The 64,672-nt window shown below is 41.5% G+C and overlaps 2 protein-coding genes across 2 annotated transcripts; both read left to right on the top strand.

Moving 5' to 3' along the window:
* Positions 1-4,019: 4,019 nt before the first annotated feature.
* Positions 4,020-8,770, top strand: leg (Beta-galactoside-binding lectin). Its single transcript, NM_001141159.2, is given in 4 exon segments — positions 4,020-4,089; positions 7,466-7,545; positions 7,808-7,979; positions 8,193-8,770. Coding segments are annotated over 4 exon segments (405 nt in total). The 5' UTR covers positions 4,020-4,083; the 3' UTR covers positions 8,340-8,770.
* Positions 8,771-49,985: 41,215 nt separating this feature from the next.
* Positions 49,986-62,547, top strand: LOC106606810 (beta-galactoside-binding lectin-like). The gene is made up of 4 exons (XM_045721284.1): positions 49,986-50,085; positions 61,293-61,372; positions 61,636-61,837; positions 62,133-62,547. The coding sequence occupies exons 1-4, from the start codon at positions 50,080-50,082 to the stop codon at positions 62,217-62,219; spliced, it is 375 nt and encodes a 124-aa protein (XP_045577240.1). The 5' UTR covers positions 49,986-50,079; the 3' UTR covers positions 62,220-62,547.
* Positions 62,548-64,672: the final 2,125 nt, after the last annotated feature.

Raw genomic sequence — 64,672 nt, 5'->3', positions numbered from 1 at the left:
AACAAAAAAATGTTCAGCCTACCACTGTTTCCTATGGCTGTCATGTTTATTATGAGGCGAAATCCTCCCAGATTGCAGTTCCTAGGGCTTCCACTAGATGTCAACAGTCTTTAGAAAGAGTTTCAGGCTTGTTTTTGGAAGAATGAGCTAGAATTTGTAGTTTTTCTAAGTGGCTCCCATTTTGGCTGTAGTGTTTTCATGCGTGTGGATGAGAGCACATTCTTTGTTGTTTATCTCCGGTAAAGACAATAAAGATTCTCTGTCTTAAATTTTATCGTTTATTTATGTATTAGGGTACCTGAGGTTTGATTATAAACATTGTTTGACTTGTTTGGAGAAGTTTATTGGTAATGTTTGGGATTCATTTTGTATGCATTTTGAAGGAGGGAAACCGGTGGATTATTGAATGGAGCGCGTCAGCTAAACTGAGTTTTTGGGGATGTAATGAAGGACTTTATCGAACAAAAGGACCATTTGTGATATAGCTGGGACCTTTTGGAGTGCCAACAGAAGAAGATCTTCAAAGGTAAGGCATTTATTATATCGCTATTTCTGACTTTCGTGGCGCACCTGCCTGGTTGAAAAATGTTTTTCATGCTTTTGTATGCGGGGCGCTGTCCTCAGATAATCGCATGGTGTGCTTTCGCCGTAAAGCCTTTTTGAAATCTGACACAGCGGCTGGATTAACAAGAAGTTACGTTTTATTTTGATGTATGACACTTGTATTTTCATGAATGTTAAATATTTCTATTTCTGTAATTTTAATTTCGCGCTCTGCAATTTCACCGGATGTTGTCGAGGTGGGTCACTAGCAGAACGCCTGCGCCAGAAAGGTTAAATACTTTAGTCTGGTAAACGCAACAAGTCGAACGACCAAATGGTACTCTGACGTATCCATTATAACAAACTACAACTACGAAAGACTTTGATCTCTGGTGGACAAACCAGAGACTTTCTGTCGATTGACTATCCAAAGTATAAGCATTCCCATGAGTGTAGTGTAGTCGACGTGGGTTCACTCTGAGTTTCCCGCTCTTGAGCTGGCCCCACCCCTTTCGTTTGTCTACCAAGCCGTCATATCACCATAGCCCACTAGGGACTTTTCAGTGTATCATGTCAGTAAACAACATATAACTATTGAGTGTGTGATTATGTATTTCTGTGATTGATTAGTTAGTTAGTAAATAAATAATTAAACCAATTTGTATATCGCTGATTCATGATTTCTGATGCTAGGGTTTGTGCAGATATCCAAGGGTTTGCGACATTCAGGAATGAGACTGATGAGGTAATAATACATTAATAGAACACTGTAATTGATAAGATAATAAAATATCTGTAGAGTTATATTCGGGAAATTGCAACTCTTTAAACAATATTTTCCCGTGGTGCCCCGACTTCCTAGTTAATTACTATTCCGTGATTCGTTTAATCACGGAATAATTACACATAGAGAATTGATTTGATAATATAACAGTCTTCACATTTAATAACAGCAAACGTTACGACAGTGGGTTAAACCAGTTTGCAAGTGTTTTGTTTATTCTGTTGAGACATTTTCTTTGGCCAAATTAAGTTCTAACTGTAATTCTGTGTTTGCGGCAACATAATAGCATGCTCATATTTTCTCAATAAACAATGGCCTGACTTAGTTTTGATATTACCTTAAAATAAGTTTAGAATCATTTCTGAAGGTTTAGTGTGGTGTGGCTATTATTAAGCTTTAGCTACTGCAGGCCTATGATATGAAGGCAGTAAGCACCTGAACAACTGCCTCTGACATTTGAACTTGAGGTGAGGAAGATGTTTAAGGCCTACCAGTGTTACTCCCATAATCTAACATTATAATGCTTATCTTTATGTAACAGTGTAGGTTCCGTCCCTCTCTTCGCCCCAACCTGGGCTCGAACCAGGGACCCTTGCACACATCAACAACTGACACCCCACGAAGCATCGTTACCCATCGCGCCACAAAAGCCGCGGCCCTTGCAACGCAAGGGGCAACCCTACTTCAAGTCTCAGAGCGAGTGACGTCACCGATTGAAACGCTATTAGCGCGCACCACCGCTAACTAACTAGCCATTTCACATCGGTTACATTTATACAAAATATTCTGATGGAAAATGAACGAAGTAGCCTCCAGCTGTAGGTCTATATCTGTATATTAGATGCAGTAGCCGTCTGATATAAAGAAATGCAGGTTGGTGTTGTAGCATGCCGCTGGCATACCTCTCTCTCTTTCTATCTCTCTATCTCTCGGGGCTAGTCCTAAGCTTCTCTTACATTATATATATTTGATGGTATTATTTTTTTGTAATATCATATAGTGGACATCTAAGCCTATAGGCCTATGCATGCAATGTCCTGATGTATTTAGTGGCAAAATCTCTGACAGCTGAACCATGAGATGGACAATTATTGTTTTAAGAAAGTAAAAAATAAAACAAAAAATAGGCTATAAACCCCTGGCACACACTGGCAAATATTTTCTGGCAGGCAGACACTGGAATAAGTTGCTGAATGATACTATGAGGGCTTTGCAAAGGGGCTTTGTTGCATTTTTTGTGTGACCAAAAAAAATGCCCGGATTATTAACCTGTTCCTATGATTTTAAAATAAAGGTTCTGTTCTGGAACAGTATAGATCACCTTAGTTTGTGGTTCTGATTCTGTTCCTCAAAACAAATCGGTTCTGTTCCCTGAACCGGTTCCAACCGCTGGTTTTTACTGAACATCACGTTTCCCCAAAACGTTCTTGTAAGTTCTTGAACAGACTTTGAGGTATGTTTGCTCCCGTTTGGTGGGTGTTGCGAATTGTGGCTTGAAACTTGACAGCGTTCCCCAACCCCCAACCCCCAACCAAACCCCTCCCCATTTTTCAACTGGCCGTACAGTACAGCACCATTTCCGTTCAATTGAACCTACCAGAACGTAAAAACGTACTGATCGCAGTCCATATTTTCTGATAACTGTGAACTCACGGTGACATTGTCAAAATGATGTGTGATCATTTTGTGTTGAGTAGGGAATATGAGTATTATTTGATTAGATTTTTATTACATGTGTGTTCTGGGTTGATTATTTGTGTGTGCCCGCGTGCATGAGGTCAGTGTGTATGCAAGAGAAAGAGAGTCTTGTTGATTATTTATATGAGTGGTGTGTAAACAGAGCCATTGCTGAGATACGGCCTAATTAATCAGTCTAGTGCTCAGTCCAACTATATTCACATAAACAAACCAATGGTCACACCTCTCTCTCCCTGCGTCCTACACACACGCCAGAGCATTCTCACACACACCTCACAGATGCCCCACCACCACTGGCCAAAGTCACAAATAGACCACTTTACCCCCAACAAGCTAGTCCATGAAATGTACTCTGTGTTGGTGAAATATCATGCCACATTTTGACGAAAATATGCATTTCTGCTTTATTGCTGATCTTAAAATGTTGTCCTGGGAAAGAGAGGCAGAGGCAGTCATAAGAGTCCGTTTATTGTTTGATGGGAGCCTGCTGCCAAAATTCACTACTGTAAGACTATCTTGATGTCAGCTTGTGACTACTCTTTTTTTCTTCCACACCGTCCTACATCAAACTTGCTCAATGATTTTAAAACCAAATTTCAGTTAAAGGCTACAATTTAATTTCCCATGGTCAAAAGCTAAAAAAGTTTGTCTGGCACCAAATATTTTGCTGTCTCCCAGGCAACAAGAAAGTGATCTCTACTTGTGTCTCTGGTCTTGTGGTGTTCTACATCCTGTCCTCTGACTCACCCAAATATAATGTTATTATAAGTAGATCATAAATAAACTTTCATTAATTATCTTCTCACTCTCAATCACCTTCAACTATGGACGTTTTATTTTCGTCCTCTCTTGCCTGCTAAATAGTTTATAACGCTTTTAAAAACGTATCTGTGATTGGTCCGCTTTTTGAGCGCCTACACTCCTATTGGTTTATTATAGCGTCACTCACATTTGGCTAGTGCACTTGACCATATAAGCTCGCCTGCTCTGTTCTACTGCAGTCCGAAGCCAGCTAAGCATTCTTCCCGCTGTGAACATTTGCGGTTTGTGCAGTCAAGATGAGTGTAAGTACAACTTTTTGTATTTTATTGGTTTACAATGTCTGATATGTTAGTTCATTTGATTGTTATCTGAAAAGTAGCCCACATGCAGTGCAAGTTCATAACGGTTCATGTTGGCGCTATTAAACAGCTGTTGGGAACATAATGCGTCGATTTGAATAGCCTATGTGCTGTAGCCCAATATAATAGAGCAATGTCCTCTAACAATGCCCTTTTATAGTCAACCTTGTTGTCAATGCGTCTAAGAAGACTAATCAGACTTTTGGCATGCTAGATGGCTTGACTGTCTTGTTTAGGTTTTATTACATGGCATTTTTTATTGTTCTGCAGTGACTACAGATGAGAAGGGTGTCTCATTGCAATAGGATATGTAGTTTTATCATTGCAAAAGTTCATTTGATTCTCTCAGTGAATGATTTAAACTTATTGCAATTACTACTGATGGCAGAGGTTGTGGACATAGGGCAGGGTGGGGCAGGCATGTAGAAGAAGGACAGCAGTGATATGTTTTTGGGGGGGATAATAAGATCCATGTGTCTTCTAAATAGTTCTTTATACTCTTCAAACCTTCCATGTGATCTTTAGATATAGTGATCTAATCAGTATGTACTAGTAGGGTTTGAATGGGTTGAACTATGGGGGTGCTTGGTCCACCCTTAACAAATCAGGAAACCATAAGCATAAGTATAGGCTATCAATGTCTGCAACCCCAGGAGTGTTGATAAGATCGACTTTGGTCCGGACCACTATTTTTAGGGTGTGTAATTTGAACCCATATGTATTTAGTTGTGTGGGTACGGTACAGTTGGCTGGGTGGGAGTTATGTGGGTACAGTAGGCAGTGTGGGACAGACAGCCTCTGATCAGAGTATGATCATGAACAACATCACTGTGGGTTCAACCTGGGCCACCCCTACTGTTCCTGGACATTACAATCCACATTTAGCCATTAATATTACTTACTCCAGTCCCTCACTTTTAACAGGAACTGAAGGTGCAGCATTTTGTCTTGGACGTGACTAACAATGACTCTCTCCTTGGTCTTGTAATACACTCTCTGAGTTAACTGGCTGTGTGTGTGTTAACACTCTCTGAGTTAACTGGCTGTGTGTGTGCTAACACTCTCTGAGTTAACTGGCTGTGTGTGTGTTAACACTCTCTGAGTTAACTGGCTGTGTGTGTGTTAACACTCTCTGAGTTAACTGGCTGTGTGTGATAATAAAGGCTTTGTTTCACCTTTGCTATTTTGTGGTTACCATGGTAATCATAGATGTGTTGGGAGAGCAACAGGGTTAATTCTATTCAGATCTAAATGAATTAAAGTTACCGTAAACAGAGGTCAGAATAGATAGAGTAGCAGAGTGATGTTATATCCAGTGAGCCAGTATGATCTTCCCCAAGCGGAGCTATAGGATATACCTACAGTAAATGTCAGGTTAACAAGGGTTAGATTGGCTGTCATGTCCAGAGCTCAGTTGGTAGAGCATTGTGCTTGCAACTCCAAGGTTGTTGGTTTGATTCCCACAGGGGACCAGTGTGAAAATGTGTGCAGTTACTCTGGATAAGAGCATCTGATATTTAATAACTAGAATGTAAATGTCAGTCAGGTAAGCTTTATAGTAAGTAATGTATACAGCCAGGAGTTATCATGTGGATTTCCAAACTATGTATATCCATTCTACCCATCCTATTTCTGCATTGCCTGCAGCTGCAGCCCAGCTGTCCTGTGTCTCTCAAACAGTGTGGGGAGGTATGTCTCACACTGGGATGGGAACTGTAGTCTGAAGTAGCACTGGGCTGCATGTAGCCAAGTCCAGCTAGCGCCATAGATTTACATTGAGGGAGGACTAACACGGAAAGAATGCAACACTTCACAATCCCCCACTCTCTCTTTGAACTTTATACCGCTACCCCTATTTCTCATTTTTGTAACTCTTCTTTCTGTCTGTCGGTCCTCTCATCCAACCTCTACCCCTCCCTTTCTACTCCTCTCTCTTTATTTCTCTCTCCTCTACATTCTCTCTCTCTCTCTCTCTCTTGCCTTCTAGTCTGTGCCAACACTAAGAGCTTTAATGTTATATTATCCTGTTCTATGTCTGGATTGGGTGTCAATGGGTTTGTGTCTGGCTCTGGACTGTTAAAGGCCAGGTACTGTGTCCTACTGTATATGTCTTGTAAGCAATGATTAGGCACTTACTGTACGTTCAATGTTACACTGTAAGCAGTGTAAGTTCACACTCCTATCCCCCAGTGACGTACAAGAAGTGCATTCAAGGAAGAAAGTTAAAACACATATTAAGGGGTAATGTGTGACATTTTTTCTTGTCAACTGCCCACTGTGTTGCTGACAGAAACAAAACCGAAGTACAAATGTTGATGTCATTTCCCTTTGGTGAGTATCCTGTTTGATTATCTGCTGTTGCCCAGGGTTATACAGTATATTATCAACCTGGTCTTTAGCTAAACTGGCTAACTATGTCTTCTGTCAGAGAAGGAACAGGGTGTTGCCAAGTGGCAGAAATGCGTAACATTTACTACACACCACGGCCAATAGATGTCATGTGGAAAGAAGGGCAACAATAAGAGGTCTATATGCAGATCATTAAGAGAACTGTATATGTGCAGACAAACATCATCTAAACACCATTTCCCCTGCCACATGTAAAGATCACTCATTACTTTGATTCTGTGCCGTGCCCAACCTCCATTGGTCCCATGTTGGCTGCCCACCATAATATGGGCCCTGCGGAAAATGTGACTTCACTTCAGCCTTACTGAGTGTAACCCAGCCTTCCTTCCCCCATCATTTATGGACAGATTTAGCCTCCCCTTCCAAATTCCAAATCACTGAAGGGAAAATGGGAACGCTGTCCAGGACTGGGATTTATACAAATCTTTGGGCCGTTCCATAGATGGAAAACCTTTAATTGGAGACAGATGTTGTATTTGTTAGACTGATGGGGCTAGGATCAAAGTACAGGAAAGGGTTTAGCAAAGTGTAGCCATACTCTATTGCTCTCTACACCAGAGCTACGTAAAGACTCCACATCTACATTATACCCACTGAACATACACTGGTTGAATCAACGTTGTTCCACATCATTTTAATGTAGAATATACATTGAATTGACGTCTGTGCATTGTGAGTACTTACTATAACAATGGTTTTATAGAACCATCTTTGTTTCAGAAGTTATAGGCCATAACTTATGGCCAATTACGTATTAACTATCAGCTAATTGCACATTTTATGTTTTTCAATTGATGTATTTCTCTCTCTCTGTCTCTCCCTTCTCTCTCTCTATCCCTTCTCTTTCTCTCCCTCTCTCTCTCCCTTATTTCTCTCCCTCTCTCTCTGTCTCTCCCTTCTCTCTCTACAGGGTGTTGTGGTAAAGAACATGTCCTTCAAGTTGGGCCAGACCCTGACCATAACAGGGATCCCTAACTCTGAAGCAACACAGTGAGTAGCTAACCCAATTCAGACACAATTCATTGTCACTCCACTTCTCAGTCAGCAGACTAGAGACCTCATAGAGAAACTAGTCACTGTATCACGAGAATGATCAGTTCATATTCACAACATACATTATCAAACTACAATGAAAAAGTAGATTATAGCTATAAACTGTTTCTGTGTAATTATCAATCCAGATCCTCTTTCTCAGTAGGTTAAAGGATTTCCTTATCCCTTGTCTGTGTGCTCTCCTCTTCCTTTCCTGTAGTTTTGTCATCAACGTGGGCAACAGCGAGGATGACATCGCCTTGCACATGAACCCTCGCTTCGACGCCCACGGAGACACCCGGGCCGTGGTGTGTAACTCCTACCATGGAGGCAAGTGGTGTGAGGAGCACAGAGAGGGAGGATTCCCCTTCAACCAGGGAGAGGAGTTTAAGGTGAGAAATTACACTGTGGTGTGTGTGTGTGTGAGCACAGGTGGATATGTGTACGTTTTCAATTTAACCCATGCTGATGTGAATGTCTTCCTCTCTTCCCATGTGTGTAAGGGAGTTCTACTAGGGACCTCTGGTGGTAATGACTTGCAATCACTGCATCCCAAATACCTAAGCACTTCTTTGGATAAAAATGTGTAATTACTTCTGTCTCAGATAAATATCACTTTCACCAAGGAGCAGTTCCTAGTTTCGCTTCCCGACGGCTCTGAGATCCACTTCCCCAATCGCCAAGGAGACGAGAAGTATAAATACATGCACTTCGAGGGCGACGTCAGGATCCAGGGCGTCGAGATCAAGTAGACGAGTCAGAGTGGAGAAGAATCCTCCATTAGGCACTCAATTGGATCTTTAGCTTTCTTGTCCGGCTGCTCATTGGCTTTCCAGAGGTCACACACACACACACACACACACACACACACACGCCTTATTCTCTGTTTTTTACTCACTCACCATAGTTTTAAGTTAGTTTTAATGCTGCCATTCCTAACCAATGGATGGAGCCACTAACAAGTGAAACCTACAAGTAAAATATATATTTTACAGGAGCAGCACATTACAAGCTTGGAAGTGTTGAAATGTGAAAAGTTCCCTGGGAGTTAAATTCATTTCAATTGTTTTATTGAAGATAAATGTGTATTTCACTAATGTGGAACAATCATTCCAGATCATTCCAGAAGTGGTTTAAGAAAAGTGCAAAGTATTTGTTCATTAAAATGATATTTTTATGAACCATTTCAGATTGTATCTTCCTTTGTGAAAATGTGTGATTTTAATCAGCAGGTTTTCTTTTTGTAAATGTCTGTATAGCTATCAATGTTAGAGATAATTTATCCATAATAGCACTTTGGATAGGCTAGTATTCTTCAGTGACTTTATTACATGCATTACAAGATGTTAGGTTACAGATTCATTCATGCAGCCTAATTATTAATGAATTGAATGAGCGATGCAACTCCTTTGCAGTTACAGTTGAAGTCGGAAGTTTACATACACCTTAGCCAAATACATTTAAACTCAGTTTTTCACAATTCCAGAAATGTAATCCTTGTAAAAATTCCATGTCTTAGGTCAGTTAGGATCACCACTTTATTTTAAGAATGTGAAATGTCAGAATAATAGTAGAGAGAATGATTTATTTCAGCTTTTATTTCTTTCATCACATTCCCAGTGGGTCAGAAGTTTACATACACTCAATTAGTATTTGATAGCATTGCCTTTAAATTGTTTAACTTGGGTCAAACGTTTCGGGTAGCCTTCTACAAATTTTAGGAAGAGAGGGTCCAGATTGTCTAGCCCTGCTGATTGGTAGGGGTCCAGATTTTGCAGCTCTTTCAGAACATCAGCTATCGGGATTTGGGTGAAGGAGAAATGGGAGAGGCTTGGGCAAGTAGCAGTGAGGGGTGCAGGGCTGTTGACCGGGGTAGAGGTAGCCAGGTGGAAAGCATGGCCAGCCGTAGAAAAATGCTTATTGAAATTCTCAATTATCGCAGATTTATCGGTGGTGACAGTGTTTCCTAGCCTCAGTGCGGCAGGCAGCTGGGAGGAGGTGCTCTTATTCTCCATGGACTTTACAGTGTCCTTGTGAAGATGCTGGAGGAAACAGGTACAAAGTATCTATATCCACATTAAAACGAGTCCTATATCGACATAACCTGAAAGGCTGCTCAGCAAGGAAGAAGCCAATGCTCCAAAACCACCATAAAAAATCCAGACTACGGTTTGCAACTGCACATGGGGACGAAGATTGTACTTTTTGGAGAAATGTCCTCTGGTCTGATGAAACAAAAATAGAACTGTTTGGCCATAATGACCATTGTTATGTTTGGAGGAAAAAGGTGGAGGCTTGCAAGCCGAAGAACACTATCCCAACCGTGAAGCACAGGGGTGGCAGCATCATGTTATGGGGGTGCTTTGCTTCAGGAGGGACTTGTTCTCCGCCCACTTCATTTTATGGATAAAGAATCTTCCATGAAAGATAAACAAATTAACAATGAAAGTTAAATCAGGGTCCAAATCATTTGGATCAAAAATAAAACATCATATCAGAGTCTCTCAGGTTAACATTAATAGTTGTTTATTTTCAAATAAAATCTTACTCACTCCAAAATCTTCTGACATAAGAACTGTGCCAAAATAAATGGTCAGGAGTCTCTGGGTCACAACCACAAAATACACATTTGTTATCAGTAGCTAATTTGAATCTGTGTATAATAAAGGTATTTTTTTATTTAACCAGGCAAGTCAGTTTTGAACAAAGTTTTACTTACAATGACAGCCTACCAGGGAACAGTGGGTTAACTGCCTTTTTCAGGGGAAGAACAACAGATTTTTAGTACCTTGTCAGCTCAGGGATTTGATCCAGCAACCTTTCAGTTACTGGCCCAATGCTCTAACCGCTAAGCAACCTACCGCCCGGTAGAGTCTATGAATGAGTTTGTATGATACAATATTTGCCAGACAACAACGAGACTATGTTCCAGTTCACTTGTCTTAGGGCTGCATAGCAGAGGGAATAGTAACATCTTGACATAGTTTTCTTATATACATGTAATAGTAGTTATAGTTTAAAATGTACATTTCTTCTAGCTGTTTTGAGGCTACAAAATCCTCAACAGTTGCACTTGGAGTAATGTTATTTTCTCCTAAAAGAAGAATAGCACCTTTAGGGACAGCTCTAACAACTATTAGAAACTCCTCAGGAGTGAATGTAACATTGTGTGTTCTCATAAATTCTGGATAATCATATTGTTGTCCATCAATCATTTTTTAACCCAAATAATGCTGTTGTCAAACCAGTTCTGGTGTGTTGTGTTTTATATCTTTATTATTCCAGATTGTATATCTATGTTGGGAAAAAATATGTTTGTACATGAGGTTCCAAGTTAGAAGTACCTGTTTATGAAAGTTAGCAAGCTTAATAGGCATCCATGTCAAAGTTTGGATTATATTCCAAATGCAATTCTTATTTCTCAAACAGTTTTGTAGCCATTTGATCTTAAAGATTATATTGTTGGTTTTAAAATCCAGAGCATTCAACCCTCCCTCACTTTGGGTGCTACATATTACCGCTTTTCTTAAATAATGAGATTTATTCCTCCATATGAAGTTAAATAATTTAGTATCAACCATTTTAGTTACTGACAGAGGAACATCCAAGGCAATGGAGGTATGAACTAATCTGGACAGCCCTTCAGATTTTGACAAAAGTACAGAAGTACACATCCAGATTAAGAAAGAGTTAAATCTCTTTCCAATGTTCTCTACAATAGGAGAGACATTTAAGTTGGCCCTTTCTTTCTGATCTTTGCTAACTTTAATACCAAGATATGTGATGACATCTTTTACAGGGATATTATTTTTTTAATTGAACCTTCATTTAACTAGGCAAGTCAGTTAAGAACAAATTCTTATTTACAATGACGGCCTACCCCGGCCAAACACTAACCCGGACAACGCTGGGCCAATTGTGCACCGCCCTATGGAACTCCGAATCCAACTCCAACTCCCAAGGCCGGTTATGATACATCCTCAAATTGAATCAGGGTCTGTAGTGACACCTCTAGCACTGAAATGCAGTGCCTTAGACGGCTGCACCACTCGGGAGCCCCGATATTACATACTGAGTTTAAGTCACATCTTTTCAACGCAAATAATTCACATTTCCTAATATTCAGAGATAAACTAGATACATGTGAGAAGGCATTAATACAGTCTCTTGTAGGAAGTAAAAGTCTGCATTAAACTATTTGCAATATATGAAAATAGCCTTACGTTTGTGTAAATTATGAATACCCCTGACGTTAATTTAACAAAGAGATAAAGAGACAAACTTCAACCAACATCCTTGGTATGCTAATGTAGGCTTTTCCAAAGGATATGTAACTCAAAAGGATTTCCGTCCCATTATTAACCCCTCCAACAAAAAACTAAGAAATACTGGTCATAAAGTTACCAAATTATTCTTACTCCCACAAGGGGGAGACATTGTGTAGACCTTACAATAAGCAGTTATTCACCCATAGTTAGTGTTTGGTTTACCAGTTCTCAAGTCAGCCTTTTCTCATTCAAGTGTTTGTGTAAATTGTTTACAATAAAAGGCTGTTTTTCACCTGGCAAATAGGCAGTGTTTAGGCCAACCAGTTCTGTCCGAGTTAGACTTTGTCTCTTTCTCAAATGTTCTGATTTGGCCGCATTTCTTTCCCATCGATGATCACTCTTGTACTGACAAAAAATTACGTTTTCCCTGCCTTTCGAGCTGCAGCTGCCATCAGCCACAGTTTCTCCTGTGTCACTTTCACCACTGACGTCAGATCCTCTGTGAACCTTAATTTTTGCTTGATGAGGAACTCACAGCTCTTTGCTCGTCTCCAGAGAAGATCCCGTGTAGATCTGTTGGTGAACCTGATGATGGTTGTCCTCGGTCTCTTGTCTTGATCCTTGAGTCTTCCCAAACAATGAACGATGTCTACATTTTCCTGAAGTTTGGCTTTTGATTCGGGAATGACAGCTTCACAGATGTCAACAACTCTGCATTTGATGTCCTCACCCGCCTGCTCTGGAATTCCATGGAGCCTCAGGTTTCACCAGGGCTGGAATCTCTCCGCCTTGTTCACCTTTTGCTCGAGTTCAGCCACCTTCTTTTCATTTTCCCGTCAGATAACTTCCATTTTCTTCATGTCACTTTTGAAGGTTTTCACTTCAGAGATAAAGTCAACAGATTTTTTTATGGCCTCAATTTTCATCGTATTCACCCTAACCATGTCCTCCAAGCCAATTGCCCTTTCATCTATATTTGCTGTCAAAAGCATCACAATATTCTTGTGCATCTCAAGAAGTGACACACCCTCTTGTCCTCTCATCTTTTTCCCCTTGGGTTGAACTGGAGTGTCGGGGTCGTAAGCTGGGGACTGGATGGGTGCAACTTGTCAGCATTGTTGTCCGTGCTCACCAAATTTTCATCAACCACAGCAGTATGTTCCCCCACAGATACATTCTGAAGAGGAATACCCAAAACCATACCATCTTTTGCTGGTAATTGCTAATCTGATGATTTCTCAATTTCTTTTGGTTGTGGTCGTGGAAGTTTCCATGTAGACAAGCTAGTTTTTGAGCTAGCTAGTGTTGTCGCTAACTTAATAGTTTAAGAGGTGAATAACTTGCAGAGAGTAATCAATTACTTTGGTAAACAAACAAAGGGGTTTTATGGGCTTAGAAATGAGCAATTGGTCATATTTGGGTGAGGAAATCCAACAATACCTTGAGCTATCAAAAAAGCGCATCTGCACTGACTGCCATCTTGCTCGCGCCCAGTGTCACCCTCATGTTGGTGATAGCAGGCTAAGTAGTGCTAGGTAGCTTTTTTTTGTTTTGTAAGGACTGCAACGCAGATCTTGTATTCGTTGAAGAAACACATTCATGCAAAGAGGACAATAATTATTGGAAAAATCAGTGGGGCAGTGACATTTTTTGGCCCACGGGACTAATCATTCAGCTGGGGTTGCAATTTTAGCACACAATTTCAAAGGGAAATTTTTGTTTACTCAAATGGACTCCAATGGACATTGGCTAGTAGCGGTCATCAACCACATGGACAGATTATTTGTGTTGTGTAATGTATATGGATACTGTTCTAGTCCTCCAAATAACTTACTTCTAGAGGAAATTGAAGAAATTCTTAAAAGTGTTCTGAGAAAATATCCATCCAGTCAGATTATAGTTGGTGGAGATTTTAATATGGTTTATTATAATGAGACTGATAGATTGCCTCATAGGCCTAACATTGGTGTGAAGAAGTTGGTGAATTTCTGCCAAAACCTGGACTTAATTGACATATGGAGAGTAAAAAACCCTGGAGAGATACAATACACATGGAGTAATAGAGATCGTTCCTTACAATCAAGAATTGATTTGTGGGTGATAACCTCTAGTCTTGAGCCCAACACTGTAGGGGTAAAAATACTGCCTGCAGTCCTGATGGATCATAAAGTCATATGGTTGACTGTAAGAATGTGCAGTAATGATGGTAAGAAATACTCTGGTGGTTGCTGGAAATTAAATAACTCATTGTTATTGCATGATGATTTAAAAAAATGTGATTAAGAATCTAATTTCTGTTTACTGGAGTTTAGCTACATCTAATGCAGAATATGGGAAATATTGGGAACTGCTGAAATTTAAAATCCACTCAGCCTGTATTACTTATGGAAAACGGCTTGCTTTAAGAAGGAGATGTGAGGTAGCTGAACTCTCTAAAACAATTGCCGATATCACAGAGATTGAGCATCTTGATCTTAATGAGAAAGCTAAATTTAATGATTTACAGAATCAACTAGATACATTGTATGAGGAAAAGGCTAGAGGAGCTTTCATACGATCCAGAAAACAATGGCTTGAAAAAGGTGAAAAGAACAGTAGATACTTTTTTAATTTGGAGAAGATGAGAGGGGAACTCAACACACTTCGGAAACTTAAGATTAATGGGGTTACCACTGAGGATAGAGAGTTGTTATCAGACTTTACCACTAAGTTTTATGAGAATCTTTACTCCTTAGATAACCATTTGAGTAACTCTAAGGACCTCCTTGATTCTATAGAGAATGTTAATTCGGTTAGTGAAGAACTCAATCAGTCTTGTTGCCAAGATGTATCCATTATGGACATCCAGTACGGGGTTGCTCAGTTAAAAAATAACAAATCTCCAGGTTGTGATGGATTAACCTCTGAATTTTACAGAACATTCTTTGAAGAAATAGCACCTTTTTTACTTGAAACCTTTAAGAAGGCTATAGAGAAGGGAGAACTACCTGCCTCTCTGAAGCAAGGGGTTATTACTCTTATACCTAAACCACACAAGGATCTCCTAAGTATTGATAATTGGCGTCCAATCACACTCCTAAATAACGACTACAAAATTATAGCCTTAATCTTTGCAAAAAGGTTAAAGTCTTGCTTAAATGATCTGACTGATGAATGTCAATCAGGGTTTATGAAAGCGCGCCATATATCTAATAATCTGAGGCTGGTGTTAGACTTGGTTGAGTATTGTGCTCTATTAGATGAGTTCCCTGTTATCCTATTTTTGGATTTTCAGAAAGCATTTGATACAGTAAGTCACAATTTTATCTTTGATTGTCTTAATAAGTATTTGAAATTTGGTCGTTTTTTTGTTGATGCTATTAGAACTCTGTATAATGGTGGCAATAGCTGTATCAAACTCTGTCATGGAACATCCTCGAGGTTTAACATTTACAAAGGAATACGACAAGGTTGTCCAATTTCACCTTTTTTTATTTTTGTTAGTATCTCAAATGTTATGCTCATTAGTTCATAAAAGTCCATTTGAAGGCACGCCAACTGGCGGATGACACCTCACTTTTTTTGAAAAATGTGTCTCAAGCTAGATTAGCATTGGATATCGTGAAGCAGTTCTCCAAAATCTCAGGTTTGGCATTAAATCTTTCCAAATGTGAGATGTTTGTTTTGAATGGAGCTGTCAATCCAGCAGATTGTAACATCTCTGAAAAAGATACTGTAACCTACCTTGGTGTAAAGATCACCAAAAATCTTAAGGCTATGAATGATCTTAAGTTGAACCCTGTAACTGAATCTGTCAAAAAAAATTATCCTCATGGATAGGGAGGGATTTAAGTCTTCAAGGAAGGGTGCTTTTATCCAAAGCTGAGGGGCTATCTTGTGCATGCTATCTTTTTTCATCTATTGATATTCCCAAATCCACTTGCTGTACCTTAGATAGGCTTTTGAACAACTTCATATGGAAAAACAAGCCACATAAGATAATAAGAGATGTTATCACCAACAGGGTTTGTGATGGCGGTCTAAATGTCTTAGATTTCACTCTCTTCAATCAGATATCAAGTCAACTGGATTAAAAGATACATAAAAAATCCTCATAGTTTCTGGAATATTATACCTCATTTTGTTTTTCAGAAGCTCGGAGGGCTTCATTTTTTACTACAATGTCCATATATTGTGGGTAAACTTCCTGTGAAACTGGCAGATTTTCACAAGCAGGCTTTAATGTGCTGGGCTTTGTTGTATAAACACAACTTTTCACCTCATAAATGTTTTATATGGAACAATGGGTGGATATTATATAGAAACAAGATGTTATTTAACCATAAATGGTTCTCGAAAAACATTGTCCTTGTCAGCCAATTAGTTAATATTAGTGGGAATCTATTTACACGGAGAGAATTTATGGAAAGATACAACTTTGAGATTTCAAGCAAGGAATATGACACTGTTATTAAAGCTATACCTAGTGGGATAAAAACTTTACTTCAGAATAATGCTTATTTTGGAATATCTCCGATTGTAAGCGATATTCAGGTGAATGGCATTGGTCTACTAGATACGAGGAAGTCTATTCCCTCTGCGATATTTTGTTGGGCTTCATCGTTTGATGTAAACTGGCGCGGTGCTTGGCTCACTCCACACACATTTATGGTGACCAATAAAGTAAAGGAGATCTCCTTTAAGATAATCCATAGATTCTATCCGCGTAATAGCTTGATTTCTAAATATACTGCTCAAAAAAATAAAGGGAACACTTAAACAAAACATCTGAGATCTGAATGAAAGAAATAATCTTATTAAATACTTATTTCTTTACATAGTTGAATGTGCTGACAACAAAATCACACTAAAATAATCAATGGAAATCCAATTTATCAACCCATGGAGGTCTGGATTTGGAGTCACACTCAAAATTAAAGTGGAAAACCACACTACAGGCTGATCCAACTTTGATGTAATGTCCTTAAAACAAGTAAAAATGAGGCTCAGTAGTGTGTGTGACCTCCACGTGCCTGTATGACCTCCCTACAACGCCTGGGCATGCTCCTGATGAGGTGGCGGATGGTCTCCTGAGGGATCTCCTCCCAAACCTGGACTAAAGCATCCGCCAACTCCTGGACAGTCTGTGGTGCAACGTGGCGTTGGTGGATGGAGCGAGACATGATGTCCCAGATGTGCTCAATTGGATTCAGGTCTGGGGAATGGGCGGGCCAGTCCATAGCATCAATGCCTTCCTCTTGCAGGAACTGCTGACACACTCCAGCCACATGAGGTCAGGTATTGTCTTGCATTAGGAGGAACCCAGGGCCAACCGCACCAGCATATGGTCTCACAAGGGGTCTGAGGATCTCATCTCGGTACCTAATGGCAGTCAGGCTACCTCTGGCGAGCACATGGAGGGCTGTGCGGCCCCCCAAAGAAATGCCACCCCACACCATGACTGACCCACCGCCAAACCGGTCATGCTGGAGGATGTTGCAGGCAGCAGAACGTTCTCCACGGCGTCTCCAGACTCTGTCACGTCTGTCACGTGCTCAGTGTGAACCCGCTTTCATCTGTGAAGAGCACAGGGCGTCAGTGGCGAATTTGCCAATCTTGGTGTTCTCTGGCAAATGCCAAACGTCCTGCACGGTGTTGGGCTGTAAGCACAACCCCCACCTGTGGACGTCGGGCCCTCATACCACCCTCATGGAGTCCGTTTCTGACCGTTTGAGCAGACACATGCACATTTGTGGCCTGCTGGAGGTCATTTTGCAGGGCTCTGGCAGTGCTTCTCCTGCTCCTCCTTGCACAAAGGCGGAGGTAGCGGTTCTGCTGCTGGGTTGTTGCCCTCCTACGGCCTCCTCCACATCTCCTGATGTACTGGCCTGTCTCCTGGTAGCGCCTCCATGCTCTGGACACTACGCTGACAGACACAGCAAACCTTCTTGCCACAGCTCGCATTGATGTGCCATCCTGGATGAGCTGCACTACCTGAGCCACTTGTGTGGGTTGTAGACTCCGTCTCATGCTACCACTAGAGTGAAAGCACCGCCAGCATTCAAAAGTGACCAAAACATCAGCCAGGAAGCATAGGAACTGAGAAGTGGTCTGTGGTCCCCACCTGCAGAACCACTCCTTTATTGGGGGTGTCTTGCTAATTGCCTATAATTTCCACCTGTTGTCTATTCCATTTGCACAATAGCATGTGAAATTTATTGTCAATCAGTGTTGCTTCCTAAGTGGACAGTTTGATTTCACAGAAGTGTGATTGACTTGGAGTTACATTGTGTTGTTTAAGTGTTCCCTTTATTTTTTTGAGCAGTGTATATACTTGATGTTACCAGTGAATGCAGTTTTTGTGAACTAGAAACTGAATCTATTGAACACTTATTCTGTAATTGTTTATATAGTGAAGTGTTCTGGACTGATGTAAAAATACATCTTGGCCTCAAATTGCATACAACCATTGAAATTTCTAAGTTTGACATTTTATTTTACTACACTGATTCCACAATTGAACGTGAGTATGTCATAAATCTCTTTATTTTATTCTGAAAATATTTCATACTCAAATCAAAATTTATGAAGAAAAAGCCCCTTTTCTTAATTTTTTTATCTGATTTGGAAAACTATTTAGAGTCTTTAAAACGTTTCTCACTTCTTTGGAATCCCTCTGGATGTTATCTTTATGTTTTGCATGTTAGTGTAATTTTTTTTTTTTAAATGTAAAAATAAAGTAGTGCTAGGTATCAACAGCCAATCCAGTAGGGGCAAGAAACTATAGTGATCTTCGATTGGTCAATAGCACAGCGATGTCGCAGGGTATTTACTTAAAGTTCAGCTTTCCACAACTTTGTTCCAGACATGTTCACGTTCCCTAGCCCATGCTGGCATAGCCCAATGGTTCCCCGGCCACTTCGCTTCCGTCAAAAGAAAATAAATGGGGCTCCGTTGTCTCATCGCCCCCATCATGTCATTTGGTAATGTACTGTTATGCCTACCTCCCAGGTCACACTTGCTACTTTTGGGGAAAGCGTGATCCTCATAGAATGGAATTCATGCAGGACAATGTGGGAACTAGAGGTCCACATCGACATTAAAGAAATAAGTAGTAAGAAGATGACGAGGTGTCTCAGGTGAGCAATCACTCAACACCGAATTTGAAATGATGGATTTATTGGTCACTCATCAACTATTGTCGATAACACCACTAGGAGGCGCCAAGCGACCAATAATAATAGAAAATACACCAAAAATCGTTTTTCTCATAGTTCGGTGATATCAGCTATTTCTTAAAATGGATGATTTAACTAATTTCTAGAAATGAAACGAATAGATAATCATATCGGTCTAAAATATCAAGGTAGTCAAATAAATATTGCTATTAGGATGTAAATCACAGCTAGTACATTGTTTGCTACCTCATTCAGGGGATGAACCGTTTTAGTTTCAGTGACCCAATATTTTGGACAAAATATTTACTCAACCTTTTTGCTTTTCTTTGAATTATCAACACATCTGACCACACATTATACCGACTGGCCGGTTGGGAATTGATATTATTATAGGCCTAATTCAGAAATGTTTTTCCCAACACTAATACTATCTATATTGTGACTGTTTTATGTACTGTAACTACACTATGTGATTCGGGGCTTTGTCAGTACGACAGACAAGTCAACGTGTAGCAATGGGCTGTTTTGGTTTTATCACATACTGTCACATTCCTGTAGGCTGTCCGTGGTGCTGATCACTAATCCTCTCTTTGCCACTCCAGTAAGAGGAAGTGAGAGACTGTGACAAGCGGGTGTGTGTGTGCGTGTGTGTGCGTGTGCATCTCTCACTTATTTTCTTCCCCTTTCTCTTTGTCCCCTCTTTCTTCTTTCCTCTCTCCTCCTGTACACACACACACACACACACACACACACACACACACACACACACACACACACACACACACACACACACACACACACACACACACACACACACACACACACACACACACACACACACACACACACACACACACACACACAGAACAGCAACCCGGTATCTCAGATGTCATCTTTGGCAAGACTGTAGCAGGCTATGGGATCATTTCAGGCGACCTGCCAGTTTCCTGACAGAAATCCTGTGTGTCTGTGTGTGTTTTCTCTAGTTTCTACAGTCCAATATCTCACCCACACTGTGAGCAATATGGTGGAGCAGTGATTTCTCCCATTCTATTATTACTGTTATTAATTCAATTACACCCACATTACTGTTAACAGGACCCTGATCAACCCACTCACAGATACATGGAGCATCACTAGAGCCATTCCTACTCATTCTCTTTCTCTAATTGTTTTCCCATTCAACATAATGGGTTAGTGATGAAGCAGATAGATTGTGGCTGATGTTGGATATCTATTCATTTAATTGACTCAGTACTGAATGGTTGGTGCTGAACTGCTGCTGCTGTTGACAACACATACACGTTGAAGATGTTGACGCGAACAAAACACAAACATTTACCTGGTGCTTTAATGGTATTGACCCATTTTCTATGATGGAGGCAGAGAAAGAGAGAGAGGGGGAGGGGTTAGAAGAGAAAAGGGGGGAGGGGTTGGAAGAGAGAGGAGATAAAATAAATGAGAAAGAAGAGAGAGGTAAAGGATGGAGAGAGAGAGAGAAAAAGGAAGAGAGAGTACAGGGGGTAGAGAGAGAGAGATGTATGTTAGTGTGATTGGACAGCACCTTGTCTCTTTTCTATGACATCAGTGACATCTGGCAGGACAGTCTCTCTGCACACTCAGATTTAGGGATCAGAGTTTTCTCAGTGTGTCTTAAACTGGGACATAGTGGAGATGCAGGCAGATGGAAACAGACTGGGTTACTGGGCACACACATACAGTACACACACACCACACACACACATGCCTGTACCTGTACAGTACATGAATGACCCTGATGGAACATGTCCTCCAGTGTGACGACCCTTTGCTCTCTGACTCTGTGTGTAGGTGGAACCAGTTGGATCTGGCCATCGTGTTGCTGTCAGTGATGGGCATCACTCTGGAGGAGATTGACTACAGCGCTTCTCTCCCCATCAACCCTACCATCATACGCATCATGAGGGTGTTGAGGATCGCACGAGGTAGCGCACGCATGCACGCACCCTGGCACACACACACACACACACACACACACACACACACACACACACACACACACACACACACACACACACCCCAACACAAAAACACAGACAGTACAACACCTTTCCTACTCACCCCTCTCTGGAATCTATGGATAGCATGCACACACCCAGTGTTCAGACCCAGTGTACAGACCCAGTGTACAGACCCAGTTTACAGACCCAGCGTACAGACCCAGCGTACAGACCCAGCGTACAGACCCAGCGTGCAGACCCAGTGTACAGACCCAGTGTTCAGACCCAGAGTACAGACCCAGGGTACAGACCCAGTGTACAGACCCAGTGTTCAGACCCAGTGTTCAGACCCAGTGTACAGCAGGGGATCACTGCTTCATCATTAATCCTACCAAAGCTACAGGTCATGACTAATGTTTGGGCCAGTGAGAGGGCCATGAGAGAGCGAGAGTGTGTGTGTGTATGACAGTGTGTGTGAGAGTCTGTGTGTATGACCGTATCTGTGAAAGTGTGTGTGCTGGGTGTAAATTTAGCTATGACCTTTCGGTGGCTGGATGTTTCCCGTTTAGTCCAGAATTGAACCGGAGGGAATAACCTAAAGGCCCAGCATTTATAATCTCCCTCTCCACTTCTCCTCTCCCCAGCCCTCATCTTAACCTTTTTCTGTCTTTCTGCCCTCTCTCTCTCTCTCTCTATCTCTCTCTCTCCATCTATTCTCTCCATCCCAGTTCTGAAGCTGCCTAAAGGAATGAGAGCTCTGCTGGATACGGTGGTCCAAGCCCTACCACAGGTACAAACACATACATACATACATACAGACAGACAGACAGACAGACAGACAGACAGACAGACAGACAGACAGACAGACAGACAGACAGACAGACAGACAGACAGACAGACAGACAGACAGACAGACAGACAGACAGACAGACAGACAGACAGACAGACAGACAGACAGACAGACAGACGTTGGATGATCCAATACTATGACAATGCTCAACACAATCCAAAACAGCCCCCCTCCCCCCACACACTGCCCTGGGAATCCATCCTATATTTGAGGCCTGAGGGAGAGAGGTGCGGTAGAAAAGGGAGACCCGAACTGCAGCCAAGCCAGGCAGATCAATGACCAGAAATGTGTGGCCTCTCTCTAGCTTTCTGGGCAGTGCTAATTTGTGACTCAGACTGGCCACACTGCCAAACACACATATTCACACGTGCACACATGCGCGCACACACACACACACACAGCTCCTATGTATGATGAGTGCAGACAAACAGAGGGGCTGATTGAATGATTATGGCTAGGATTAGAGGCACTGTTTACATGTTCAGTGGGAGAAACTGAACAGAAAATGAACAAGCATATTTATCTGTTTTTCAACAAGCTGCAAACAATCAAACAATCAAATGAGATGATGATCTTCAAACAGTAGCTATATCTCTGTATGTAATGTGGACAGTTTGGGCTTTCAGGACCATGGAGAGTGCTCTGGGAAAAGACTGTATTCATAAAGAGTGCTGATCTAGGATCAGGTCCCCCTGTTTTATTCATTAGGATCTAAAAGGATAAACTGATCCTCGATCAGTACTCATATTCTGAGACACTATTAAAACCGCCCTGGACTAGTTACAGCCCCTAGGCCCATAACCACTACTGCCTAGGCACCCCATGTAGATGTGAAAGGATTTGACATCATTCAATATGGAAGTAGCTCAACCTTCACTCTAATATGCTTGGACGGAGTTTGACCATATTGCATACACCTCTCCTTTCTGATCTCTACAAGTGGCTAGGGGTTGTTTCTGGCTGGGGTACACTGATATTAATACCTCTACTACATAAAGAAATTAAGTGTGGTTAATAGATCTGGTTGGGCTGGAATGACATGACTCCTTTTCCTAATAAGGTTTGGACCAGACCACATCATTCAGAGAGAGAGAGAGAGAGAGAGAGAGAGAGAGAGAAGGCAGAACAGGCGATGAAGAGGAAGGAGTGTAGGGAAGATGGAGGTAAGGCAGAACAGGTCTCCTCTCCTCCACTGTTAAAAATCACCTGCCATGGTAGTGATTACTGAGAGTAATGGTGTTACATGGAGAAGCCCCTGACAGATGTTAGCTAGCTAGCTGAAGCTAACACTCAAACACATTACGACCGACGCAATCTCTTATCACAGGAACTGCCTAAAATAAAGTCACATACTAGAGTTACATAATAAAGTCACGACTAGAATCCACCATTATCCCATTTCTCCCCCACTGAGCTAAAATGGCTTCCATCTGCTGTTCACTAGGTGGTAGTGGTGTCATTCAGTCACATCACATCACCACTAAAGCCAGTTGTTTTATCTCTTCCAGGGGCTGGGTTATAAACTTCAAATATAGCCTACGGCAGGAGGCAACACTGCTTGAATATCACCATTTCTGCTTTCAAAAAGATCATTACGAGTGCTCACAGCGACATCTTATACGATTCTATAAGCTACTGCAGTTAGCTCATTTTTGTTTATCCCTGTGATTTAGCTTTTTTTTTTGTAAAAGTTTTTTCAGAAAATACAGACATTTCCATATCTTTTAGGTAGCTGTATGGATGACATAACTCTACCAGTCATATTTATGATAGCATTTACGAAGATTATACCATTTACATTTTTTATACAAAAAATAAAGAATTTTTTATCAATTAATTTATTTGAGTTTAACAACAATATTTGTTGTATTATTTGTTCTGTCTTTTCTGGTGGATTAAATTGAAATTGCAACCAACTTTGTATGGCTTGTTTTTATAAATAGCGATATTGTCTCGTCCTGACCAGTTTAGGTATTATTTGTATTGTAGTTTGGTCAGGACGTGGCAGAGGGTATTTGTTTTGGTTGGTTCGGGGTGGTTGGTTGTGTTTAGGGTGTGTGATTTGTTAATTCTGGGTGTTGGGTATGTTCTAGGTTGTATTTTCTAGTTCTGTCTAGTTTCGTTTTTCTATGTTTAGGTTTGGGTGTGGACTCTCAATTGGAGGCAGGTGTTTCTATTTTCCTCTGATCGAGAGTCCTATATATAGGTATGTGTTTGGGGTTGTTAATTGTGGGTAGTTGTATTTCGCACTGCTGTTAGTTAGCCTGGGAAACTGTCGGTCTCTGTTTTCCGTGTTCACGTTTATTTAATAAATTATAATGTTGAGCACGCAACCCGCTGCGCCTTGGTCCTCTCTCTCCTACGACAGCCGTGACAGATATTTGGGAGATTATTTCCTTTTCAAATAACTGAAAGTGAGAGGTTGTAATCTGAATAAAGGGAAGAAGACCTTTCTTGAACATAGGGTGAGATATTCTTACTAATTTCCTAGAGAACCAGTTTGAATTTAAGTTTAACTTTTGTATGACTGAAGCCTTTAGTGAAAGGTCTAATGCAATAATATTTAATCATTTCTGCCCTCCGAATTCATATTCATTATATAATTTTGTCTGGAATGTTGTTCCAAATAAAATGGAATATTTTTTTCTTATATATTAAAAAAACTGTTTGCTAGGTGTAGGCAAGACAATAAGCAAATAGGTAAACTGGGATATGACGAAAGAGTCAATCAGGGTGATTTTTCCACAAATAGGAAGGTATTTACCTTTCCATGGTAGCAAGATCTTATCTACAAAAATGTATTGGAGTGAGATTATTTATTTATTTCGGGATATGTATACCGAGCACTATATCCACATCACCATCAGACCACTTTATTGGTAAACTACTGTCACGTCTACTCCAGACTCCCAGCGTACACGTTTCAGAATAACACCTCACCAAATGGGAGCATCAGGGAGTCCAAATGCCGGGTCCAAATGCCGCTGTCGAAGCAACCGGGGATGCCTCCGCTAGCTCGTCCGGTTTTCAAGACTTGGTTGACTCGGCAGGTTCCCCATGCCTCAGCCGGCTCGTCTGGCTCCCACGCTTCAGATGGCTCGTCAGGCTCCCACGCTTCAGATGGCTCGTCAGGCTCCTGTGATTCAGATGGCTCGTCAGGCTCCAGCGCTTCAGACGGTTGGTCAGGCTCCTGCGCCTCAGCAGAGCGACCAGCCCATTCCTGGTCCTTGAGACGTCCCTCTGGTTGGCGTCCTGTGGCTGGAGCCTTGCATCAGTGAGGGGATACTGTCATGTCTACTCCCGACTCCCAGCGTACATGTTACAACTACATGGTAAAGTAAAAGTAGTATTTTTTAGTGATCCAATACATAATATAGTACAATTTGCTTGTAATCCAGAGAGGTTAGAAAAATTATCTAGATCCTCTATGAGGCTGTGGAGGGATCCAAGTTGTGGATTTAACAGAAAACATGAATCATCAGTGTACAATGACACCTTTGTTTTTAAGCCCTGTATTTCTAATCGCTTCATATTTTTGTTGGATCTGATTTTAATAGCTAACATTTCGATGGCCATAATAAATAGATATGCCGATAGTATACAACCTTGTTTTACTCCTCTTGACATTTACTATTTCACACCTAGGGTTACTTGACATTATTTTAACCCATTTTATGAGAGATTCTTCAAAATTGAAATGTTCCAGGCATTTATATATAAACTCCAGCTGTTCTTTATTAATAGCCTTTTCAAAGTCCGTTATTGTAACGTGTGTCGTGTGTGGAGGACCAAGACGCAACAGGGAAGTGTATACTCATCTTCTCTTTTTAATATATAAGAAGGAGAAACAAAATAAACACATATACAATTAACAGAAATGACACTAACAGTTCTGTCAGGTGACAAGCACAAAACAGAATACAACTACCCACAACACAAACACACCCCTAATTATGGGACCTTCAATCAAAGGCAACGATAGACAGCTGCCTCCAACTGAAGGCCCCAACACCAATTAACTAAACATAGAAATACAAATGACTAGACAGAACATAGAAATAAACTAACATAGAACAATAACCAAAACCCTGGACAAATAAATCAAATACCCTTCTCTACATGGACACATACACACAACCACCCTGAACCACATAAAACAAATACCCCCTGCCACGTCCTGACCAAACTAAACACTAACAAATAACACCTTTACAGGTCAGAACGTGACAGTTATGAATAGCAGGCCTGGTTTCCAAGATTTTTTATAGTGTTCTATTGTTTCCAATACTTGCCTTATATTATCTCCAATGTATTGTCCATGTAAAAAAACCTGTCTGATTAGATTGAATAATGTCCGACAATACCTTTTTAATTTCTATGCGCTATACATTTTGCTAGAATTTTGCATCACAACACAAGTGTAAGAAGCCTACATTTTAAAAATGGACTGGATCTTTATATTTCCCACTTGTATCCTGTTTCAGTAATAATGAAATCAGACCTTCTTGTTGAGTGTCTGATAATCTACCACTTACATAGGAGTGGTTAAAACAGGCTAATAACAGTCCTCTGAGTATATCAAAAAAGGTTTGGTATACCTCAACTGGTATGGCATCTAGCCCTGGAGTTTTTCTGGACTTACAGGCTTTAATTGCATCAAGAAGTTCCTCCTCTGTAATTTCACCTTCACATGAGTCTTTGTTTGGCTGTTAATTTTACATTTACATTTACGTCATTTAGCAGACGCTCGGGAGGATCTTGTCAATGATCTCAAGGCAGCTGGGACCATAGTCACCAAAAAAACTATTGGTAACACACTACGCCGTGAAGGACTGAAATCCTGCTCAAGAAAGCACATATACATGCCCGTCTGAAGTTTGCCAATGAACATCTGAATGATTCAGAGGACAACTGGGCGAAAGTGTTGTGATCAGATGAGACCAAAATTGAGCTTTTTGGCATCAACTCAACTCGCCGTGTTTGGAGGAGGAGGAATGCTGCCTTTGACCCCAAGAACACCATCCCCACCGTCAAACATGGAGGTGGAAACATTATGCTTTGGGGGTGTTTTTCTGCTAAGGGGACAGGACAACTTCACTGCATCAAAGGGACGATGGACGGGGCCATGTACCGTCAAATCTTGGGTGAGAACCTCCTTCCCTCAGCCAGGGCATTGAAAATGGGTCGTGGATGGGTATTCCAGCATGACAATGACCCAAAACACACGGCCAAGGCAACAAAGGAGTGGCTCAAGAAGAAGCACATTAAGGTCCTGGAGTGGCCTAGCCAGTCTCCAGACCTTAATCTCATAGAAAATCTGTGGAGGGAGCTGAAGGTTCGAGTTGCCAAACGTCAGCCTCAAAACCTTTATGACTTGGAGAAGATCTGCAAAGAGAAGTGGGAGAAAATCCCTCCTGAGATGTGTGCAAACCTGGCGGCCAACTACAAGAAACGTCTGACCTCTGTGATTGCCAACAAGGGTTTTGTCACCAAGTACTAAGTCATGTTTTGCAGAGGGGTCAAATAATTATTTCCCTCATTAAAATGCAAATCAATTTATAATATTTTTGACATGCGTTTTTCTGGATTTTTTTGTTGTTATTCTGTCTCTCACTGTTCAAATAAAACTACCATTAAAATGATAGACTGATAATTTCTTTGTCAGTGGGAAAACGTACAAAATCAGCAGGGGATCAAATACTTTTCCCCCTCACTGTAGGTGGGGGTGAAGTGACTATGCATAGGTAACAAACAAACAGCGAGTAGCAGCAGTGTACAAAAGCCTTTTGGTTTTAGCTCCGGTACCGTTTGCCGCGCGGTAGCAGAGAAAACAATCTATAACTTGGGTGACTGGAGTCTCTGACAATTTTATGGGCCCTCCTCTGACACCGCCTTTTATATAGGTCCTGGATGGCAGGAAGCTTGGCCCCAGTGATGTACTGGGCCGTTCGCACTACCCTCTGTAGCGCCTTACGGTCAGATGCCGAGCAGTCGCCATACCAGGCGGTGATGCAACCGGTCAGGATGCTCTTGATGGTGCAGCTGTAGAACCTTTTGAGGATCTGGGGACCCATTCCTAATCTTTTCAGTCTCCTAAGGGGGAAAAGGTTTTGTTGTGCCCTCTTCATGACTGCGTTGGTATGTTTGGACCATGATAGTTTGTTGGTGATGTGGACACCAAGGAACTTGAAACTCTCGACCCGCTCCACTACAGCCCCGTCAATGTTAATGGGGGGCCTGTTCGGCCCACCTTTTCCTATAGTCCTCGATCGCTCCTTTGTCTTGCTCACATTGAGGGAGAGGTTGTTATCCTGGCACCGCACTGACAGTTCTCTGACCTCCTCCCTATAGGCCGTCTCATCGTTGTCAGTGATCAGGCCTTCTACTGTTGTGTCGTCAGCAAACTTAATGATGGTGTCGGAGTCATGTTTGGCCACGCAGTCGTGGGTGAACAGGAAATACAGGAGGGGACCAAGTACACACCCCTGAGGGGCCCCAGTGTTAAGGATCAGCGTGGCAGACGTGTTGTTGCCTACTCTTACCACCTGGGGGCGGCCCGTCAGGAAGTCCAGGATCCAGTTGCAGAGGGAGGTGTTTAGTCCCAGAGTCCTTAGCTTAGTGATGAGCTTAGAGGGCACTATGGTGTTGAACGATGAGCTGTAGTCAATGAACAGCATTCTCACATAAGTGTTCCTTTTGTCCTGGTGAGAAAGGGCAGTGTGGAGTGCTGTTACAGGAAAACTTACCCAACTTTCCCTCAGCTTATCCTAACCTTGAGGGAGGTGTAAACTCAAAACTGACCTTATATCAGCATCAAGGGGCAACTTCCCCCTACTTCCTACCTGGAGAGGAAGGAGAGTAAAAGAGTGAACTTTAACGGAACCATCAGCACCCGGGACCTCCTGCTCCCTTTCTTTTCATCTCCTCCTCTTCCAATCCTCCTAAAAATATTTCATTTTTACCCTTGTGTGGTGTTCGGGTCTGTGGGACTCATTTTCAGTGTTAACTAAAATAAAAATGATACAATGAATCATTTTTTCAACCTGAGACATTGGCCTTGGCTCATTTTCTGTGAAGAACATGTAAAATAACACATTTTCATTGAGTGCACACTGTGCACCCCGCTACACATTATTATTAAATATGTGGTGTTCGGATCCACTGGACCCCAGGGTAATAAAAGCGTGGAAAGTGTGTGTGTGTGTGTAGGTGAAAACAAGTAAAAATGAAACAAACAGGTTGCTGTGTGCCTTCACTCTGTCTTCCTCCTCCCTGGGCCTGCTGTTTCAACATAGCATCAATAACCTGTCTGTCTGTCTGCATGTCTCCCACTTTTCTCACACTCTTTACCCTTTGTAGTGTGTGAAACTACACGATGTCTTGCGGGAACCTGCACAATGTTATTACAATACATTGTAAAAAATGTAGTATTTTCTCACACCCTACCCCAGCCAGGTGCAAATTGGGGGAAGGACACAACAAATAAATAGCTGTGCATGTGTCTCCTTACCACAATCAATCAGTATGGCAAAAAATATCTCTGCTTAGAGGGCCTTAAATAACTTTTGCAGAGAGAGAAGCCAGTATGGAAGGAGCATCTTCCAATTTGGAAGATGAAGAATTTTCCGAATATGAGGATGTGTTATTAGTGTCCCAACACCCATTGACACATACTGTACACCGGCACCCCTGTAATTCAAACATCTAAAATGGACCATGGACCTCTCCCACAAGTTCCTGTGAGTAAAAAAGTGTGATGGGTCCACACTCAAAAGCGGTAGGTAGCCTAACAGTTAGAGTTGGGACAGTAATCGAAAGGTTGCTAGGGCGAATCCCCCAGCCGACAAGGTGAAACATTTGTCAATGTGCCCTTGAGCAAGGCACTTAACCGTAACTGCTTCAGTGTCACCGTTGACAATGGCAGACCCTGGCCGTGACCCCAGTCTCTGAGGGTTTCTCAGGGAGAGAAGGAAATGCAAAAAAAAACACATTTCCAATAACCACATGTGTATAATATACACTTGTACATGACAAATATAAGCAGCCACCAAATTATTATAATAAAATGATGATGTGTAAAGATCTGTTGGACTACTTTATGTGACTGGAACATTGTCCTCTATATCTAACCCAGTGTACAGTTTGCTGTAGAACTATCAGTTATGCAGCTGATTCCTCTGTCCATCCAGCTCTGGTTTCTATGTTGTAATTGAGTCTTATGACTGTCTCAAGACCAGCCAAGGGGAACTGAGTCTGTGCAACACATTGAGCTCTTACACCACATTTAGCAACACACAATGTAATCTGAATTTGGCCTGATACTGTGCTGGCATGTGAGTATGTGTGCATGAAACCACAGAACCATTGAATGATCATGGAAAACATATATTTCTCTGGATGGTGTGGGTATGCTACTGAATGGATCAGTGGAGGCTGGTGACTTGAACAATTGAGGAGGATGGGAGACCCACGGTATAGGTGCGGAACTGTTTTTCAAAACTCATCAAAACTAATTATTTTAACCTAAAGCATTTAATAAAGACATTTATAGTACACTATTGTGGGGAATGGGAATGAGAGGGGTACTTACACCATGTTGGGAAAGGATTACAGAAGTGATTGAATGAGGCATAAGTTGAGGTGTTCAGAGGATTGACCAGTGCAGGACAGGATTTGACTGAAAAGACAAAAAACAATAACACAGCACAGTTAGACAAAAGAGCTAAGATTGAGTTAGTCCAAGCAGAGAGTAAAGTCATTGATGTGTAATAATGTGATTGTGTATGTGATTGACTACGTACAGTAATGATAGATAATTTATAGGGGTATTCACACCACATGGAAGGGAAACATTCAATGTGCCAGTGGATGACCGAGCACATGAGACGTGGCTTCAGTTCATGTCAGGAGAAAGTTGACAATGGTAGTGGAGTGGAGTAGTCATCACCTCTTAATCAGGGAACAGGAGGGGACTTATATGTAAACACAAATAGCAGAAACATTCCATTACCGCTACGCCATCATAGGGTTGGACAACGAGTATCTCTATGAAGTTAAACTCAGACATCTCAAAATTCATAATGTCAAACACAGACTGCGGCGCATCTCGCCCACTTGACACATCAAAGTAGCCCAGAAACGTTCCTGAATAAAGCCCTGATCATTTACATACCTGACGATAACTGACAACTGCAAGCAGACTGGTGGCACCATAGGTCCTAGAGCGGTAGGGCAATTTTACCCATTGGGGCCTGGAGTTTTTTCCTTATGTTAACCTAACTAGGAAAACTCTGAACCCTATAAGGTATGACAGTGATTCATCAGTTGTAAAAAGGTTTTAAATGGGCTACGATGGGACCAGATATTCCGAATCAGGTCACATGGTTTTAAAAAACTCCTGAAAATATCTCCTGGCCCTGTGGGGGATGGAAGCCCTGTCAAACTGCAGCTACCTTATACAGTTGAAGTCAGAAGTTTACATACACCTTAGCCAAATAGATTTAAACTTAGTTTTTTACAATTCCTTTCATGTAATCCTAGTAAAAATTCCCTGTCTTAGGTCAGTTAGGATCACCACTTTATTTTAAGAATGTGAAATGTCAGAAAAATAGTAGAGAGAATGATTTATTTCAGCTTTTTTTTATTTCATCACATTCACAGTGGGTCAGAAGTTTACATACACTCAATTAGTATTTGGTAGCATTGCCTTTAAATTGTTTAACTTGGGTCAAACGTTTCGGGTAGCCTTCCACAAGCTTCCCACAATAAGTTGGGTGAATTTTGTCCCATTCCTCCTGACAGAGCAGATGTAACTGTAGGCCTTCTTGCTCGCACATGCTTTTTCAGTTCTGCCCACACATTTTCTTTGGGATTGAGGTCAGGGCTTTGTGATGGTCACTCCAATACCTTGACTTTGTTGTCCTTAAGCCATTTTGCCACAACTTTGGAAGTATGCTTGGGGTCATTGTCCATTTGGAAGACCCATTTGCGACCAAGCTTTAACTTCCTGACTGATGTCTTGAGATGTTGCTTCAATATATCCAAATAATTTTCCTGTCTAATGATGCCATCTATTTTGTGAAGTGCATCAGTCCCTCTGGTAGCAAAGCACCCCCACAACATGATGCTGCCACCCCCGTACTTCAGGGTTGGGATGGTGTTCTTCGGCTTGCAAGCTTCCCCCTTTTTCCTCCAAACATAACGATGGTCATTATGGCCAAACAGTTCTATTTTTGTTTCATCAGACCAGAGGAAATTTCTTCAAAAAGTACAATCTTTTCCCCATGTGCAGTTGCAAACCGTAGTCTGTCTTTTTTATGGCGGTTTTGGAGCAGTGGCTTCTTCCTTGCTGAGCGGCCTTTCAGGTTATGTCGATATAGGACTCGTTTTAATGTGGAAATAGATACTTTTGTACCTGTTTCCTCCAGCATCTTCACAAGGTCCTTTGCTGTTGTTCTGGGATTGATTTGTACTTTTAAAGAGACCAAAGATAACCCTGAAGGAGCTGCAAAGCTCCACAGCAGAGATTGGAGTATCTATCCATAGGACCACTTTAAGCCATACACTCCACAGAGCTGGGCTTTACGGAAGAGTGGCCAGAAAAAAAGCCATTGCTTAAAACAAAATAAGCAAACATGTTTGGTGTTCGCCAAAAGGCATGTGGGAGATTCCCCAAACATATGGAAGAAGGTACTCTGGTCAGATGAGACTAAAATGTAACTTTTTGACCATCAATGAAAACACTATGTCTGGCGCAAAACCATCACCTCTCATCACCCCGAAAACACCATCCCCACAGTGAAGCATGGTGTTGGCAGCATCATGCTCTGGGGATGTTTTTCATCGGCAGGGACTGGGAAACTGGTCAGAATTGAAGGAATGATGGATGGCGCTAAAAACAGGGATATTCTTGAGGGAAACCTGTTTCCGTCTTCCAGAGATTTGAGACTGGGACAGAGGTTCACCTTCCAGCAGGACAAGGACCCTAAGCATAATGCTAAAGCAACACTCGAGTGGTTTAAAGGGAAACATTTAAATGTCTTGGAATAGCCTAGTCAAAGCCCAGACCTCAATCCAATTGAGAATCTGTGGTATGACAAAGATTGCTGTACACCAGCGGAACCCATCCAACTTGAAGGACCTGGAGCAGTTTTGCCTTGAAGAATGGGCAAAAATCCCAGTGGCTAGATGTGCCAAGCTGATAGAGACCCCAAGAAACTTGCAGCTGTAATTGCTGCAAAAGGTGACACTACAAAGTATTGACTTTGGGGGGGGGTGAATAGTTATGCACACTCAAGTTTCCTGTTTTTTTGTCTTACTTCTTGTTTGTTTCACAATAAAACATATTTTGCATCTTCAAAGTGGTAGGCATGTTGTGTAAATCAAATGATACAAACCCCCCAAAAACCAATTTGAATTCCAGGTTGTAAGGCTGTCACGTCCTGACCATAGAAAGATGTTATTTTCTATGGGAGTGTAGGTCAGGGCGTGACAGGTTTTTTCTTCTTCTATGTTTTCTATTTCTATGTTCAGGTTCTAGTTTTGTATTTCTATGTTGGGGTTTTGTTTGGGATGATCTCCAATTGGAGGCAGATGGTCCTCGTAGGGTTTTTTTCCACCTGGGTTTGTGGGAGATTGTTTTTGAGTAGTGTATGTTTCACCTCTGCGTCACGGTTTGTTGTTTTTGTCATTCAGTTTATTTATGTATTGCATAGTTTCACAGTGTAAATAAAATGTGGAACGACACACACACTGCACTTTGGTCCGCTTCTCCTTACGACAACCGTGACAAAGGCAAGGAGGGTGAATACTTTCGCAAGCCACTGTAGATCCCGGGGAAACCCTGAAGGGAGTTTTGGCGGATGGATACGTCATTTCGTACAAATAGATTAAGAGTGAGACCAATTTCGATCAATAATTAAACTTGAAAGAGTACAGAATTAATAGTACTAATTGAACATTGTTAATGTTGAGCGGTCTGTTTAGGCGAAAATGTTGAGTTGGCAAGGAAAAATGTCACCTAGCTAATGCTATATTTTTTTTCTTGAAAGAAATGTTACCATTATAAAATCCTAGGTTGTGGAGTAGGTTGGAAAAGAGCATTTGGTATATTTTTACCTAGGTAAGAAGTGGGCAGTTAGGCGAAAAGGGTGTTTTTAAAGAATTCTTGAGGGACTTATTCTTATTATGAACCCTAGGAATAAGGAGAATAGATGTTCTGTGCAGTGACATGGTATGACTTAGTGAGTAGTAGATGCATGTGTAATAAAATATATATATATATATTCCTTTCTCTTATTGAAATAAGAAAATATTCCTGCAGGTTATAAAAATATTGATTAATTGTGTTTTGGGAATAGTACTGTGTGACTCTGATATGAGAGTTGTGTGAGTGTGTAAATTAGTGTTAATCTGAGATTTGGATAATACATTTTGATTTCCTGTAAAATGTTATCTTCGGGTTCCGTCCACCACGGCCCATCATAGTCTGGGACTACTAGTAATATCACGGGATGTTATTTTATATGTATGGGAAGTAGCGGCAAGTCTATAGTTTCTGGGAGGCTAGAGAGCCGTTGAGGATACGTGTAGAGCATTATTCCCATGACCAGCCAGGCAGCATCCGGGAAACCAATAGGACTATGTTTGCAGAGCTGCTTTGTAGCAGCGTATAGTTGTTGGCAACGCACATGGAGTGGTTGATGTGAGTACCTAAGATTTATAACGTTATATATGGATTCTTTGAAGATATGAAAACATGATAAATTGTATGTGTGAATTATCGATCACTAGAGATTTCAAAAAGTAATATTGGGAGTAATAATGATATGCAACTTACGAACCCATATGTAGACGTACGTAAGGGGTGTACGAAGTATTCTGAAAGGTTCAGTGTGGTCCCTTTATGGATAATTTGATAAAGATAAGGTTAAGCATTATATGACTGTCTACAGGGCCTGGGAAATAGTCTCAGAAAATGGTTGGCTTATGTCCACTTTTGGTAAAAGTATGTGAAATTGACTTACCTCTAACCAATAAAACTATAAATGCTTATGAGATTTTCTCTGTCCAGGTAATACATTAAACAAAACTGCTCATGAGGCCTGGAAATTAGTTTTTTTTCCGCAGCAAGAGAGGAGTTGCTATATTTCTTGAATAAATCATTTTCCATTACGTTAGGAATGTAGACATAACTTCTAACCACTGGTGTAAAGTACTTAAAGTAAAAATACTTTAAAGTACTACTTAAGTAGTTTTTTGGGGCATCTGCACTTTACTATTTATATTTTTGACTTTTACTTTTACTCCACTCCATTCATAAATCAAATCAAATGTTGCGCCGAACACAACAGTAAAATGCTTACTTACAAGCCCTTAACCAACAATGCAGTTTTAAGAAAAATTATTACAGAGCAGCAGTAAAATAACAGTAGCGAGGCTATATGCAGAGGGTACCGGTACAAAGTCAATGTGCGGGGGCATAGGTTAGTTGAGGTAATTGAGGTAATATGTACATGTTGGTAAAGTTACAGTGACTATGCATAGATAATAAACAGAGAGTAGCAGCAGCGTAAAGGGGGGGGACAATGCAAATAGGGTAGGCATTTTATTAGCTGTTCAGGAGTCTTATGGCTTGGGGGTAGAAGCTGTTAAGAAGCCTTTTGGACCTAGAGCTGGCACTCTGGCGCTCTGGTACCGCTAGCCGTTCGGTAGCAGAGAGAACAGACTATGACTGTAAATACTGTCCTCATTGTGTAGAGACCAAGGTCTGGCCCTGAGCCATCTCTCTCTGGTACCTTCCAGTCAGAAACATTAACTCGTGCTATGGAATGCAGTTTCACCCAAAGACATTGTAAATCTTCCAGAGGCCCATCCTCAGTAGAACACACACAGATGAGCATTCTAACAACCCCTTATTCTCTTGCCTAAAACAACCATTTGATGCAATAACAGCATTATAACATAATCTTGTAATTTCTCCACCATAATACCCCATTTTGAGAATTCTCTCAACTTAAAAGAGAATTACAAGGATTAAAAACATTCATTCACATGTAGAAAATGCATACATTCTTCATAAAACAAGAATAAAAGCAATAACTCATTGCATGTGTTCCTGCATGTGACCGGCTATTATAGCACTGGCTCATCCTCCTCCCAAGAAACCTAGCACTGTCTCCCATTTCAACCTCCAACACATATTCTAACCAGTCTACCAATTTGTCTGGGGATGTCATGATACACAGTCACCTGCACAAACCCGTGAAGAAAAACAAAAGATGCATACAGTTTATATGATCCAAGGCTATATCTTCATAGACAGTGAAAAGCAAATATTTAATGCATAATGCAGTGCCTGCAACAACGGAGTTTAATTAAACAACATTTAGTTATCTAGCACACTCCAGTGGATCAGCATGGTGGAAATAACTATTTCCATTCCAGAAACCAAAATTAGCATAACTTTTTGGACAATCCATGTAGTGACTCCTGGTTTAAGTAAAATGTATTCCATTGATGCCTAATGAACATGACCCAAGACAAGCATCATGATTCCACTATTTATAAGATCAGATAGATTAGGATCAGTTTCACTCTCCGGATCAGAGTTCACCGTCTCCATTCACCAGGGCATGCTGAGAATAGTGTCAACATCTTTAGTTCGTAACAACAATCAAAACAATCAATCCATAATACATGAATTGTAACGTTCGTCGTGCAGGAAGGAAGAAGTGGACCAAGGCGCAGCTGGGAGCGAACTCATGTTATTTATTACAGACTGAAAATAACACGGTCAAAACAGAGAATAAACGTATCGCTACTGCTCCAACAAAAAGAGACAACAACCCACAAACATCGTGGGGGGAAAAGGAACTTAAATATGATTCCCCAATCAGAGGCAACTAGTGACAGCTGTCTCTGATTGGGAATCGACAGAACCCAACATAGAAATACGCCCCAAAGCAAGGCTATACCAAAAACATAGAAAATAAACTATAGAAATGCCACACCCTGACCAAAATAGAAGAGTTCACCTGGTCAGGGCGTGACAGTACCCCCCCTCCAACGGTGCGTACTCCCGGCGCACCAACCTAAAGGGGGGGGGACCCGGGTGGGCGCCTCACCCTCGGTGGAGGCTCTGGCCCCGGGCGTGTTTCTCCCCCTGCCTCCACCCTAGCCCTACCCCTCTGGCCCGGACTGGACCACGGTGGAGCGGCATGCTCAGGCTCCGGAGCGGAGCCGCCGACCGGAACAGGACTGGTCACCGGTGGACCGGACACAGGCCGTGCCGGACTGTGGACACGCGCCGTGGGCCTGGTGCGGGGAACAGGGACGGGCCGGACAGGACCGGGGACACGCACCACTAACCTGGTGCGGGGAGCAGGGATGGGCCGGACTGGACTGGGGACACGCACCACTGGCTTGGTGCGGGGAGCAGGGACGGGCCGGACAGGACTGGGGACACGCACCACTAACCTGGTGCGGGAAGCAGGGACGGGCCGGACTGGACTGGGGGCACACACCACTGGCTTGGTGCGGGGAGCAGGGACGGGCCGGACTGGACTGGGGACGCGCACCACTAACCTGGTGCGGGGAGCAGGGACGGGCCGGACTGGACTGGGGACACGCACCACCGGCTTGGTGCGGGGAGCCGAGATGGGCCGGACAGGACTGTGGACACGCACCACTAACCTGGTGCGGGGAGCAGGGACGGGCCGGACAGGACTGGGGACACGCACCACTAACCTGGTGCGGGGAGCAGGGATGGGCCGGACTGGACTGGGGGCACACACCACTGGCTTGGTGCGGGGAGCAGGGACGGGCCGGACTGGGGACGCGCACCACTAACCTGGTGCGGGGAGCAGGGACGGGCCGGACAGGACTGGGGACACGCACCACTAACCTGGTGCGGGGAGCAGGGACGGGCCGGACTGGACTGGGGGCACACACCACTGGCTTGGTGCGGGGAGCAGGGACGGGCCGGACTGGACTGGGGCCGCACACCGGCGACACAGTGCGCATAAGCGGCGCCGGATATCCTGGACCGAGGAGGCGCACTGGAGGTCTGGAGTGCACAGCTGACATCACCCATTCTGGCTCAACACCCACCTTAGCCTGGCAAGTGTGGAGCGCTGGCACAGAACGCACTGGGCTGTGTAGCCGTACCGGAGACACAGTGCGCGTCCTCGGCGCAGGATACATCGGACCGAGAAGGGGCACCGGAGGCCAGGAGCGCTGAGCCGGCACAACACGTCCTCGCTGAACACTCCCCCTAGCCCGGCAAATGTAGAGCGCTGGCACAGAGCGCACTGGGCTGTGCAGGCGCACTGGCAATACCGTGCGCACCTCTGCCACCCAAGGCTCTTCCTCCACACTGTCCCTACGCAGGTCCTCCAGGACCTGCCACATCTCTGCCTCCTCCTTCGCCGTTATCCCCCACGAGAGCAGTGGTCTGGGCTCTTCCTCTGCCCTTCCGGACCACCCCATTAGCCCCCCCCAAAAAAATTATTGGGGGTGTCTTCCGGGCCTCCTCGACCGCCGCCTGCGACTCCTTCCACCGGCTGGCATCACCTGCTCGACCTGGGAATCCTTTCGCCAGGGTCCTTTCCCCGACATGATCTCCTCCCAGGTCCAGAACTCCTTTCCCTCGCGAGCCCATCTCTCGCGCTCCTTTTCCTCCCGCTGCTTGGTCCTGGTTTGGTGGGTTGTTCTGTAACGTTCGTCGTGCAGGAAGGAAGAAGTGGACCAAGGTGCAGCTGGGAGCGAACTCATGTTATTTATTACAGACTGAAAATAACACGGTCAAAACAGAGAATAAACGTATCGCTACTGCTCCAACAAAAAGAGACAACAACCCACAAACATCGTGGGGGGAAAAGGAACTTAAATATGATTCCCCAATCAGAGGCAACTAGTGACAGCTGTCTCTGATTGGGAATCGACAGAACCCAACATAGAAATACGCCCCAAAGCAAGGCTATACCAAAAACATAGAAAATAAACTATAGAAATGCCACACCCTGACCAAAATAGAAGAGTTCACCTGGTCAGGGCGTGACATGAATTGCTTCACTCATATTGATATTAACATACTAAACTCAAATCAATCCTTCAGTTTTAAAAATCCTTCAGTTTCCAAATAATAATCAAAACCCAATTAATTATCCAACCAACATTTAGAATGGCATTGCTTTAATTGGTCCATTCACTCAGTCAAAACTCAATTTAACACACATCGACATTGGCCGAGTGTACATTTATATTAACATACAGTATACTTATCCTAAAATTCTATTATTAACTTTCTTAAAATGATTATAATTACAGATCAGTATTCTAATGCATTCTTAATCTAAATTACTATAATTGTATGTAGTGTGTAGACCTCTACAATCAACCTGATATGGCAAAATAAACAATTTTAGACAAGTCTAAATCAGTTTTGGGCACAGTTGACCCCCCCCCCCCTTCAGGCACTGATTCTTATGGTGTCTTCTTCATTGTCTTCTTCAGATAGCTTTACAGTTCAAAGTGGTTGACCCATGATAATGTCCCAATTTCAATGTCTCACCTGAGCCTACACCACTTTACCACCAATTATGCCTTGTCCATTTGTCAACCAGTATACCAGCAACATAAGAGAAGTTTGGAACAGATTTCTCCCCATGCTCACTCCACGTGGACTCCAGTCACACTCCTGAGAGAAATACATGAGAGAAAAAACAGCTTAGATTGGATGCTGTACACAGGTTGCTGGCTTGGACTCAGGTCTCTCGGTACAAGTGGTGCGGACAGGGCCATATTGAATGCCTTTGTCGCTTTTCTTCAGCCAGTTAGAGGGGGTTTTGAGGTACATACGCTGTTCGGTCCAATTTCTCTTCCATGTGTTAAGACACCGACTGACGTCGCCTTTCATGATAACCTCAAGAGAGGACAGATCAGAACAACAGTTTAGTTCAGTTCATTTTTGATTCAGGAAAACCAGACAAGTATTGACTATATGATAAATTATAGATTTTACCAATTATTCTTAATACCAATGTTTAAACATATGTCAAAGAGAATAACAACACATTCTATTGAAACAATTTTTTCAAATTGGCTTATACTCCCCATCACACTGTCAACTTCATCGCAGAGCCACAGGATCAGGAAGTTAGACCTATAACCCATCGGGAGAAATCCCAACAATACAGCAGACCTAATCTGGTGAGATCTGTATCAAAACAGAACAGAACAAACAACACAACAATACACTCCTTCACATATCACTCAATACACTCCTACATAGTATCACTAAAGATGTGTAAACTTCAATCCAAAACCTGAGAGGCTTGTTACCTCCCCCATTTTTACACATGACTCCCAATGTGAGTAATGTGTAAATAAAATCATATCGCCATTAGCATAACAAAATGTAATCTTTTTTTTTTTCAATTTTTTTTTCAAATTATATCGTTTTATAGATACACCTCTCCTGAATCGAACCACGTTGTCAGATTTCAAAAAGGCTTTACAGCAAATGCAAAACATTAGATTATGTTAGAGGAGTATATTGTAAAAGTAGCCACATAGCTATTTTCCAACCAACCAACCACATGCATCACAAATAACCAAAAAACAGCTAAATGCAGCACTAACCTTTGACAATCTTCATCAGATGACACACCTAGGACATCATGTTACACAATACATGCATTCTTTTGTTCGATAAAGTTCATATTTATATATAAAAACAGCATTTTACATCGGTGCGTAACGTTGACTAACTATTTTCCCTCAAATGCATTCGATGAAACAGAGCTACAATTTACTAAATTACTATTCGAAAACATTTTTAAAATGTAATATTGTCATTCTAAGATTTATAGATGAATATCTCTTGAAAGCACCTGTAATGCCAGATTTAAAATTAACTTTACTGGGTAATCATACTTTGCGATGAAAGGGGATGCGATACTCTGAAAAATAGGCTAACGTTACAGGTCAGCGCCATCTTGGAACAATCGCATATCACATCTAGTCTTGTATACTATTGTCAATAATCCCTTACGTTTGGTTGTCTTCATCAGAAAGCACTTCCAGGAATCCCAGGTCCACGACAAATGTATTTTCGTTCGAAAAAATTACTCCTTTATGTTCCAAGAGCTTGTTCTTGTTAACGCGTCTGAAGGCTGATCCAAATGCTTCGTCGGCCACGGGACAGCCATTTCGAGAAAATGCATTTTTTTCCCATTTAGGTTTGTTCAAACATGTCAAACGTTGTATAACATAAATCTTCAGGGCGTTTTTCAACAAGAGGGCCAATAAGATTCGAGGGGGACGATTGCATTGTGTTTCAAAATGTTTCGAAAGGGGAGGGTAACCAGGGGCGCCGGCGTCATAATGGTGATGGCCCTCTCCGTGTGACCACGTTCCACAGCGTCTCATTCATTCAGTTTTAACAGTAGAAGGCTCAAATCACTTTGTAAAGACTGGGGACATCTAGTGGAAGCAATAGGAAGTGCTCAATGAACCATAGCTCACGGTGTGATTAATAGGCAACGTGATGAAGTTGAGTTCGCAATTCAGAATTCCACTTCCTGTTTCCATCTGTCTCGGGGTTTTGACTGCCATATGAGTTCTGTTATACTCACAGACACCATTCAAACAGTTTTAGAAACTTTGGGTGTTTTCTATCAACAAGTATTAATTATATGCATATCCTAGCTTCTGAGTTTGAGTAGGAGGCCGTTTAAAATGGGCACGAATTCTTTTCAAAAATCGCTTTAGCGCCCCCTATCCTAGGGGAACGCCAAGAGGTTAAAAATAAAACAAAATCATTTCAAATAACAAAATTGAATTAGAATCACTACCCTTAATAACTCCATAAAGAACAATGATTGTACCCATACGGTCATAGGAAAATAGACTTAAAACTTCTTCAGGCTAGGCGTCCCGCCAGCGGAACAACTTCTGCTGAAACTGGAGGGCTCGCAATTCAAATAAATAGTCGTAGAAATGATGGATATTAAACATTTAGGTACATACAAGTGTCTTATATCGGTTAACCTGTTAGGGCTAGGGGGCAGTATTTACACCGCCGGATAAAAAACGTACCTGATATAATCTGGTTACCACTCCTACCCAGTAAATAGAATATGCATATACTTATTACATATGGATAGAAAACACCCTAAAGTTTCTAAAACTGTTTGAATGGTGTCTGTGAGTATAACAGAACTCATTTGGCAGGCAAAAAACGGAGAAGGTTTCATGCAGGAAGTGGCCTGTCTGACAAGGTGTCGTTCTTCTTGTCTCTGTTTATTGAAGAGTGAGGATCTTAGCTGTCCCGTGACACTTCCTACGGCTGCCATAGGGTGTCAGAAGGTGGTAAAAAGCTGAATCGTGGCTTTTCAGGCTCTGGCTGAAAAAAGTAGCGCGTTTGGGTAGTGGCTGGTTACAGTACTGTGAGACTCAGGCTCGTGCCCGCGTCGACCGAAAGCTTTGTTTACTTTCCTCTGTTTAGCTAAATGGACATTCCCGGTCTGAATATTATCGCTTTTTTACGAGAAAAATTGCATAAAAATGGATTTTAAACAGCGGTTGACATGCTTCGAAGTACGGTAATGGAATATTTAGATTTTTTTTGTCACGAATTGCGCCATGCGCACGACCCTGATTTACCATTTCAGATAGTGTCTGGGACGCACGAACAAAACGCCGCTATTCGGATATAACGATGGATTATTTTGGACCAAACCAACATTTGTTATTGAAGTGGCAGTCCTGGGAGTGCATTCTGACGAAGACAACAAAAGGTAATCAAACTTTTATAATAGTAAATCTGATATTGGTGAGTGCTAAACTTGCCGGGTGTCTAAATAGCTAGCCCGTGATGCCTGGGCTATGTACTTAGAATATTGCAAAATGTGCTTTCACCAAAAAGCTATTTTAAAATCGGACATATCGAGTGCATAGAGGAGTTCTGTATCTATAATTCTTAAAATAATTGTTATGCTTTTTGTGAACGTTTATCGTGAGTAATTTAGTAAATTGTTAGCGAATTCCCCCGGAAGTTTGCCCCCCGCAAACTATGCTAGTTCTGAACGTCACATGCTAATGTAAAAAGCTGTTTTTTGATATAAATATGAACTTGATTGAACAAAACATGCATGTATTGTATAACATAATGTCCTAGGGTTGTCATCTGATGAAGATCATCAAAGGTTAGTGCTGCATTTAGCTGTCTTCTGGGTTTTTGTGACATTATATGCTAGCTTGAAAAATGGGTGTCTGATTATTTCTGGCTTGGTACTCTGCTGACATAATCTAATGTTTTGCTTTCGTTGTAAAGCCTTTTTGAAATCGGACAGTGTGGTTAGATTAACGAGAGTCTTGTCTTTAAATAGCTGTAAAATAGTCATATGTTTGAGAAATTGAAGTAATAGCATTTCAAAGGTTTTTTACGTAGGTGGGACGAATTCGTCCCGCCTAGCCCAGAGAGGTTAACCCTTTCACGCGTGAGTTCCAAATATCTCTAACGGTCACCCCAGTGTGAGTTTTTTTTATGCACGTGATGTTCGAACGTTCTCTCCCTTCCAGAATGTGATTGTTACATAAACAACAACACTGATTGGCTCAGAGAGGGAGTGAGAGGTTACCGTGATTGACTGCCTGCACGCGCCATTTGTATCAATAAATCACTATCAGAAAATGTTTTGTGTGGTATTATTGATATATTTAGTTTTTTATTCACGTTTTTCAATTACCGGTGATAAATCATGCGTTCCGATTTTTGCATAAATTGTAATGGGCGCATAGTATGTGTGTAAAATAATGTTTTGAAGGTTATACTGATTATGATGAGCTAAGCTAATTCCAGCTATGTGTATGGAGCCATGTTTGTTGACATACAATGCATTCTGGGTTTCACGTAATCATCTGTTTGATCAAATATGTTATAACAAAATGAGGTGAGTAAGAGTTCACTCATTTTTTGAGGACTTCTGGAAATGAATGGTGGGATGTGAACGACAGTAGATGACACACCCCTTCAACAGACCAAACTCATCTTATCTTATCTTTATTATCTTCGGTTTCTGTGAGGAAAAAATGCATGGCTGCGCGCTGAAACTAATCGACGGATTACTTTCAATTTCTAGAAAGTGTTTTACCTAATTATTTCGATCAATGGTGAGCTCACCCGTGATGTGATTAATTATACATAGTAATTGCTATTAGCTAATTCATATTGTAGTTTATGTCAGCCAAGAGTTAGAAAATATGACTGCTTGTGTTGGGTCAATCTTTCCTCAGTTAGCGCTAGGACAAATGTAGCCTACATTTTTCCGGTTAGGATGATCGTGTTGTGCTATATCTACACTTCTGTGAATATCTGAACATTGCATCCAAAAATAAACTGCTAACATTCTGGACATAACTTTGTAAGGACTGTGTTTGTGTAAATAGTTTCTGAAAAGAGTGTGGCCAGCTCAAATGCTGATTGTTGCGTCATTCGAAACTGGCCGTTCTAAATGAGCATTCTAAATGAGTGTTCTAATCACATGGGGTGTGATCATACGCTTCAGAGACCACTGTAGAACGATCACACCCCGTGTGATGGTATGTGTGAAAGGGTTAACCTGTTAGGGCTAGGGGGCAGTATTGACACGGCCGGATAAAAAACGTACCCGATTTAATATGGTTACTACTCCTGCCCAGTAACTAGAATATGCATATAATTATTGGCTTTGGATAGAAAACACCCTAAAGTTTCTAAAACTGTTTGAATGGTGTCTGTGAGTATAACAGAACTCAAATGGCAGGCCAAAACCTGAGAAGATTCCATGCAGGAAGTGGCCTGTCTGAGAAGTTGTGTTTCATCTTGGCTCTTTTTATTGAAGACTGAGGATCTTTGCTCTAACGTGACACTTCCTACGGCTCCCATAGGCTCTCAGAGCCCGGGAAAAAGCTGAACGATATCGAGGCAGCCTCTGGCTGAAACACATTATCGCTTTTGGCAAGTGGCCGATCAGAGTACTATGGGCTTAGGCGCGTGCCCGAGTCGACCGAATGCTTTATTTTCTTTCGTCTGTTTACCTAAACGCAGATTCCCGGTCGGAATATTATCCCTTTTTTATGAGAAAAATGGCATAAAAATTGATTTTAAACAGCAGTTGACATGCTTCGAAGTACGGTAATGGAATATTTAGAATTTTTTTGTCACGAATTGCGCCATGCTCGTCACCCTTATTTACCCTTTCAGATAGTGTGTTGAACGCACAAACAAAACGCCGCTGTTTGGATATAACTATGGATTATTTTGAACCAAACCAACATTTGTTATTGAAGTAGAAGTCCTGGGAGTGCATTCTGACGAAGACAGCAAAGGTAATAACATTTTTCTTATAGTAAATCTGACTTTGGTGAGTGCTAAATTTGCTGGGTGTCAAAATAGCTAGCCCTGTGATGCCGGGCTATCTACTGAGAATATTGCAAAATGTGCTTTCACCGAAAAGCTATTTTAAAATCGGACATATCGAGTGCATAGAGGAGTTCTGTATCTATAATTCTTAAAATAATTGTTGTGCTTTTTGTGAACGTTTATCGTGAGTAATTTAGTAAATTCACCGGCAGTGTTCGGTGGGAATGCTAGTCACATGCTAGTCACATGCTAATGTAAAAAGCTGGTTTTTGATATAAATATGAACTTGATTGAACAAAACATGCATGTATTGTATAACATAATGTCCTAGGGTTGTCATCTGATGAAGATCATCAAAGGTTAGTGCTGCATTTAGCTGTGGTTTGGGTTTTTGTGACATTATATGCTAGCTTGAAAAATGCGTGTCTGATTATTTCTGGCTGGGTACTCTGCTGACATAATCTAATGTTTTGCTTTCGTTGTAAAGCCTTTTTGAAATCGGACAGTGTGGTTAGATTAATGAGTCTTGTCTTTAAAATGGTGTAAAATAGTCATATGTTTGAAAAATTGAAGTTTTTGCATTTTTGAGGTTTTTGAATAACGCGCCACGGGATTACACTGGCTGTTACGTAGGTGGGACGATTTGGTGCCACCTACCCTAGAGAGGTTAAAAGCTTAAATTCTTGTTAATCTAACTGCATTGTCCGATTTACAATAGGCTTTACAGCGAAAGCATGCCATGCGAGGACGGCGCCCCATATCAACATATTTTTCCACCGGCACAGGCTTCATAAAATTTCTATCACAAAAAGTCTGTTCAGTTGGTGCCTTCGATTTGAGTAATCCACTCGTTCAACTTGCAGTGAAAGGAATCCGAAAATCTACACCTAAACTTTGTTTCAACAAGTCAAAATACATTTGTATTTATTCCTGAGGTACCCTAAAATGTAATTAAACTATAATATTTCATACGAAAATAAATATGTTCAGTAGGAAAGCAAAATTAGCAAGTGCGCGTCCTCTTCGTCGCTCAAACACAGATTTCCAAAATACTGTCAATGTACTAAAACTCCAATTTCTTCTCCATTATTCAAGTTACAAGCCTGAAACCTTGAACAAAGACTGTTTACATCTAGTGGAAGCCATAGGAATTGCAATCTGGGAGCTGGAATCGCATATGCCCCATAGCTTTCCATTGTAAGTGCATGGGCTCTCAAAAACAAAAAAGAATCCGGCTGGTTTTTCTTTGGATTTCCTATTACCATATCAATTGTGTTATAGTCTCATACATTATTATGTTTTCTATCCAATGGTACCAATTATATGCATATCCTGGCTTCTGGGCCTGAGTAACAGGCAGTTTACTTTGGGCACGTCAGTCAGGCAGAAATTCAGAAAAAATTACCCAATCCCTAACAAGTTTTTTTTATGTACATTCTGCCAGTGTCAGGTGTGTTAAGTAGAGGGTTTCAACTTTGAGTGATAGAACTAATGTGAATCACTAAGCATTTTCATTCTAAATTTGGGTTGGATAATTCATTGGGTTTTAATTATGATATGGAAACTGAAAGAGTTTTTGAAAACTGACTAATTGATTTGAGTGTGTTTTTAGTATGTTAATAACTATATGAGTGAAGCAATTAATGTATAATGGATTGATTGTTTTGATTGTTGTTATGCTGATTTTGACATGTGTTAAGAAGTTGTGTAACTAAGATGTTGACACTATTCTCACCATGCCCAGGCTGAATGGAGAGGGGATCTATTTGACCTATATCCATTACCAAATTACATTTTGATGATAATGTTAATACTCAGGAACTATAGCAGGTTTGTGCTAATGGTAGATAGAGTCCATAGGCATTGCCCATATAGATAGTGGGATCATGATGATTGTCTTGGGTCATGTTCATTAGGCACCAAATGGAATACATTTCAGTTAAACCAGGAGTCGCTACCTTGTTTTGTCCAAAAAGATATGCACATTTTTGTTTCTACATATGGTGCTATGGGGATGGAAATAGTTATTTCCACCATGCTGACCAATGGGAGTATGCTCAGTGTCAATGTGATGATGTTTTGTACTGATGAAAAATGTACTCCGATTTAGATTGCTGAGAATTTCTTAATGATATTTTATTGTTTATATATTTCCCAACAAAGGATATTTTATGTTAAGGTTGAACTAACAGATGGTAATTTACAATTGTAATATACTAGTGAAAGGCCGTTTTTTTAAATGCATTAATTAGAAGTTGTTTGATGCCTCAATTGTTTTTTCTACAGTTGAATTAATGTATTTTTAAAACTTGTAATTTTCTTTGAAGTTGAGATGTAAATCTCAAAATGGGGGATTATGGTGGAAAATTAGAAGATTTTGTTTTAATACTGTGTATGCATTGAATAAGGTTTATGAGTACTGTCTCATCTGTGTCTGTTGGACTGAGATAGGCCTCTGGAGCTTGGCACTGGTAATTGATTTATAATGCCTGGTTGATAATGATTAGTGTCTGTGAAATGCAGGCCTGTCTGCCAGTCTGCAAGGGCCAGGTGAACCCTCTCTCTAGTTTCTCTCCCACATGCAGATGGACACAGGAATTCAGAAATTGTGATGAGGACCCAGTGTACCATGTTACATTAGTATCTGTGTGTTAAGGAGTGCGAAACTGAGAAGATAACCCTGTACAAACAAGCAGTAAATGACCCAGAGACAGAAACCTGACACAATGTACATCTTGCTGTCTGTTGCTTGTTAGCACAATGTACCTTTGTACAATTCTACACATTTTGTTTGTCATGAACATTCAGGGGGATGTACTTTGCTATAAAGAGCTGTACCCCAAATCTGCTTGTTGGGCTCTCAGCGATCACTTACGGGAGGTGCATTGACCAGCTCCGTTATTTCAATAATTCATAATAAAGTTGGATTATTTTGAAGAAATCTAATCGTCTCTATTCTTTGAATCAGAAATATTTGATGAGACTAAACCGTAGCAATGCAGTCCAAAGTATATTACATTTGGGCTATCCTCACTTCAGTAGCAATGCAGTCCAAAGTATATTAAATGTGGGCTATTGTCACAGGTGTCGTTAGAAATGGAGGACCAAAACGCAGCAGGTATGTGTATACTCATCTTCTTTATTTACGGGAAAAGAAGGAAAAAACCAAACAAACACGTATACAAAAATAACAAAACGATGAACGACAAAATAACAGTCTTGAAGGCAACACAGCAATCCAAGAACAATCTCCCACAAATACAAGACAAACACACCCAACTAATATAGGACTTCCAATCAAAGGCAACACCAAGCAGCTGCCTTCAATTGGAAGTCCACCCCAATTAACTCAACATAGAAACACACTCACTAGACTACACATAGAAATACATAAACATAGACCATAACTGAAAACCCGGAAATAATAAATCAAACGCCCTCCTAACTAACACACCAGCCTGAACCACATAAAACAAATACCCTCTGCCACGTCCTGACCAAACTACAATAACAATTAACCCTTATACTGGCCAGGACGTGACAGCTATCCTCACTTCCCACAACTGTGCATCGCCTCATTATCCCACACTAATTGTGTTCTATTACATAATCATCATGGCTCATGTAGGCTTCCCCCATGTTCCTAGAGAACAGGGACAGTTAGGCCTTGACAGAATAACACTTCAAGAACAGCTCCTCGATTACAGATGATGAGATACTGATCTATCGGCCTCCATCTCCAAATTCACAGAAAAGCCACATCCTGTTCCACAGCCTACTGTCATTTGTCACTGCTTATCTTGGAGTTCCTTTGAGTTGACCATTGCAAAGTCAGTCCTTATCTCCCACACGGCTATGAAAGAATTTACAAAGGAAAGCTGCAGTAAAATGTGTCTGTGATGTTACAGAAAAGGACTAGGGTTGACTGTATCTTAGGCTCAGTTGAGGAGTGATATTGCAATGAGGAGGAGTTGAAGACAAGGTTTCCAGTTCAGAGTATTGATTAACTAACTAAAAGGGCATAGTGATAGTACCAATAATAATACTGATGCTAATAAGAATATGTCCTGTTGTATTATTAGTGTTCCAACACCCATTGACACATGTTACACACACACAATAAAACTGTCCCTGATGTAGTGTATACCCCCCTTAATTTGTGTTCAATGGGGCTCATTTATATTTTCCATAAAATACTGTATGCAAAATTTGTCCTTCCAATTTGTTCAGTTCAAAACAATAATATTTTCAAGATTAACATGATTTATTTAACGCATGTCTTGATTATAATAGATTTTTGTTTACAAAAATCACTTTTTTTTTAAATGAATTGCGCTTTTATTGATTAATGTGATCTAGTAGAGGTAAATGGTAAATTTTAACCATGTATGATGTCTATTTTCCTTGTAACTGATATAAGTCAACATCTAAGTATTAAGTATTTTTATGTAAGTTGTTATGGCTGTATTGTTTTAAAATCCCAATAATTTTGTCCATCAGATGTGGGACCATCAGATCCGCGAACATTAGGTGAATAACAAAAACATGAACACCACATAAGGGTTAATTATCTTTTCACTCTTAATCACCTTCAACTATGGATTTTTTTTAACATTCTCTCTTGGGTGCTACATTGTTTACAACACTTTTTATAACTTATCTGTGATTGGTTCAGGTTTTTTTAGCGCCAATACTCCTATTGGTTAATTATAGCGTCACTCAGATTTGGCTAGTGCACTTGACCATATAAGCCTGCCTGCTCCGTTCTACTGCAATCCGAAGCCAGCTAAGCATTCTTCCCCTGTGAACATTTGCGGTTTGTGCAGTCAAGATGAGTGTAAGTACAACTTTTCTTTATTTATAACATATCAGGCTTACAATGCCTGATATGTTAGTTCATTTGATTGTTATCTGAAAAGTAGCCTACATGCAGTGCAAGTTCATAACGGTTCATGTTGGCGCTATTAAACAGCTGTTGGGAAAATAATGCTCCGATTTGAATAGCCTATGTGCTGTAGCCCAATATAATAGAGCAATGTCCTCTCTAACAATGCCCTTTTATAGTCAACCTTGTTGTCAATGTGTCTAAGAAGACTAATCAGACTTTTGGCATGCTAGATGGCTTGACTGTCTTGTTTAGGCTTTATTACATGGCATTTTTTATTGTTCTGCAGTGACTACAGATGAGAAGGGTGTCTCATTGCAATAGGATATGTAGTTTTATCATATGCAAAAGTTCATTTTATTCTCTCAATGAATTAATTAAACTAAATGACTATTGTTAAACTAATGACCCGTTTCAGGAAACTAGGCGTATGTCATGGGTCAATACTTCACAGGAGAGCTGTTTGAATGTATTAAGACACATGAAAGTTCACGTTTCAGAAATGCCTTCTCGAACATGTGAACTTTCATGTGCCTTAATAACAAACATGTATGCCATCTGTAAATATAAATAAAATTGTTAAATTACGAGCCTAGTTGGTTTAGCCACAGAAAAAGTCGGGCAACCTTCCCACTAACCATGGTTGGCTGAGATAATGAGTGGGCTGGACATGCCATGAGATGAGTTTGGATTGGTCTGCCATATAGCCTGCTTCTGTCTATTTGTGCTGGTCAGTATGTCTAGGTAGTGTGGCAGACCAGGGGGTTTGGTCAAGACGTTTACCCATATCAGACATTGACAGAATAGAATTACCTCAGTTTCAAGGGTGATCAAAAAGCAAAGGATATGTCTCCCCTATGAGACCCACTCCGTGATGCCGTCTTCTGGGATTCCGGGTCTGGATTTTTCCTGTTGGGCACAAAACTGAACTCCCTGTCACGTCCTGACCATAGTAATTTGTTATTTTCTATGGTAGAGTTGGTCAGGGCGTGACAGGGGGTGTTTGTCAGTTTTTGTATTTCTATGTTTAGTTTCTAGTTTTGTATTTGTAGGTTAGTTTTTGTTTGGCATGACCTCCAATTAGAGGCAGCCGGTTGTCGTTGTCTCTAATTGGAGGCCATATTTAAGTTGATGTTTGTCCCACTGGTGTTTTGTGGGTGATTCATTTTGTGAGTAGTGTATGCCTGCTCTGCGTCACGGCGTTCTTGTTTTTTGTATTTCAAGTTCATTGTTTATTGCATGAGTTTCACGATTGAATAAAAGATGTGGAACTACGATCACGCTGCGTATTGGTCCGATCCGTCTGAAAGCCCTGACACTCCCTCTTGTTACCTCTGCAACCGTTAACACTAACACAGGAGTCCTTTCTTCTTCCATTCCTCCCTTGTGTGCTGCCCTTCTGGCCGCTTTATGGGCCTTGCACAGCTGGTGAGCAATCCGCCCTTGATTACTCACCAGCTCCCAATCAACCCCAATTAGTCCTGGCTGGAGAGCCCGTCAAGACCTGGCACGTCCAGCAGATGGAGCCATCACCTCGTGATGTGTACTCCATCTGTTACCAGGCCTCGACGAGTCTCCCCCTGGTGGCTGACCTGTTGTACGCCACAGTAGGTAATCCTCTCTAACGTGGCTTATTAACTCTTACATCTAGACGTTCCGCTAGCGGAACACCTGCTCCAATATCCAATGATGGGCGTGGCGCGAAATACAAAGTCCTCGAAAATCCCAAAACTTCAATTTTTCAAACATATGACTATTTTACACCATTTTAAAGACAAGACTCTCCTTTATCTTACCACACTGTCCGATTTCAAAAAGGCTTTACAGCGAAAGCAAAACATTAGATTATGTCAGCAGAGTACCCAGCCAGAAATAATCAGACACCCATTTTTCAAGCTAGCATATAATGTCACAAAAAACAAAACCACAGCTAAATGCAGCACTAACCTTTGATGATCTTCATCAGATGACACTCCTAGGACATTATGTTATACAATACATGCATGTTTTGTTCAATCAAGTTCATATTTATGTCAAAAAACAGCTTTTTACATTAGCATGTGACGTTCAGAACTAGCATACCCACCGAAACTTCTGGTGAATTTACTGAATTACTCACGATAAACGTTCACAGAAAACATTATTTTTTTTATAGATACAGAACTCCTTTATGCAATCGCTATGTCCGATTTTAAAATAGATTTTTGGTGAAAGCACATTTTGCAATATTCTGAGTAGATAGCTCGCCATCACGGGCTAGCTATTTTGACACCCACCAAGTTTAGCCCTCACCAAACTCAGATTTACTATAAGAAAAATTGGATTACCTTTGCTGTTCTTCGTCAGAATGCACTCCCGGGACTTCTACTTCAATAACAAATGTTGGTTTGGTTCCAAATAATCCATAGTTATATCCAAATAGCGGCGTTTTGTTGTGCGTTCAAGACACTATCCGAAGGGTGACGCGCCCAACGCGTTTCGTGACAAAAAAATTCAAAATATTCCATTACCGTACTTCGAAGCATGTCAAACGCTGTTTAAAATCAATTTTTATGCGATTTTTCTCGTAAAAAAAGCGATAATATTCCAACCGGGAGTCGTTGTTTTCGTTCAAAGACTGAAAATAAAAACATGGAGTCTTCTCGTGCACGCGCCCCCAGTCTCATTGTTCTCAGATCGACCACTATCCAAATGCGCTACTGTTTTTCAGCCAGAGACAGCAGAGTCATCATTCACCGTTCTGCTGCCTTCTGAGAGCCTATGGGAGCCGTAGGAAGTGTCACGTTACAGCAGAGATCCTCAGTTTTCAATAAAGAGAGTGTAGAAGGCCAAGAAATGGTCAGAGAGGGCACTTCCTGTAAGGAATCTTCTCAGGTTTTGGCCTGCCAAATGAGTTCTTTTATACTCACAGACACCATTCAAACAGTTTTAGAAACTTTGCAGTGTTTTCTATCCAAAGCTAATAATTATATGCATATTCTAGTTTCTGGGCAGGAGTAATAATCAGATTAAATCGGGTACGTTTTTTATCCGGCCGTGAAAATACTGCCCCCTATCCATAACAGGTTAAAAAATGTATCCCGTAGTAAACCTGCATAAGCCTAATATCAAGTTAATGTTTCCTGTTCGCTAGCTAACATTAGCTGGCTGGTTTGCTAGCTAATGTTACGTGAACGCTCTCCACTTTCTGGAGGACAGAGCTTTGAAATCAGTGGAATTCGGGAATGATAGCTAAGGAGAAAACACCTGTCTCCGGGGATTACATCTTCAAACTAAGGGCAACCAAGGCATCCGACAGGAGACGCATCCATCAATGATTTATACGGGTAAAATAGTCTTGCCAGCTACATTTCCAGATATTACACATTTCTAATTTTGACAAAATGGTTTCATTTCAAGTTAAAGTGTACTGTTAGCTAGCAAACATTAGCTGGCTGGCTTGCTAGCTAACGTTACGTGTATTTTCTTATTATTCATATCTCAGACTCATTTTCTTGACTAGCCTAATGGTAGCTGGTTGGTTAGTTACCTGCAGATTCATGAAGGGTAGTAATGTCATGAGGTGGGATTATGGTAATTGTTTACCTACATGTCTTAACAAAACATTCTTGTCGGAGTGTGCCAGAGCTCAGATTAACTGATGAATTTACGAACACTCAACACCAGTTGAATATGGCTGCTGTCAGTAAACGTCGGCAAAAAAGCGTAATTCCATTGTTGCCAGCAGCACAGTTACAGTCACCAACACTCTGGATAACATGAAAACAGCCTAACCAGCTCTGCTAGGGCGAGTCAAATGGTCAGAGTGGGGTGTTCTCTCATTATGGGTCTGGAAGTAGCTAGCAAGCTAGCCAATGTTAGCCAGTTAGCTTGGGTGCTTGACTGCCATTGTGAAGTCAGAACACTCGTATCAACCCTACTACTCGGCCAGAGCGTCCAGTGTGCGCTTGAACGCTCTGAGAACTAAATGCTCTGAATTTACGAACGGACAATCTGACAGCAGAGTTGCAGTCACCAATGCTCTGGATAACAAAACAACCTAACCAGCTATGCTAGGGTGAGTAATGTTCAGTGAGCAGTTCTCTCATTTGTGTCTGGAAGTAGTTAGCAAGTTAGCTTGGTTGCCTGACTGCTTTTTTAAAATGTTTTTTTTTAATATTATTATTATTATGAACAAAACAAATACAAAAACAGAAATATACAAACAAGAGTACATAAACTTAACAGACAGGGGTATTACACATTGAGATACGTTTTCAATTAGTCAAAAAGTTATGATATCTATTGTTTTTTTGTCTTTACACTTACTGATAATTTCAAAATAATATTTAAATGTTTTCTTAAACAATGTGAAGAAGGGTTTGAATCAGGATCCATATAATTTGGATGAAAATAAAACAGAGTCTTTCATTTTAACATTAATAGAAGTTTATTTTCAAGTAACATCTTCTAACTCACTTAAAAAATCTTCTGACATAAGAACAGTCCCAAAATAAATGGACAAGAGTCTCTGGGTCACAACCTCAAAATACACATTTATTATCAAGCTATTTTGAATCTGTTTATAATAAAGTTCCTTACAGGTTTGCTTGACTGCTGTTGTTAGTACAGAACGCTCAGATCAATCCTTAAAGAGATGGGTGAGGCTAAGGCTTAGGAGGGTGTGAACGATGCTGAATGGGTTTAGACAAAGAAGGGCTCCCCTATTGTAATACCAAAACATTCAAAGGCCATTTTCTCAAAAGTTTGTTTATCAACTTTCAAAGAAAAAATACTTTCCCATTGTTCCTCAACTGTTGTGTATGATATACCATTTTACAGACAGCAGTGATATGTTCCTTAAACTCTTCAAACCTTCCATGTGATCTTTAGATATAGTGATCTAATCAGTATGTACTAGTAGGGTTTGAATGGGTTGAACTATGGGGGTGCTTGGTCCACCCTTAACAAATCAGGAAACCATAAGCATAAGTATAGGCTATCAATGTCTGCACCCCCAGGAGTGTTGATAAGATCGACTTTGGTCCGGACCACTATTTTTAGGGGGTGTAATTTGAAACCATATGTATTTAGTTGTGTGGGTACAGTACAGTTGGCTGGGTGGGAGTTATGTGGGTACAGTAGGCAGTGTGGGACAGACAACATCACTGTGTGTTCAACCTGGGCCACCCCTACTGTTCCTGGACATTACAATCCACATTTAGTCAATAATATTACTTACTCCAGTCCCTCACTTTTAACAGGAACTGAAGGTGCAGCATTTTGTCTTGGACGTGACTAACAATGACTCTCTCCTTGGTCTTGTAATACACTCTCTGAGTTAACTGGCTGTGTGTGTGTTAACACTCGCTGAGTTAACTGGCTGTGTGTGTGTTAACACTCTCTGCGTTAACTGGCTGTGTGTGTTAACACTCTCTGAGTTAACTGGCTGTGTGTGATAATAAAGGCTTTGTTTCACCGTGGCTGTTTTGTGGTTACCATGGTAATCATAGATGTGTTGGGAGAGCAACAGGGTTAATTCTATTCAGATCTAAATGAATTAAAGTTACCGTAAACAGAGGTCAGAATAGATAGAGTAGCAGAGTGATGTTATATCCAGTGAGCCAGTATGATCTTCCCCAAACTGAGCTATAAATCACATTTTATTTGTCACGTGCCAACTACAACAGGTGTAGACCTTAAGTGAAAGACTTACTTACAAGCCCTTAACCAACAATGGAGTGTTAAGAACAAAGTGTTAAGAAAGTATTTACTAAATAAACTAAAGTAACCTGCTCTTTAATTATTTGTTACTGTTATTTATTTTCTTAACACATATTTTTCTTAAAAATGCATTGTTGGTTAAGGGCTTGTAAGTAAGCATTTCACTGTAAGGTCTACACCTGTTGTGCATCACTATCGCCTCCTCTCTCTTTCCTCCCTTCTCTCCCACTCTCTCTCTCTTTGAACGTCATACCGCTTTCCCTATTTCTAGTTATTTTAACTATTCTTTCTGTCCGTTGGTCCTCTCTTCCACCCTCTACCCCTCATTTTCTGCTCCTCTCTCTTTATTTCTCTCTCCTCTAAACTCTCTCTCTCTCTCTTTCTCTCTTGTCAGAATGTACACATGGTTAGCATACACATGGTTAGCAGACGTTAATGCGAGTGTAGTGAAATGCTTGTGCTTCTAGTTCCGACCGTGCAGTAATATCTAACAAGTAATCTAACAATTTCACAACAACTATCTTACACACACAAGTGTAAAGGAATGAATCAGAATATGTACATATAAATATATGGATGAGCGATGGCTGAACGCCATAGGCAAGATGCAGTAGATATAGAGTACAGTATATACATATGAGATGAGTAATGTAGGGTATGTAAACATGATATAAAGTGGCATTGTTTAAAATGACTAGTGATACATTTATTACATCCAATTTGTATTTATTAAAGTGGCCAGACATTTGAGTCAGCATGTTGGCAGCAGCCACTCAATGTTAGTGATTGCTGTTTAACAGTCTGATGGCCTTGAGATAGAAGCTGTTTTTCAGTCTCTCGGTCCCAGCTTTGGTACACCTGTACTGACCTCGCCTTCTGGATGATAGCGGGGTGAACAGGCAGTGGCTTGGGTGGTTGTTGTCCTTGATGATCTTTTTGGTCTTCTTGTGACATTGGGTGTTGTAGGTGTCCTGGAGGGCAGGTAGTTTGCCCCTGGTGATGCGTTGTGCAGACCTCACTACCCTCTGGGGAGCCTTACAGTTGTGGGCAGAGCAGTTGCCGTACTAGGCGGTGATACAGCCCGACAGGATGCTCTAGATTGTGCATCGGTAAATCTTTGTGAGTGTTTTTGTGAGTGTTCAGCCTCCTGAGGTTGAAGAGGCGCTCTTGCACCTTCTTCCCCCACGCTGTCTGTGTGCGTGGACGATTTCAGTTTCTCCCGAATTGTGTATGCCGAGGATCTTAAAACGTTCCACCTTCTCCACTACTGTCCCGTCGATGTGGATAGGGGGGTGCTCCCTCTGCTGTTTCCTGAAGTCCACAATCGTCTCCTTTGTTTTGTTGACGGTGAGTGTGAGGTTATTTTCCTGACACCACACTCTGAGGGCCCTCACCTCCTCCCTGTAGGCCATCTCATCGTTGTTGGCAATCAAGCTTACCACTGTAGTGTCGCCTGCAAACTTGATGACTGAGTTGGAGGTGTGCATGGCCATGCAGTCATGGGTGAACAGGGAGTACAGGAGAGGGCTGAGAACGCACCCTTGTGGGGCCCCAGTGTTGAGGATCAGCGGGGTAGAGATGTTGTTTCCTACTCACACCACCTGGGGCAGCCGCAAGAAAGTCCAGAACCCAGTTGCACAGGGCGGGGTCGAGACCCAGGGTCTCAAGCTTAATGACGAGTTTGGAGGGTATTATGGTGTTAAATGCTTAGCGTAATCAATGAACAGCATTCTTACATAGGTATTCCTCTTGTCCAGATGGGTTAGGGCAGTGTGCAGTGTGATTGCGATTGCGATTGCGCCGTCTGTGGACCTATTGAGGTGGGAAGCAAATTGGAGTGGGTCTAGGGTGTCAGGTAGGGTGGAGGTGATATGATCCTTGACTAGTCTCTCAAAACACTTCATGATGACGAAAGTGAGTGCTACGGGGCGATAGTCATTTAGCTCAGTTACCTTAGCTTTCTTAGGAACAGGAACAATGGTGGCCCTCTTGAAGCATGTGGGAACAGCAGACTGGGATAGGGATTGATTGAATATGTCCGTAAACACACCAGCCAGCTGGTCTGCGCATGCTCTAAGGACGCGGCTAGGGATGCCATCTGGTCCGGCAGTCTTGTGAGGGTTAACACGTTTAAATGTTTTACTCACGTTGGCTGCGGTGAAGGAGAGCCAGCAGGTTTTGGTAGCGGGCCATGTCAGTGGCACTGTATTGTCCTTAAAGCGAGCAAAGAAGTTGTTTAGTTTGTCTGGGAGCAAGACATCGGTGTCCACGACGGGGCTGGTTTTCTTTTTGTAGTCCATGATTGACTGTAGACCGTGCCACATACATCTCGTGTCTGAGCCATTTAATTGCGACTCTACTTTGTCTCTATACTGATGCTTAGCTTGCTTGATTGCCTTGTGGAGGGAATAGCAACACTGTTTGTATTCGGTCATGTTTCCGGTCGCCTTGCCATGATTAAAAGCAGTGGTTCGCGCTTTCAGTTTTGCGCGAATGCTGCCATCCATCCACGGTTTCTGGTTGGGGAAGGTTTTAATTGTGACCGTGGGTACAACATCACTGATGCACTTGCTAATAAACTTGCTCACCGAATCAGCGTATACATCAATGTTGTTGTCCGATGCTATCCAGAACATATCCCAGTCCACGTGATTGAAGCAATCTTGAAGCGTGGAATCAGATTGGTCAGACCAGCGTTGAACAGACCTGAGCACGGGCGTTTCCTGTCTTAGTTTCTGTCTATAGGCTGGGAGCAACAAAATGGAGTCATGGTCAGATTTGCCAAAATGAGGGCGAGGGAGGGCTTTGTATGCGTCGCGGAAGTTAGAGTAGCAATGATCCAGAATTTTGCCAGCCCGGGTTGCGCATTCAATATGCTGATTAAATTCAGGGAGCCTTGTTTTCAGATAAGCCTTGTTAAAATTCCCAGCAACAATAAATGCAGCCTCAGGATATGTGTAAGGGAGTGCGTAACTGGCAGCAGGGAAGTCAGGCGCAGGAGAGCAAAACTGGGTAATCAACGGAGCAGTTTTATTATTAAAAACACTGGTAACCAGAACAACAAATAAATGGGTACAATACCCGTCGCGCACCAGAGACAATGTGCACATGCACTTACAATAAACAATTCTGCACAAAGACATGGGGGGAACAGAGGGTTAAATACACAACATGTAATGAGTGAAATTGAGACCAGGTGTGTGAGATGACAAGACAAAACAAATGGAAAATGAAAAGTGGATCGATAATGGATAGGAGACCGGCGATGCCGACCGCCGAGCGCCGCCCGAACAAGGAGAGGAACCAATTTCGGCGGAAGTCGTGACAATATGTGATTTCCAGTTTATATAGAGTCTGATGAAGTTATGTCAGGGCCGTCGAGGTGTCTGCTTGGGGGGGATATACACGGCTGTGATTATAATCGAAGAGAATTCTCTTGGTAGATAATGCGATTGGCGAAGGAATTCTAGGTCAGGTGAACAAAATCACTTGAGTTCCTGTATGTTGTTATGATCACACCACAACTCGTTAATCATAAGACATACACCCCCGCCCTTCTTACCAGAGAGATGTTTGTTTCTGTTGGCGCGATGCATGAAGAAACCAGGTGGCTGTACCGACTCTGATCGTATCCCGAGTGAGCCATGTTTCCGTGAAACAGAGAATGTTACAATCTCTGATGTCTCTCTGGAAGGCAACCCTTGCTCGAATTTCGTCTACCTTGTTGTCAAGAGACTGGACATTAGCAAGTAGTATACTCGGAGCAGTGAGCGATGTGCCCGTCTACGGAGGCTGACCAGAAGACCGCCCCGTCTGCCCCTTCTGCGGTGCCGTTGTTTTGGGTCACCTACTGGGATCCGATCCATTGTCCGGGTGGTGGTCCAAACAGAGGATCCGCTTCGGTAGAGTCATATTTCTGGTCGTAATGTTGGTGAGTTGACATTGCTCTTATATCCAATAGGTCCTCCCGGCTGTATGTAATAAGACTTAAGATTTCCTGGGGTAACAGTGTAATAAATAATACATAAAAAACAAAATACTGCATAGTTTCCTAAGAACACGAAGCGAGGCGACCATCTCTGTCAGCGCCATCATAATTACAACTCCTGTTGTTCTATGTCTGGATTGGGTGTCAATGGGTTTGTGTCTGGCTCTGCACTGTTAAAGGCCAAATACTGTGTCCTACTGCATATGTCTTGTAAGCAATGATTAGGCACTTACTGTACGTTCAATATTACACTGTAAGCAGTGTAAGTTCACACTCCTATCCTCCAGTGACTAATAAGAAGTGCATTCAAGGAAGAAAGTTAAAACACATATTAAGGGGTAATGTGTGACATTTTTCTTGTCCACTGCCCACTGTGTTGCTGACAGAAACAAAACCGAAGTACAAGTGTTGATGTTGTTTCCCTTTGGTGAGTATCATGTTTGATTATCTGCTGTTGCCCAGGGTTATACAGTATATTATCAACCTGGTCTTTAGCTCAACTGGCTAACTATGTCTTCTGTCAGAGAAGGAACAGGGTGTTGCCAAGTAGCAGAAATTACAGAAGTTGGCGGGAATTGCCTGGGTAACATTTACTACGCACCACGGCCAATAGATGGCATATGGACAGAATGGCCACAATAAGAGGTCTATATGTAGATCTATAAGAGAACTGTATATGTGCAATCATCTAAACAATATTTCCCCTGCCACATGTAAAGATCACTCATTACTTTGATCCTGTGCCGTGCCCAACCTCCATTGGTTCCATGTTGGCTGCCCACCATAATATGGGCCCTGCGGAAAATGTGACTTCACTTCAGCCTTACTGAGTGTAACCCAGCCTTCCTTCCCCCATCATTTATGGACAGATTTAGCCTCCCCTTCCAAATTCCAAATCACTGAAGGGAAAATAGTAACGCTGTCCAGGACTGGGATTTATAAAAATCTTCGGGGCCGTTCCGTAGATGGAAAACCTTTAATTGGAGACAGATGTTGTATTTGTTAGACTGATGGGGCTAGGATAAAAGTACAGGAAAGGGTTTAGCAAAGTGTAGCCATACTCTATAGCTCTCTACACCAGAGCTACGTAAAGACTTCATGTCAATACTATACCCACTGAACACACACTGGTTGAATCAATGTTGTTCCACATCATTTTAATGTGGAATATACATTGAATTGACGTCTGTGCATTGTGGGTACTTACTATAACAATGGTTTGATAGAACCATCTTTGTATCAGAAGTTATAGGCCAATTCCTATCAGCTAACTCTCAGCTAATTGCACATTTAAAGCTTTTCAATTGCTGGATTTTTTTCTCTGTCTCTCCCTCTCTCTCTGTCTCTCCCTCTCTCTCTCCATTTTTCTATCCTTCTCTCTATCCCTTCACTTTCTCCCTCTTTCTCTCCCTCTCTCTCTCCCTTATTTCTCTCCCTCTCTCTCTGTCTCTCCCTTCTCTCTCTACAGGGTGTTGTGGTAAAGAACATGTCCTTCAAGTTGGGCCAGACCCTGACCATCACAGGGATCCCTAACTCTGAAGCAACACAGTGAGTAGCTAACCCCCTTCAGACAATTAATTGTCACTCCACTTCTCAGTCAGCAGACTAGAGACCTCATAGAGAAACTAGTCACTGTATCACGAGAATGATCAGTTCATATTCACAACATACATTATCAAACTACAATGAAAAAGTAGATTATAGCTATAAACTGTTTCTGTGTAATTATCAATCCAGATCCTCTTTCTCTGTAGGCTAAATGATTTCCTTATCCCTTCTCTGTGTCTGTGTGCTCTCCTCTTCCCTTACAGTAATTTTATCATCAATGTGGGCAAGAGTGACGATTACCTCGCCCTGCATATGAGCTTTCGCTTCGACCACCTTGGAGACACTCAGACCGTGGTGTGTAACTCCTACCATGGAGGCATGTGGTTTGAGGAGCACAGAGAGGGAGGATTCCCATTCAACCAGGGAGAGGAGTTTAAGGTGAGAAATGACATTGTGTGTGTGTGTGTGTGTGTGTCTGTGTGTGTGTGTGTGTGTGTGTGTGTGTGTGTGTGTGTGTGTGTGTGTGTGTGTGTGTGTGTGTGTGTGTGTGTGTGTGTGTGTGTGTGTGTGTGCGTGCACAAAGGTGGATGTGTGTGTTTGCTTTCAATTTAACCCATGCTGATGTGAATGTCCTCCTCTCTTCCCATGTGTGTAAGGGAGTTCTACTAGGGACCTCTGGTGGTAATAACTTGCAATCACTGCATCCCAAATACCTAAGCACCTCTTTAGATAGAAATGTGTAATTACCTCTCTCTCTCAGATAAATATCACCTTCACCAAGGAGCAGTTCCTAGTAGCTCTACCCGACGGCTTGGTGATCCACTTCCCCAATCGCCAAAGAGACTAAAATTATCAATTAATTGACTTTGAGGGCGAAGTCAGTATCCAGGGCATCGAGATCATTTAGAGATGAGTTTTAAGTTAATTTTAATGCTGCCATTCCTAGCCAATGGATGGAGCCACTAACAGTGAAATCTACAAGTAAAATATACATTTTACAGGAGCAGCACATTACAAGCTTGGAAGTGTTGAAATGTGAAAAGTTCCCTGGGAGTTAAATTAATATCAATTGTTTTATTGAAGATAAATGTGTCTTTCATTAATGTGGAACAATCATTCCAGAAGTGGTTTTATGAAAAGTGCAAAATATTTGTTAATTAAAATGATATTATTTTGAACCATTTCAGATTGTATCTTCCTTTGTGTAAATGTGTGATTTTAATCAGCATGTTTTCTTTTCGTAAATGTCTGTGTAGTTAGATATTGTTCCTGCATAATAGCGCTTTGGATAGGCTAGTATTCTTCATTGACTTTATTAGATGGATAACAAGATGTTAGGCTACAGATTAATTAATGCAGCCTAATAATAAATGCATTAAATCAGCGATGCAACAACTCCTGTGCAGTTATATAGTCATTTGTAACTAATTATCAAACCCAACCTGGTCCTCACTACACATTTACTGATTGAACACCCATTTGTATTTGATTATGATACTTAAATAATAACCATGTGTTAGTAATGCAGCATTACCTTTCTATGCCAGTTAATTAAACCACATTAAACCACAACCACTCTTCAGCCTATGACGATGAGCATATAGCTAGCTTAAGAGGAGTTGAGACATGTCACACATTTAATGCATGTAATTACAGTGAGATATGTGAAAGAAAGAAATACACTGCAAATTACACTGTTCATTAGAATATACATTTATCGACTTAGTTCCCTTGTATTTGATTGGTCAAGCAGTGGCAAGTGAATTGGCTCATGAACCAATCACGGTTCGTGTCAATAAAGTTTGAAAATCGCAACACTTACAGAGTGAAAACACTGCCTGTACCAAGCCATTTGTTTGACCTGCAGTTTCGAAAGATTTCTACTGAAATGCCATGAAAATAAAAGCTATTGTAACAAGACATTCATACTTCCATTCTCAGAGTGCCTAGATGGGAAAAGTAAGCCCCAGGATCAATGTTGCTTTTTCCTTTACTAAGTGGTGGCTATTATGCCCTTAGTTTTTCTGCCAGTCCGTAGACTACCCTTTTCCAAAGAGCACTATAACCCATGGCCTATTGGCCTTATGGTTTTAACCCATTTGACCGCATCAGCACATCGTTTTTTCCTAAAGACTAACTTCGGTTTTAGGCAGTTCTTCGCTCGTCTCCAGAGAAGATCCCCTGTAGATCTGTTGGTGAATCTGATGATGGTTGTCCTCGGTCTCTTGTCTTGATCCTCGAGTCTTCCCAAACAATGAACGATGTCCACAGTTTCCTGAAGTTTGGCTTTTGATTTGGGAATGACAGTTTCACAGATGTCAACAACTCTGCATTTGATGTCCTCACCCGCCTGCTCTGGAATTCCATGGAGCCTCAGGTTTCACCAGGGCTGGAATCTCTCCGCCTTATTCACCTTTTGCTCGAGTTCATCCACCTTTTCATTTTCCTGCCAGATAACTTCCATTTTCTTCATGTCACTTATGAGGGTTTTCACTTCTCCAGAGATAAAGTCAAAATATTTTTTCATAGCCTCAATTTTCATCTCAACTTGTCAGCATTGTTGTCCGTGCTCACCAAATTTACATCACCCACAGCAGTATGTCCCCCCACAGAGGAGTACCCAAAACCATACCATCTTTTGCTGTTAATTGTCCATCGGATGATTTCTCAATTTCTTTTCTTTTGATTCTTATTGTGGAAGTTTCCATGTAGACAAGCTAGTTTTTGAGCTAGCTAGTGTTGTCGCTAACTTAATCATTTTAGAGGTGAATAACTTGCAGAAAGTAATAGATTACTTTGCTAAACAAAACCATATTCATACAGTGTTTAACCTGTTGGGTCTAGGGGGCAGCATTTGCACGTCTGGATAAAAAAAATGTACCCGATTTAATCTGGTTACTAATCCTACCCAGTAACTAGAATATGCATATACTTATTATATATGGATAGAAAACACTCTAAAGTTTCCAAAACTGTTTGAATGGTGTCTGTGAGTATAACAGAACTCATTTGGCAGGCAAAACCCTGAGACATTTTCTGACAGGAAGTGGATACCTGATGTGTTGTATTGACTTTAAACCTATCCCATTGAAAAACACAGGGGTTTAGGAATATTTTGGCACTTCCTATTGCTTCCACTAGATGTCACCAGCCTTTACAAAGTGTTTTGAGTCTTCTGGAGGGAGATCTGACCGAACAAGAGCCATGGAACGGTGATGTCCCATTAGACACCTGGCGCGCTAGTTCATGTTGGGTACCCTCGTTCCAATACGTTATAAAAGAGTATGCATTCGTCCACCT

Source organism: Salmo salar, chromosome ssa06, assembly GCF_905237065.1.
Source record: "Salmo salar chromosome ssa06, Ssal_v3.1, whole genome shotgun sequence".
Taxonomy (NCBI): Eukaryota; Metazoa; Chordata; class Actinopteri; order Salmoniformes; family Salmonidae; genus Salmo; species Salmo salar.
Note: the sequence above shows the minus strand (reverse complement) of the source record. Positions and strands in the feature narration are given on the sequence as shown.

Bases quoted from the DNA above. Each gene is read 5' to 3' on its own strand.
- LOC106606810 (XM_045721284.1), top strand. The intron at 61,373-61,635 runs GTGAGTAGCTAA...CTTCCCTTACAG, and splicing joins CCTAACTCTGAAGCAACACA to TAATTTTATCATCAATGTGG. The intron at 61,838-62,132 runs GTGTGTGTGTCT...TCTCTCTCTCAG, and splicing joins ATGACATTGTGTGTGTGTGT to ATAAATATCACCTTCACCAA.